Raw genomic sequence first — 67069 nt, forward strand, 5'->3', positions numbered from 1 at the left:
TAACGGAGGATCGACCATCGTGGGTCCTCCTCGGTCGATCGGAGCGTCGTCCGCTTCGCCGTGGAGGCTCGTGCGACGCGGAACGAGGCGGTTTCCCGCTCGGTGGTTTGTGCTTGCTCAACCTTGCCAATTCACTGCTACTCAAAGGCTCGTCCATCGGCAGATCAGGGATTTCGATTGAGAAGTCTGCGTCAGTATCGAGTTCTGAGTAGCTCAACGACGCTGTGTGAATCGATTCGAGCGTAGTATCTAGACTCTGGCTAACGGTGGCCACCTCGGAATCGGCGATATACTCGTATGCTGCAAGAAAGCATCCATGAGTCGCGAGCAGGACCGAGCTTCCATATAATTCCGCAGTCAAAAACCCAAGATATAACTCACATTCAACTGTTAGCGTGGTCCTGGTGTATACGGTTCCAGCTTTATTCGTGACCTTGCAAACGTATTCACCCATGTCCTCAGGGAAGACTTCAGAAATGAAGAGTTCGCAGTAGCCGTCAGATCTTTGAGTCATCCAGATATCCTCGTTCTGCTTGACTTCGACGTCATTGTGGAACCAGGTTACCTAGGGGAATTGTAGCTTCGTAAATCTTTCATTCGTTCCGAGCAGGAGGTGAGGGGGCTCGGGAAGCTCGGTCGAGCTTGATTATTAATCATTGTGTTCATTTATCTCAATCCGAGGTCCTTGTCTACCTTCGGTTGTGGATGACCCGTTATCAGCACGACGAATTTCGCTTCACCACCATCCATCACTGACAACGGTTTGAGAGGATTCAATATCCTCGGTGCTTCCAATTCGTCATCCGACGACTCGATCTCTGCAGGTTCAAAGGGTTCTTATTGGGATCGGATCGTGAAATACTGCCGTCCAAGCATGCACTTTGATCTATCAGTGGGGACCTGTCCTCGATGAACGTACTTTCAACCGTCAACGTTGTTTTGCTCTGAGCCATGCCGAAGGTATTCACCGCGGTGCATGTGAACTCGCCCTCGTCATCAGGAAATACTTCATTTATGATGAGCGTGGACTTGTTGTCTTCCGTAATTATCTTTAACCGGAGGGACATTATGTATTCGACTCTCGTATTCCGTCACACCCTCCAATATTCAGACTATAATATCAACGTATGCCATAATATCCACTGGAAGGTCACCTGGAAATCACGGGACGACTTGATGAGTCGATGCTTGTGATACCAGCTTATACTGGCGCTCGGGACCGCCGAAACGAGGCTGCGGAAAACCGCGCGCTGTCCTTCCTGAGCAGTCACAGGGAGGAGCTCGACCAGGAATTGCGGTTTCCGCGAGGCGGTGGCACTTTGCTCGTCGAGGGCTGAATCGAGGGGAAACGCTTATTCATCTGCTCATAATTTGTCTGCCAAACGCTCACGGCGTTCCCTCCGCATGTCATTTCCCTGGACGCAGGTTGACGGTCACGCTCTCAATTGCGGATCTGGGTCCTCGAATTGGCAAGCGAACCCCTATCCAGTTCGGTCGAGCCCGGTATCCATCTCAAAGGAGTACTTACGTATCACGGTGAGATTCGCTTTCGTTTTCGCCGTACCCACGATATTGACAGCGGAAACTTCATAAGGCCCGGAATCTTCTGCGAAAGCTTCTGGTATGACCAGATTCGACTTTTTGCCTTTCGTTTTGATTCTATGGTCCCTCGAAGTAGTGATCGGTCGACCGTGGAAAAACCACTGGATCGCGGGAGGCGGCACTGCGATGACCTCGACCTTCATCTCTACTGGATTCCCCTCAAGCGCTGTCGTCGGCTCTAGGGGCACCAGAAACCTAGGCTGGACGCTCAGGTCGGAAGTTTCGAGGAGTTCGACATCGGTCACGGTCAGTGGAGCTGTTGTTTCGTCTTCTCCGAAAGGGTTGGTGGCTCTACATGTGTATATCCCTTGATCATCCGGGTACACCTGCAGATTGCCGATCGGTAGAACACATTGAGGAAACTAGTCGATGAGATAGCGATAGGGATCGATGAGAATCAAGCCGACGTCGTTTACCTCCGATATCACTAATCTGCAGAAACCTGTGACGGCATCGAACTCGGGTTGGAAATCCGCTGATGGTTTCACCTCTCGCCGGTTCTGGAACCAACGGATTGAGGGCGTCGGAGTTCCCACGACGCGACATTCGAAAACTACCGGTGAGCCGTCCGTTGTTTCCACCGGATTTAGCGCCTTCACGAATATCGGGCGTTGACCTTTGTCTGGAATCGAGAGCACCAATCAGAGGAAGGATCTCATCTCAAACTCCCATGCTTGACTCATTTCTGAGCTCATCTCCGGTAGTTCCGCGCTCCGTCGACAGTGGTGAGAAATCTCTCGAGAACGCTTTTCCGCATGAAAACGTAGATCTCATCAGAGCGGTACCGTAATAGTCCGAAACTATCGAGCAGAACGTCGTCACTGCTGCGGCGCTCCAGACCAGCGATGTTGCGACCCAAAGTTGCGCCCGGGGTGGATTCAAGCGATGCGTTCCCATATCGGAAGCTTCCCCGACAGTTTGGCCCCCTTGGACATTGCTCTTCCAAAATGGCGCCTTCATTACCTACTCAGAGAATATTGATTCTCCGAGAATCGATATCCTTCCGAATCCATTCCACCTGAACGGCGCCGCTCAACGGACTCCTCCTCGACGAGAAGCCGCTTCTTCGGTTGCCAAAGTCGAAGATTTCGTTCCTGGGGAGCTGCGTCGAAGTAAAGTGCCTTTGTTTCCCTCCCTAGCGACAGCTACGCCACCGCTGCTCCGGAGAACAGCTCGTCATCGGAACCCCGCTGCTTCAGAATGATAATCATCAAGGATCTGTTTTGATTGTCGCTTTCCTCCGACGCACAAGAGATCCCTTGCGGGGGGAATGGAAGTCATTCCTGGGGGTTCCGGAGCACGGTAGGCTCCGATTTGTGATCAATGCTGGTGTACCGGAAGGTTCTCGATAGTCTGGTCGACAGCAGCCATAGATGATTCACAGACAGAGGCTCCAAGGACCCTCCGCCTGGGAGCCTTGTCTCCCTATCCTGGCTCTGACTGTCGAGCTCGAGCTGCGGTTAAGCGCGGATATCCCGGGGAGTCGAGGGGGAGGAATAATGAGTTCGGGAAACGACCTCATGTATTCGAAATCCGGGAATTCCAATAACATGCCACGGCTACTTTCTGAGCTTACTTTCTGTACCGGCTTCAGCGTTTGCGAACGTTCCGCAGACATGGGGACTTCTGCAGAGCAGAACGCCGCGACGTCTAAAAGAGCGGGCAAGCGCTCCCGAGCCTCCTGTTTGTGCAAATTCGCTGAGACGCGACTCCTTCACGTGGGACTGTCAGACGTCGCGACTGATGGATGATTATAGGGAGAAACAATAACCCGATGCCAACCTCTCCATTCTCCATGAATGTATTGTTATGTGTGCCTTCTTATGGTGGGCTTTCGAAAGGATCCAAGGTTCCTCATCGCCGGTCTGGAGTTTTTCCCCGATAGCGAGTCTCCCAAGACTTGAATCAGAGGGTGATCGGGTGCGGATTTAAGCGGAGCTTCCATCGTATAGTATCGTCAACATCTCAGCTGTTAGGATTGTTGCTCTTAGGTCGAGCTTGACCGGCCGGTGTGGTTCGCTGATTGAGGTCCTCAGGGTGATCGATAAAGGCCGATCTACGGCTTAGTGTTAGCGTTCCGCATATGCCGCATAGCTTATTCCCCTCTTTCGATTCGAAAGAATGGTCGGGGACCTATGGTGGAATCAGCGCGGCGCTCCTTGAGTTTTCAGTGCTTTCGATTGGCTCATGGTTGGAGCATTCACGGTCAATCGGGAGCAGCTCTTGAATCCTTGGTCAATGGGGAAGGATCAAAAAGTGAGATCCGGTTCGATTGTATCTAATTCTTTCGATCGTGAGGAGTCTACTGTATGGAGCCTTTTAGTAGGACTCGATAGTGTCGCACCCAGGCTTGCGGAGATCTGGCCTCTGGCATGAGCTCCCGATGTACAGAGGGAATGAACCCAGAGAGGTGCTCGCTCTCCACAGCATGTTCCCTCACAACTTCCGGAAACGGATGCATCATCCGCATAGCCATCGCCTCGTTATGGGATTTGATTATGAGCCCCAGTAATAGCATTCTCTACTCGATTCTGATCTTAGATTCATAAAGGCCGGCTGGCAGCTAAAGAGAATCGCTGAAGAGCGCTACGCTGAGGGGAAGTAGGTATTGGACAATCCCTCGTCCTGAAATGTGATCCCAGCAGGGGTTTCTTGCGAATAGCTGATCGTCTCTCATAAAATTCAGCCCAGAACTCATTCGGACTGTCGGCGCTAGGGATAGCATAAATCTCACCTTGAAGGTAGAGCACATTCGTTGAGCTGGCCTGGCCGTACTCGTTGTAAGCAGTACATGTATAGCGTCCTGTATCATACATCTGAACGTTGACCAGCCGGAGTTCGAATGTCCCTTCTGATGATAATGATGTCTTGACCTCTTCACCCTCCATCAGAGGTCTCCCGTCGAACGTCCAGTCAATTTTCGGCAATGGATTGCCCTTGACGCGGCCCCGGAAGACTACTTCGTTAGGAGAGACTTGTTTCGGCTCTGGTTCCTCAACAAAAGAAGGAGTTGACCGAGGTTCTGTCCGATCGGAAACCGTCTGTTCGGTTGAGCGGGTCGGATGCTGCGACGGTGGCGATGGACCTTCCTTCGCGGGACTCACAGGCAGCGACGAGCGGTCAGTGGGTTTCTTGCCTGCGGTGGGTGTGTTTGGTTACAATTGGAGTATCAGGGTTCTGTTCTTGCCTGAGCTATCTGTTAATCGGGAGTTTCGAGAAGGGAGTCATTCTCTGCCCAGCTTGACTTGAGAGGCGGAGGGTTTTGTTGCAAGGTTCAGGATTGGACTACTGCCAGTTACGTGGTTATTCGTCTTCTCTATGGCAAGGGGTCCGTTTGATGGGTACGTTAGCAAGAGGAAGGAATCAGAAGTGTCGGGATTCCGCCCACCGCCGCATCGTCGCCGTCACCTCTCCGTTCGTCGCTTCTCCTTTTGCTTTCTTCAGGTCGGAGGCTCAAGTCAAGAAAGGCAGGAACAACACGGGCTCGGATGCACAAACAAACACTTTATTCGGGTGAACAACAGTAGATTTCGACCAGTTCGCTGGCCATGAAACGATAACAGACGCCTTAGTATTCATGGCGTGGGGTTCGTCGGAGCTTCCGACTCGACCCTTGGGCCATCGCTGAGGAAGTTTTCCTTTGTTACCGCATTCTTGCTCTGATCGATTGATCGGCGATTCCGCCACTCAGCCAGAAGCATACTGGATGACTCGAGTTAGGCACCAACATTACAAACATCAACAACGGAAAACAAGAGTATTTCGATAGGTAGCACTGCTAGGCGAGGAGAATATTCGATGGCGAGCGATCAGTCGAATGCAACCTTAGCAAGCTCCGAGCTTCAGAAATCAGTCTAGCATAGCCTGCCGAACCTGCGATCATCGACGAAGTCCTCGTCAGCAGGTTTGACGAGTGCAAAGTCCGATGATCGATCGCTCGCTGAGTGAATTTGTTTATTTTCTCAAGAATGAATGTGAAGCGAGGGAGATAGAGAAGAGATAGAGATCATCTCCAACTCTCAAATCGGAGCCCGATAGAGTCCCTTAATAGAGGATTCAGGAATCTCATCGAGGAATCCGTTTGCGTCTCAACAAAATGACGGTCGGAGAGACGCGTCAGTCGAATCTAAAGCGGAAAACTCGACTACGTCGCTCCAGATTTGGGCTCGGTATCAGAACTCTAGGGCAAGGTTCTTTGATATCGAGGCATATGACACCTAAGATGAACAAGGGCAGCGTTTGGCTACATGCGTTTGAAGCATTACTCGATTTGATTTTTTTTCGATGTGTACACACGTTCTTGAATAATTGGCGGATGGAAGCCGACAGGCAGGGGCGTTAAGGGAATCTTCATCTGAACAGGTGCATGATGCGTTTCGATGGCTAAAGGATCGAAGATTCGTCTCGCACTTATCATATGCCCAATATTTCGCTCTGCGACGAAAGACTTGTGGGGACCATGATCCCCTTGCCTCCTTCTCGCACAATGACAACAGGTGATTGATTCCAGCAAGTTGCAAAAAAATGCCGTAAAAAGCACAAGCCTGATCAAATGCTTCTCCGAAAAATATTATTGTTTCCGTTCCGCGAATGTTGAGGAACGCAAAGAATTTCCGGCGGAAATTCTAGTCGGATCTTCGACGACCGTGATTCGCTTGAACGGAAGCATCAAGATCGATCTTTCTATCGATTCGGTAAACGCTACCCGAATCGCGATTCCTTTATCGGCTCGTAGCTGGACATGACGGAATTTTTCCTAGGTGAACGTTTTTCCCAGCGACGCCGGATTGGCTGCTGAGCTCTCCTAATTAGTCTCCTATTTTCTTAGTTTACTTCGGACCCTTACGCGTCACTGTGAGTTTAGCGGATGCTTCCGCCTGTCCCCCTGCGTTAGTTGCCCGACACGTATAAGTGCCTGCGTCAGCGGGTAGGGCACGCTTTATCACCAGGGAGCAACTGTCGTCAGTTTGTGTGATCTGCAAGGTGAGAGCGACAATCATCAGAAAAAGCCTTTCCAGAAGCCTCGCACCATAAGCAGTACAGAGCTGCTCCGAGGACGCCGGCACCTGACGACTGAACCCACCTGGAAATCCCTCGTGGGACGCACAACCTGACCACCTTGATACCAGGCGACCTTCGGTCTAGGATGGCCTTCCACAGGCAGGGAGAATGTGGCGGGTTGGCCTTCGTCGACGGAGAGGTCAGACAGAGACCCCAGCACGGGTGGTCTCTCGGTCCCATCGGAAACTGGTGGGAGCAAAGTTTTCGGTCACTTCCGTCCGAGAGTTCTCGCAAAATCCGTTCCGACGATCATTCCAATCATAATTCTGACGATCCGACCGGAGACTTCCCACTCGATGTCCGAGTTTCCATGACTTACCGATGACTTTTAGGTTGGCCGTCGTCGAGGCGGTTCCAGCTCGGTTGGTGGCCTCGCATCTGTATACCCCTTCGTCTTCGGGGAAAGCCTCCAAAATCTTCAGCGTGTAGTTGTGGTTCTCGCCGGAGATTTTGTAGTAACGCGATTGCTTGATGAGATTGTCCCCTCGATACCACCTCACTTGAGCGGCTAGAATGGAATATTCGAGCTGATTCCTCCCGTTCACAGGAGGCACCGAACGATCGTTCTCCTTGATATTCGGCTTTTACTTACTCGGCGATGCTGGAATCCGACAGCGGAAGGTCACAGGTTGACCTTGTTTGACAGTGACGTCCTTGATGCCTTCGCTGACCTGGGGTCCTTTGGCTGACGTATCAACACTCTGCTGCAACTGCGGTTGCGAAACAGAACGGGCACCACTGGCAGTGGGCTCTACGACAATCTGAGCAATGCAGCGAGCTTCACCGGCTTTGTTCATGGCAACGCATTCATAGTTGCCCGAATCCTCGGGCGTGGCGTTCAGAACGACCAGGGTACACATGTCGGCGTCTTCGTGGATTTTATGCGTCGCATCTTCCGTGATCTTCTGTCCGCTTCGGAGCCAATAGATGTCCATGGGTCTGCCACCCGATATACATCCTGAGAGCTTGATGTTCATTCCCTGTTTGCTTCTCTGGGATTGAATGGTTTTCGTGAAGTTTGGAGGTACGACCCCGGCTCCTGCCTCCGGTCGTTCCTCGACCACGAGGTTCGCCGAGGTCTTAGCGGTACCGCCCACATTTTCAGCCTTCACGGAGAAAACTCCACTGTCTTCAACGTAAACTTCCCGGATGGTCAACGTGGATTTGGTCGAGGTTGTCACGATCTGGAAGTCTTTGGAATTTTTGATCGTGAAGTTCTCCCTGTACCAGGTGATTTCCGGTGCGGGTTCACCGGTGAACTCACAAACGAACTGAGCGCTCTCTCCCTCAACCGATCGACAGGGCTGAATCTTCTTCGAGAACTGCGGGGGTACGCTAGGCTTGACCGGTCCCGGCACGATCCGTTCTTCCGTGACACCTTTGTGACCCTGTTCGACCGTCTCGGTGACTTGCTTCCGTTTGTGGACCTCAACATCTCCCTGATATTGCTTCTGGGTTTGCTGTTGCACCGTTTGCGTGACTTCTTTTCCTTGAACGGTGGAAGCTGTGGACTGTCCCGTTTCGGTAGACACTCGTTGAGTCTGCTGTCTGAGATGTTGGGACTGTTTTTGTTGCTGCTGCTGCTCTTGTTGTCTTTGCAGAAGGAAGCTGTGAATGAAACAACATCAATTATAGCTAACCTGAACGGACGGCGCAACTGCTCCATAGAAGAAAGAAGTTCAGGAATCAAGTTCAGGAATTAAGATCAGGAATCAAGTTCAGGAATCAAGTTCAGGAATCAAGTTCAGGAATCGAGTTCAGGAATCAAGTTCAGGAATCAAGTTCAGGAATCAAGTTCAGGACTCAAGTTCAGGAATCAAGTTCAGGAATCAAGTTCAGGAAGCAAGTTCAGGAATCAAGTTCAGGAATCAAGTTCAGGAATCAAGTTCAGGAATAGAGTTCAGGAATAAGATCAGGAATCAAGTTCAGGAATCAAGTTCAGGAATCAAGTTCAGGAATCAAGTTCAGGAATAAGATCAGGGATCAAGTTCAGGAATCAAGTCCAGGAATCAAGTTCAGGAATCAAGTTCAGGAATAAGGATCAGGAATCAAGTTCAGGAATCAAGTTCAGGTATCAATTTCAGGCATGGAGTTCAGGAATGGAGCTCAAAAATGATCTTGATGGGGCTTACTTCTGGCGTAACTGCTGCTGCTGTTGGATGATTCGCTGCTGATTGCTGAGATGCTGGATAGTGGCGCTCTTCTCCTCCATGGTCGACGATTTAGTCGTGACAGTTGCCGAATGCATCTTGTCCAGTTCTTCGGAGGTCAGATGTTGTTTAATCTGTTGTTTCTCACCTATTGGGAGATGGAGAGGGAAGTAATATCACGCTAGCCTCGATTTCTGGTGAGCTCAGGTCGATGAAGAGATCGAAGCATAAGTCGATCGTCGCTTACCGTGAGATGTTCTCTCAGTTTTCCAAATATCGACTTCCTGACCACCCGGAAGCACTTCTTCGAACACACGCTTCTCTTCCTTCTTTTGTCGGTCTACTTGGTAGCTGTGGATGTCCCGATCGTACCACGGGTTCGGAGACTGCTTAAGCACCGCGCGATAATCGCTCTGATGCTGACGCACCTCTAATGTTGTGGAACAATAGGCTTCGCCCTCGGCGTTTCGCGCAAAAACTTCGATCTGAGGGTGAGAACAGAAATTCTATGAGCTGGGGATCTCACTGGAGCGGACAGGGGATTTACAAAATCGATCCCGGGGATAGTTTTCAATTCGGCCGCCTCGAATCGAAATATGGAGCCACTAATACGAAGAGCAGATTGGGAAAATATTGAATTTCAGAGGAGATTCTACAGAGCCTCGTCAATTTCCGATCTACGAACTGCCGCATGCGGGCTTAGACATAGGGAGCACTTCGATTCTCTGTGTGGTTTCGGTGGCGGGCTCGCCCCTTAGAGGGGTGATCTGATCCTCCAGCGTCCAGTGAATCCCAAAGTGGTCCATTTGGATCCGCGGGAGTTTATGGCGATTCTTGGGTCTCCATAGGATCCTATGGAAGAGGGTCCACAGGGTCCATGGACACGATACTAGAAACACATAAAGGGCTCGACGGACTCCGGGGACCTATGCTGCGTGGCTACGGGGTTCTTCTGAGCGAGGACCTATAGTACGCTAACCTTTCCAGCATCGTATTGTCGGCTTTTGGGTATGTCAAGGTGGTAAATTCCGTCATACGTCAACTTGCATCGGGAACCCTGAAAAGGAGAAAGAAATACGATTGATTGATGTCCTCATTCGGAGCGCTCACTCATTCCGGAAAGACGACCACGGATGAACCCAGGCTGGCGAACGCTGTCGAGCAGAAAGCCCCATCGACTGATTCTGGCGACAATGAGTTCTCGGCTACAGGACGGACCGTCGCGCATTCAAAGGAGGGTAAGAATGCTGAAGCAGTACTTTCATCCCCTCTCTCAGCTTTTCACCGACAGCGGGCAAAAGACCCTGTTGAAACTGTAAAGAGGTCCGTCGCTGCTGCCGCCGACAGTGACATACTATTTTGAGAGAGCATCAGTATTGTGCTCGATTCGTGAGAATGTATACAAAAGCTTATTCGTTGTTGGCTTTCGTGGCGAATGATTCCGCTTGAGATGGCGGAATATCATCGGGTTCTTCTCTCGATCCCTCTCAGAACTGACTTCTCCCTCCGACATACTCACATTTACTACAGTGTTTCCATTCAACACCCAGATCAGCCGAGGTTTCGGGTGTCCGATCACTCGACATTGGAATTTAGCCCAATCGCCCTCATTGACAACTTGCGGTTCGGGTTTCATCACGAAAATCGGTGCAAGCCTCTCCGGTGCTTGTTCGATGATACTCTCGGTTCTACAAATAATGGAGAATTTATTCATCGCTTTTAGATGCGTTCAGTTGTTTTTGCGGACATCGCCGCATCGATGGTAATCCGAACGAGCGTGGTGATTCTTACTTCTGTTTGACAATCTCCATCTCGGCGATTTTCTTCACACCGTCTTTCATGGTCATCGGCAGTTGGGTCCTGTAGTCCAGCGTTGGTTTCCCGCTGCATTCCAGGGTAGTTTTAGTGAAATCTTCACCGAGCTCACTGAATGCTCGGGCGATGTACTCGCCGGAATCCTCTGAATAGCAGTAGAGTATATCCAGGGCGACGAAGCCAAAATCGTGCGTTGTCTTGTACCGATGACCCGAGATGAGCGGCTTGCCGTTGTGGAACCATTCGACGCGTAATTTCGGATCGTTCGTGGGTTCGAGTCGGCATTCGAAATGGGCGCTGTCGCCCTCTTTCAGAGAATGCTGGGGCTGGATCTGAGTGACGAATCGTGGCGGCGTGATCGGTTTGTCTTGCGCCGGAGTTTCGTGCATCGGTGGGTTCTCCAAATCCCGCAGGCGACCGATATCGATGCCTTGAGGGAGTTGCGATTCGAGAATTATGTTAGCCTTTCCTGCGGAGAAGAAAATTCAGAAAATTTAGAGGGAACACGGACCCGGGGAGCGATGTTGCGGTAGGAAAGGCGGGACGAAATAATTGGCCTACCTTTGACAGTCAAGTTGCACTTGGTGACGTCCGAGCCCCATTTGTTCGTCGCTCGGCACATGTATTCGCCGCTGTCTCGCGGGAAGAGCCAATCGATCTCGAGAACTACGAAGCCGAAGTCGTCGACCGTGTGCACCCGGGAGCCGGTTATCAATGGCTTGCCGTTCACGAACCATTCCACTCTCATCGAAGCGTCTCCGACCGGAAGGAGTTTGCACTCGAAGTGAGCGTTGTCTCCCTCCACTCGTTCGTAGGTGGCCGACAGCTGAGTGACGAATTTCGGCGCCTCCTTGCGTTCGTCGTCCTGGACTTTCGTCGTCTGATGGAAACGCGAATCTTCGAGGATCTTGATGCCCTCCCCGGAGAAACCTTTCGGCAGCTGAGATTCTACTACGATCGACTGCTTGCTCTTGATGCTCAGTTGGCAGTTCACCGACGCTTCGCCCTCTTTGTTCACGGCTCGGCACGTGTAGACGCCCGCGTCGCGATCGAAAACTCCGGCGATCTCCAGAATGACGTAGCCGAAATCGGAGATGCTCTTCACGCGGGAACCGGTGACCAACGGCTTGCCGTTGTGGAACCAATCGACGCGCAGAGTCGCGTCGTTGGCAGGCCCAACCCGACACTCGAAATGGGCCAGAGCGTTTTCGTTCAGAGATAAATCCGACGGGGAACTCAAGAACTGAGGAGGTCCCATCGGAACTTCACGTGTTTCGACTCGAGTCTGGTGCATCGTGAGACGTGACGCCTCGATTTGGGCTATCTTCTGAATGCCGCTCCTCATGTCTGTCGGCAGTTGGCTCTCGGAAATTATCCCTTGCTTTCCTTCGCAGCACATCGAGCAGCTGCTGACGGCCTCACCGAAACGATTTCGCACCTTGCACGTGTACGTCCCGGAATCCTCGGGGTAGACGGGGGAAATTTCCAGGATGACGAAGCCGAAATCGTTTATGGTCCGGATCCGGGTTCCCGACATGAGCGTCTTTTCGTCCTTGAACCACTCGACCGTCAGATCGGAATCGTGGGTCGGTGTGATCCGAGCCTCGAAGTGAGCGTTCTCCCCTTCGCGGAGTTTGGTCAGGTCCTCCAAGGGTTTCGTGAAGACCGGCGCTTCCTGGACGTCGCCCACGGAAACTGTCGAGACGCTTCTCATCAAGGACCTTTCGAGCTGCGTGAGTTTCTTCTGACCACCGGACATCTCGACCGGAAGTTGCGAATCCAGTACGAGAGTTGATTTCGCTGCGGGAGAAATTCTCGTTAGGGAGCTGTTCGAAAGGGTCGGATCGAGTCTTGATCCGGGATCAAGACCTGTAAGGGAACGGTCGGAGGAACTTACATTTACACGAGAGCGTTGCTCTCGTGACATCGGTGCCGAACTTGTTGGTCGCCTTGCAAACCCATTCTCCGGAGTCCTCTCCGTAACAATAGAGAATGTCGAGGACGACCACTCCGAAGTCATGGAAGGTTCGGAAGCGGTGTCCCGAACGCATCAATTGGCCGTTGACGTACCACTCGATCCTTAGATCAGGGTCGTTGATCGGCGTCAGCTGACACTCGAAGTGAGCGCTCTGTCCCTCGACCAAGTTCGTGACGTTCTGAATGTGGGAAGTGAACTTCGGCGCCGTCTGGATGGACGACTCGACCCTCGTCACCGAGCGAGATTTCATTCCTTCCATTCGAGTGATCTGCTCCATGCTTCGTGGCTGCAGCGAGTCGAGGAAAATTTTTCCGGAACTCGCGCAGTCGATCGTGCACTTTGTGGTATCTGAGCCGTACTTGTTCGTGGCTACGCACACGTATTCACCCGAGTCCTCGTGATGCACATAGGAAATATCCATGACCACGAAACCGAAGTCGGACAGCGTCTTTATTCGCGAGCTTTCCGGTAGGGGTTTTCCGTTTTTGAACCATTCCACCCGCAGGTCGGGATCGCCGACGGGGGTGACGTTGCATTCCATGTGGACGCTCTCGCCTTCTCGGAGCTTGGTGACGTCCTTGAGCTGTTTCTTGAAGACCGGCCGCTCCCCTTTCTGCTTGTCAATGCATTTCAGATGAACGCTGATCTCGGTCTCACCCCACTTGTTCTTCGCTTTGCACGTGTAGGTGCCCGAGTCCTCGACGACGACCCCGAGGATCTCGAGCAGCACGACGCCGAAAGCGTGGACCGTACGGATCCGATGGCCCATTTCGATCGAGCGACCGTTGAACAGCCATTCGACTTTCATGGTCTGATCTCCGACCGGCGAGAGCATTGCTTCGAAATGGGCGACTTCGCCTTCGGTCATATCGGTGAGATTCGTGAACTGGGACGTGAACTGGGGGGCGTGCCCCTTCTCCTCGGTGATTTCCTCGGTCGTCCTCATCATCGATTCCTCGAGCAACTGGATGGACTCGAGTCCTTTCGTCCCCTCGGGGTGCTGTGTCGTTTCGACGACGCTCGTTGTGGAAACGCATTCGATCGTGGTGGTTGTAAAAGCTTCTCCGGCCTTGTTCTTCGCGCGGATGGTGTAAACTCCCGAGTCGCGTGACCAGAAATCTCTCACTGTGAGATTGATGTACCCGAACTCGTTGGTCCAGCGGAAGCGGTTCGCTTCGGAGAGCACCGTGCCGTTGAAGAACACCTCGACGTTGAGATCGGGATCGGTGGAAGGTTCGACCCGGCACTCGAGAACGACCACCTGACCTTCGTTGACGGTGAGGTGGGGCTTGAGCGCTTCGGTGAACACAGGCTTCGGGAAAACTTTCTCCGGCGCCGCCTTCGGCGCCTGATACTTGGAACTCCACTGATCTTCGACTTTCCGAATGCTCGATAGACCCTGAGCTCCGGTTGGATGGAGCGTGTCCAATTGGACAGAGGCCTTGTCGACAACTTTCAGAGACGCGGTCGTCGTGGCCTCGCCTTTGCTGTTCTTGGCACGCACCGCGTAGATGCCGGCGTCGTTCGAAGTCACGCCCTGGATGTCGATGGTGACGAGCCCAAAGTCGATCTTCGTCGTGATCCGAGAGCCCGTGCGGAGCGTTTTCTGATTTTGTAGAACCTCGATCCTCAGCGTGGGATCCTTGGCCGGCTCCACCCGGCATTCGAAGCGAGCGTGTTGTCCCTCGACGAGTTCGAGATCGTTGATGTGCGACACGAAAACCGGCATCTCGAACACGGGCTCGGCGATTTGGCGAGGGGCGGGGGCCTGGTAGGATTCCATTTCGCGAATCCGCTCCAAACTCTCCGGCTGTAGGGAACCGAGGAGGAGGCCGGCGCTGCCCTCGACCTTGATGGTGCAGGTCGAGAGCGCCTCGCCCGACTGGTTGGACACGCGGCAGACGTACAGTCCCGAATCGTCCGGACGTGTGTTGCTGATGTCCAGGGAGACCATACCGAAATCGTGGGTCGCCTTGATCCTCGACCCGAGCGTGAGCGGCTGCTGGTTCTTGAACCACTCGACTTTGATCTTGGAATCTTTCGACGGCTCGATACGACCTTCCAGACGGATGTACTGGCCCTCGGCAGCGTTCGAGACCGAGTTCAGCTGCTGCACGAACATCGGACTCGGCATCGGCACTTCGGTGCGTTCTTCGGGGGCTCGTCGACTGAGCTCGTACTCGTACTGTTGCATGATACGGTACGCCTCGGGATGGAGAGCCTCCTCCTGGACGGACGCTTTCGTTTTCACTCGGAGCGACATCGTGGTAATGGCTTCTCCCGCCTTGTTGACGGCCTTGCACATGTAGACTCCGGAGTCCTCGCCCCGGGCCGACAGTATGTCGAGGGTGATGAAGCCGAAATCTTTGCCGAACGTCATGCGGGAAGCGTTTTCGATTAGGTTGCCGTTACAGAACCACTGGATCTTCAGGTCGGGATCGCCGATCGGCGTGCAGCGACATTCCATGTGGACGGGGGCGTTCTCGTTGACCTCTGAAGGTCCGGTCAGTAGCTGCGTGTAGACGGGCCGCTCGAACACCGCATCGGGAACTTCCCGGTACTGAACGACCTTGCCGCCCTCGAGACTGCGGATCGCCTCGAGACTTTGCGGCTGCTGCGACTGTAGTTGGAGTCGTTCCTTGGCCTGGACGCGGACGTTGCTCGACGTGACGGCCTGACCCTGCGAGGTCGTGGCTCGGCACGTGTACACGCCTTCGTCTTCGGCTCTCACGTAATCGATGGTCAGACGCATGCAGCCGAAATCCTTGACGGTGTGGATGCGTGAGCCCTCGCTCACGGGCTGATCGTTCAGGAGCCATTCGACCTTCATCGAAGGGTCCCCTACCGGAATCAGACGGGCCTGGAGACTGCACGCCTGTCCCTCGACGAGGCTGACGTTGGTCAGGGGTTGCGTGAACTCCGGTCGTTGGAATACCGGCGCGGCGATCTCGTGCTCGGTCTTGTAGGTTTTCCCTTCGATTTCTCGAATGCTCTGCATCGACTGAGGGTTCAAGCTCTCGAGCTGCACGGACGACTTGCCGCTGACCTGCACGTCGAGAGCTGTCTCGGCCGAACCCAATTTGTTCGTCGCGCGCACGGTGTATCGCCCGCTGTTTTCGGGATACACGTGAGCGATATCGAGCGCGACGTATCCGAAGTCGGTGGTCACCCGCGTTTTGTTCGCGGCCGGGATCGGTTTTCCGTTGAAGAGAATTTCGATCTTCAACGCCGAATCGTGAGCCGGTTCCACGCGGCATTCCATGTGGGCCGTCTGGCCCTCGACGAGTTGGGTGTGGCCGCGGAGTTCAGTGATGAAAACGGGTTTCGAAACGGGTTTCTCCTCGATTTCTGTCTTGCGGAATTTTTCGATCGACTCGAGCTCTTGGATTTTCTGCACACTTTCTGGATGTTGCGAGTCCAGGATGAGACCACGACGGTTCACTGCTTTCACGTTGCAGGTAGTCACGGCCTCTCCGAGCTGGTTGCTCGCCTTGCACATGTACGTCCCGGAGTCCTCACCGTAGCAATGCAGGATGTCAAGGGCTACGTATCCGAAATCGTTGGTCGTCCTGAATCGAGAGCCCTGCTTGATCTCGACCCCGTTGACGAACCACTCGACCTTGAGCCTCGGGTCGTTTGTCGGCTCGAGACGACACTCGAGATGAATAGGTTGACCGTCGACGAGGTTGTCGAGCGAGCTCAGCGGCTGGGTGAACACCGGTTTCGTTTGCTGGATGGGCTTCTCTTCCCGAGACTGGGCGATCGGCTGATCGAGTGTACGCAACCGTTGAAGACCGCCCTCGCTTATGTTCGAATCGGTGATGATGCTAGCGTGGCCGGATACCCGGACCGACGAGGACGTCACCGCTTCCCCGAGCTTGTTCGTGGCTCTACACATGTACACGCCGCTGTCGCGCGGCTGTACGCTGTTGATATCGAGGGCGACGTAGCCGAAATCGTTGACCAGTCGATGGCGGGATCCGACCGAGATCGGCATCCCGTTGTGGAACCACTCGACTTTCATGCTTGGGTCGCTTGTCGGGGTCAGGGTTGCCTCCATGTGCGCGCTCTGACCTTCGACGAGGTTCTCGAGGTTGTAGAGTCCGCGAACGAACTGCGGTCGCTCGTTCACCTGTTTCTCGATGAACTCCTGTCTCTGATACCCGACGCTGCCCTCAAGTCGGCGGATCGCATCGAGCGATTCCGGCTGTTGCGACTCGAGCACGAGGCTGCCGGTCGCGGCGACCTGCAGTTTCACCTGCGAGACCGCTTGTCCCAGTTTGTTCGACGCTCGTATCGAAATTTCGCCACTGTCGGCTGGTCGCGCCGACAGAATGTCCAGCGCGATGAAACCGAAGTCGGTGATCGTTCGGAATCGATGGCCCTGCTCGAGGGCTCTGCCGTTGTGCAGCCACTCGTACTTCATCGTCGGGTCGGGGAACGGCTCGAGACGACATTCGTAGTGAGCGGATTGACCTTCCGTGACCTGGCTCGGTCCGGTCAGCTGAGTTACGAATCGGGGAGCCGATTTGCAGGCAACGTCTTCCTGCTTGGCCACGCGCGGTCGTCCGAGCTCCAGCTGCTGGATCGCAGGAAGACTCCCCGGCTGCTGCGATTCGAGAATCAGAGAGCTCCCGCCCTCGACCACGAGCTGGGCCGAGCAGACAGCTTCTCCGATTTCATTTACGGCACGGCATGTGTAAGTGCCGGAATCCTCGACTTTTGTTCCCTTGACGTCTAGCGCCACGTAACCGAAGTCGCTGACGGTGCTTATGCGAGAGGACTGGTCGAGCGGCATGCCGTTCTTCAGCCACTCGATTTTCATTTTAGGATCGCCCAACGGGTTTAGACGACACTCGAAGTGAGCGTTCTCGCTTTCCTTCGTGTTCACGTTACGCATCGGATTGGAGAACACCGGCGCCTGCTGCTGGACCTCTTCATGGTAGGATTTCCTTTGGTGGCGCGAATGATCTTCCAACTGGCGGATCTGAGCGAGAGATTCGGGCTGTTGGGCGTCCAAGATCAGGCTCTGTTGCGCGGAACAACTCAGGGAGCACGAAACCACGGCCTCGCCCAGGGCGTTCGTGGCTTTGCACGTATAAACGCCGGAATCTTCTGCGTAGGTGGTCATTATGTCGAGCGCGACGAAGCCGAAGTTGAATAGCTCGACGAAACGACTGCCTTGTTTCACTGGCTGACCGTTGTGGAACCACTCTACTTTGAGTTTCGGATCGCCGACAGGGATCAATCGGCATTCGAAATGCGTTCGTTTGCCTTCCACGACCGTGGCGTTCTGCGGCGCCGAGGTGAATACCGGGGCGGTCGTGATCGCCTGGTCGGTGAATTCCTCGCGGACGAAGCGATGTCCTTCGAGCTGCGCGATCTTGGAGATGCTCTCCGGGTTCTCGCTGGTGGTGATGATCGTCGACCCATCGGTTGCGCTCAGTGTCGTGGTCACTTCAGCGCTTCCGAGACTATTTGTCGCCTGGCACGTGTAGCGACCGCTGTCCACCGAAGAGACCGAAAGTATGTTCAGAGCGACGTATCCGAAATCGTGGAACGGTCGGAAACGGTGGCCGATCGGAAGAGGTCGACCGTCCTTGAACCATTCGACTTTCAGATCCGGATCGTTCACGGGCTCGAGTCGACATTCGTAGTGAGCGGTCTGACCTTCGCTGAGGGACAAGGCTTTCGGCTCGGTGAGGAATTTCGGTTTCGTTTTGAGAAGATCCTCGTAGTAGGATTCACGGACACCTTTGCGTTCGAGGAACTCGATCTGGGTCATAGCTTCGGGATTCTGGCTGTCGACAATCAGCTCCTGAGTCGCGATAACTTTCACCGCACTCGATGTCGATGCCTCGCCCTGTCGGTTGATCGCACGACAAGTATAGACCCCGCTATCCTCCGCGTACGCCGAGAGAATATCGAGCGCGACGTAATCGAACTCATGAGCCGGTCTGAACCGATGACCGACGGTGATGGGGGCATTGTTCTTAAACCACTCGACTCGCAACGAAGGATCCTGAGCGGGTTCGAGTCGGCACTCAAGATGAACGTTTATCCCTTCGGCGGTCTCGATGTTGTGGAGGACTTTCTTGAACTCGGGACGGCCGAACGTTGGTGTGAAATCCTCCTCTTTTCGACGCTGTCTCTGTTCCAGTCTCTGGATCTTCTCCAGGCCCTCGGGATACTGGCTCTCGGAAACCACGCCGGATTTTCCGATGACTTTGATCGACGAGGACGTGATCGTCGTACCGAGATGGTTCGTCGCTCGGACCGTGTACTGACCGGAGTCCTGCTCTGTGAGTCCGGTGATCTGGAGGATTATGTGACCGAAATCGCTCTTTGTGACGATTCGTGAAGCACTCGGGAGAGGTCTCCCGTTGTGGAGCCATTCGATACGCAGTGTGGGATCGTTCGCTGGCTCGACTTTGCACTCGAGGAAAACGTTTTCTCCTTCATTCATTGGCTTGTGGATGTCTCGGAGAGGAACGGTGAAGTAGGGCTTCGAGCGCGACACGTCGTCGATCTCTTCGCGCTGCACAGTTCTCTGCGTTCGTTCGACCGACGAGATGTCAGTGATGGAGGTCGTATCGATCGAAGTCTGTTGCTCGACGTTGATGCTCTTCGTTAAGCGAGCTTCGCCCGATCTGTTCCTCGCGACCACCGTGAACGTTCCGCTGTCGTCCGGGTTCACGTGGAGGATGTCCAATGCCACGTATCTGGAACATGGAACGAGCCTAGTAGAATCAAAGACCTTCCTTGAAGTTTTCCAATACTCATGGAGAGCGAGAGACGCAATTTCTCAATCTTACCCGAAATCTGAATAGGTTTTGAAACGATGACCGGTAGTCAGGGGTTTACCGTTGTGGTACCATTCAACAACCATGGACGGGTCTCCCATGGGCTCCAATCTGCGGAATATCGTATCGGCGGTAATTAGTTGAGGGAAAAGCTGAGCGAACGTTTTTTTTCCGGAAACCGCCATTCGGAAATGAAATCATCCCCGTCTGTCGAGGCTCTTGATCACTCAGGGTGGTTTACCTCGTTTCGAAATGAGCACTCTGTCCCTCGATGAAAACCTCTCCTCCTCTGAGGTTGTCGAGGAACTGAGGTCGTTGAGTTATCGCGTAAATCTCCTCCTCGTTCTTTCGATCGTATCGTGTGTAATCTTCGAGATGTTGAATTCTCTCCAGGCCTCTTTCTTGCTGCTTTTGAATAGTGTCATATATCTCGGTCTGCAAATGACGAACCTCTCATAGTGTCCACCCGCGCCGGGAAATGACCGAATCGTATTCTATTCGTTAGGAACAGTTCAGCATTGACTTTAATTGAATTATGATACCTTGGTACTGAAGCAAGACAAGCTCGCTGTCGCGCTTGTCGAACCCAACTTATTCGTGGCTGTGACCACGTACACGCCGGAGTCTCTCTCTTCAACTTGCGAAATTCTAAGAGACACGTAACCGAAGCTGTACATTGTTTGGGTTCTCGAGCCTGGAAGGCAGCGATCTCATTAGAGGGTGAAATCATGGATTTCCGCTCGCGATTCGGATCGAGCGCCATAAGGCCAGTAGAAATCCACCACCAGGGCGACCCTTACTCGCTTCAAGGGCTCTTCCGTCCTTGAACCACTCGATCCGCATTGATGAGTCACCCGCGGGTTCGAGTCGCGCCTCAAAAAGTACAGTCTTGCCCTCCTGTACGTTTTGCTGATCTCGCGGTTGTGTGACGAAAACGGGTGGCTGCGATAGTTCTTCCGGTTCCTGCCACTAGAATAGGGCAAAGGGATCGTGATCGGAATCACGTATATGTACGTTTGGAGGGGAAAGACATCACGAAAGGTAAAACGGATGTGGAGCGAGCCTCACTTCTTGTTTCCTTTGCTGAGTCTCCCTGCGGCTCTCGAGAAATTGGGTTTCCTGGATGAATCTCTGCGATTCCTCCATGCCGCCGTATTGAGATGTCTGAGTTTCGACGATCACCTGGAAGAGGACACAGAGTTGCTTTGCTGTATCTGCGCATCGACTTTGCGTTCATCCAGGGAGCATATGTCGATATGTCTCTCTGGAAGGTCGTATTCTCGTCCCGCCTACCTTGAGGGTAGCAGTCGATAGGGCGTCTCCTTTGGCGTTGGTGGCCTTGATCATATACACTCCGGAATCCTCATAACGGAGAGACGATATGGTCAAGACGACATAGCTGTGGGTAGAAGTGAATTTAGAGTGGCAGAAGAGAACTATTGCACCGTACGTGAGCTCAAGTTTCCAGTCTCTCATGGAGAGCTTCTCGGAGAGGGGGGACGAGCCTCACCCAAAGGTAAATGTAGTATTGATCCTCGACGATGATGTCAGTGGTCTTCCGTTGAAAAACCATTCGACCCTCATGGTCGGATCGTTGACCGGCTGCAATTGAGCCTCGAATCTTGAAAAACCGCCCTCACGCTGCTCGATGTTCTCCAGCGGCTTGATGAAAGTCGGTTTCTGTTGTGGTCCAGATTCCTCGACCATTTGTTTATTGAATCTCTCATATTCTTCGAGTTGTTTGATGGCTAGCAGTGAATCTGTATTGATAGTAGTAGTTTCTAAGGCGGGACGGGCTGTGAAGAATGAGGATCCTCGGTGAGAGAGTGCAACCAATGTGCAATCAGCGTTTTTCCCTCTGTTGAATTCGAGGATGGGATACTCACGAAGAACTCTCAGGGACGCAGAAATCGTCGCTTCACCAGCCTGATTTCTCGCTTTGCAAAGATAAACGCCTCCGTCTTCGGCGTAGGCGTTCAGCATGGTCAAAGCTACGTAGCCGAAGCGGTTGACCGTCATTACTCGCGAGCCTGGAAGTTGAATGGGTGAAATCTCGATCGCAGGGAACAACTTCCGGTAAGGGAATAACTGGCAAGTTGCCGAGTCACAATCAGGGAGGTTTTCTGCTGCGAGGAACTCACTGGCTTCGATGGACCGTCCGTTGACGAACCACTCCACCGTTAGCGTCGGGTCTCCGATAGGAACGAGGCGGCTCTCAAAATGGGCCTTCTCGCCTTCCGTTATGACAATGTCCTGGATGTGAGACGTGAACGCTGGCTTCTGCGGGGCGGCCTCCTCCCGTATCGGAACGTCGGCAGATTTCGGCTTCTCCCAGTGCTTTAGAACGACAGTCTCGGATGGAAGAGGCTTCGCCGGCTCGATCACGGTCGTGGCAGGCGGCAGATTCAACGACCACGGCTCAGTGAGTTTGCGCGCGATCATCTCGACATGGAGTCTCGCCCGAGTTGCAGTGGAACCGGCCTGATTCGTGGCGGTACATTGATACCAGGCTCCGTCGCTCAGAGACGCGTTCTGAATATGCAGAGCGGACACCCCATCGCTAGACTCGATGATCACGTGAGGGGGCGTTGAATGAATCTGTTCCCCATCCTTCAGCCACAGCAGCTGAGGCATCGGTGTGCCGACTGCTCGACAGTACAAGCTGACAGGATCGCCTTCCTGGATGGTTGTGTGTTGGAAGCGCTCAACGAACTTCGGAGGTACAACCAGCTCTCGCTCTGTGAAGGAAGACATCGAGTTATGAGATAGTGTGTCAGTCTCAACCGGAGCCCGACCGTTCGGATCGGCCCGGGTATCGGAACCAACCCGACGGCTAGAAATTTAATTATCGCTTACCGAAAACTGTCAGAACGGCATCGGCTTTGCATTCACCGCTTTTGTTCCGAGCGACGCAAGTCCAAACCCCGGAGTCCGAAACCTTCGCATCATTGATTTGCAGTGCGTGCAATCCGCCCTCATTGACTAGAATCTTGTGAGCGTTATCGTCGCATATCTGTCTCCCATCACGGAACCAGAGAACCTCCGGAGCGGGTCGGCCTGTCACTCGGCAATCGAACCGTATCTGATGGCCTTCGGTGACGTCTTTGTTGCATGGCAGTTTTACAAATGTGGGTTTCAGAGCTTCGGAATCCTCGGTTCCTCCGTGGATCCACTGTTGATTCGTCGGTAAGCGATACTCCGCCGGTGTACTGGAATGGGTACACGTTCATTTATCATCAGCTGATCGCTTAAGGATCGCGACCTGATTTAGGTTTATATCCCGCGAGAGCTTTGGCGCTGCGCGGATGTTCGCTGCGCGTGACTAAGTGCGATTCGGATGCATCTACCAGGAGCTTACCTTCCTCCCCTTAGGCGGGGAGGAAGGATGTGTGTGAGTCTCTTGCGTCGTTGATGTTTCGTGGTTCATGCACTCCTACTCACTGCGCCTGGTATAGGTTTGCGTTGTCCTGGCTGAAGGTGGCCTGCACATGTGTCGTTGTTGTGTGTTGTGACCATTGTTGTTGTTGCTGCTGTTGTTGGTACCTCGTCAAGTCCTCGATGACCAGATGAACCGACGTCGCAACTCGACCCTTCGAGTTTTCCGCTAGCATCGTGTAGTAACCGGCGTCTTCCGACTGACAGTTACGAATCGTGAGGGTCGCTATACCGTCGACGTACGACATGATATGCCTGGTCGACGACATGATACGGCGGCCGTTCTTGAACCAGCTTATCCTTGGATCAGGGTTTCCCGGGACACGGACTTGGAAAGAGGCGTCGGAGCCGCAGATGAGCTTTGAGTTCCTCGGCCGACCCTGGATCTGGGGCGGTGCCAGAGGTCTCGACTTGTGAACAACCTGCGGGGGAGAGAACACTCATGAGCGCTCGCGCGGACCAAAGAAATCAGTATTCCAATCGGTGAGGAACTCACCTCGATGTATTCGGTAGTATCGGTGGAAGAGAACAAACTCTCCCGGAACTCATCTTCACGCAGGAGTCTGTATTCGAACGCGTCGACGTGGAACGCTTGCTCAGATCCATTGTGGTAGAACTGAGAATCACTGAATAAAGTCGATGAGGATCTGACTACTTGAGCTGGGACCTCTGATTGGACTTGTGTCGATTGCAGCGTGTTCATTTGGGACCGTTGCTGGATCATCTGTTGACCAGCTGTCGATGCAACGAAAGGCTCTGATTATTTTTGATTACGCTCTGAAGCTGCGCGCGCTCGATGGCCATCGTTCAATACGATCGATTCGAATAAAATCGAGGCTACGTATCCTAGCCCGTCGGCTCTCAGGGTTATCGAGGAACCCATGGAGTATCAGGGCCTTCAGGGAGAGCCCGATACACGATAGCCATCGAATACGCGACTGGTGGGGCTACGGGATTTTCACAGGTCCCGGAAACGTTCGATCACTCCTCTCATTTTGTATAAACTTCACTCACCGGTTATATCTCTCACGACCGCTACTACCAGGACGGCTTCTCCTGCAGCATTCACCGCCGTGCACGTGTACTCTCCATCATCATCGGAAGTTATGGCACGGATGAGCAAATATGTCTCTCCAGTAATGGAATTATAACCGGTTTCGCGCCTAGAACGGAAACAATGATTGTTGCCGTTGTGCCCATGGCCGAAATGGAAGACTAAAGCCGGGTCGATAATTTCCGGAGACGATTCGGTAAACTCACTTGTGGTCGTTTCTTATAGGCAGCCCTCTCCTCGACCAGACAAGCTGGGGCATGGGCTCACCGCGGACGACGGCGTCGAATCTTGCATCTTTTCCTTCGATGAATCGACCACCCGTAGGTTGACGAGTGAACACAGGAGGACTCATCATGTAGCTCGGAGGGTTCCGCCTTCCCGCACTGGAGTCATGATCGAGGATTAGACTCGAATTTAGACTTCTTCCTCGTGTTCGCGCGCGATCTGAGCTATCCCAGAGCTCTCGTGGGGGACCCCCTATTTCGTGTGGCGCTCCCTTATAGACTCCCGGATAGAATCTCCGGATACGCTTCTATAGAGCTCTGCAGAGTCTCGAAGCGGATAGAATTCTCCTGGCGGTCGCCCTTTGAAGAAACTCGGTTTCCGCCTAGGAGTTGTTCTCGAACTATTGTAAACATAGAGAGACCCCTCGTGAGTCAGCGAGTTGAAGCGCCCTGCAGGGAAGAGCTCCGACCACTGGCTGCCGCTGCCAACACGTTGACCATTATACTATTTGTTACCGGTACATCCTCACTGGCCCTTCTCGGTGCAGGATAGAATTCAGACAAGGGAACGAAACGGGGAAAGAATGTTTCTTTGTAGCTCTAAGAGATCCCAGGCTCTACGTTGATTAATGATTGTATTGCAAACGTCGACGATTGCCCTCTCAGAAGGCCAAAATTATTTTACAGCGCGTCATAGAATTCATGACAATTCTCCACATCGATGTCTGTCCGTGGAGAGGAGGAACGCTGGACCAGTCCAATCGAACCAGAGAACCCTGTCTGCTCACCGAGACGCTGAGAGCTGCTTCTCCCCTTAGAGAGAAGTGTTGGTCCCGGTGAAGGGGAACACATCGCCTTATAGGCGAAGCTCTCAGAATAAGGCACGGGTCTACAAGGATCGTTCCATTATAGTTCCGCTATGTTTTTGCTTCATTTTCCCTAGGGCGAAGAGGCCGACATCGAATTCAATTATAAGCATTCGATTGCCGAATCTTTTCGATTGTCCGCCTGTGAGACATCCGAGGCGGTTCCGGACCCGAAAATCATCTGTTCCGGAGTTTCCCGGTTTTCGTAGGAGACGGACCGAAATTGAGGCTTCATGAATCTGAAGTGAAGAACTAGCTTACCTGACGGGAGGTGAAAGGACCATCCCGGAATCTGCAATCGGAATATATGGGTGAATCTTTAGCTTCTTCCACAACGGGACATTATCCAGAACGAAACACTTGAGCGGGCACGTCACAGTCGCGATCCCAGGGCGCTGACCACAAGAACCGTATCACTGCTCACAATAGAGTTGTCCAATATCCCAAAATACGTTTTTTCCCGATCCCAGTCGAGAGAACGATGATCGAAAGAATTCCGGTATTTCCAGTGCGGTTACTGAATATCAACAAGCTGCCACTGATGAAGGAGGACAGCCGTGAGATTGTTTGGCTGCTCAATCGCTCGAAGACAAATTATGCCGAAGAATATCGGCAGGCGATATTTTGATGAAACGGCTAAGCGCTCAAATTAGAGAAGTTCGAACATCGTTCCCCGACCGGAGGGAAAGCCATAGATGAATAGATACGATTTCGGGCTGCGAAAGAAAGAGAACACACAGACACACACCAGCCTTAGACCTGGAGACTCGTTTCTAGCATGGCGGGGCTCGGGCCCAACCTTAAGTAGCTCCGAATTCTCTTCTCCCTTTCCTCGTCCTCCCACTAGAAGAGAGTATTTCGGGTTGCTGCTTGCAGCAGGCACGAGAGAAAATCGGGCACTGGTGAAAGCAAAGGGTCCGCCACCCAGTGTGAGCCGGAGATTATGTCACCGGCGGGAGAAGAAGCAACACAATCCGGATTTAATTGACCAACGGATCCGAACCGGGCGGGCAGGAATCATCGATGGTACAGATACTCTCATTTCGATCTTTAAACCCAGAGCATTCGAACCTTGAGGTGAACGGGCCGGTCCTTATCGGGTTCTCTATGTCGTGGGATCGGGAGAATCTCCCACAGCTTTTCCCTGCTGACCCCAAGAGAGAAGCTGACGCTTCATTCATGAAGCCGCGTGTGTGATGCACGTGGCGCCGAAGAAGCCGCTGATTCTCCTGGGGTAAAGATCTGGCAAATAGACCTGGGTTAGGCCTAACTCCGGCCCTCGTACTCCGAAAAAGATCGCGGACGGTTTGTCTTGACAATTAGAGTCGCCATAGAGCTCGACGAATTCTTCCAGATCGGATTCATGGGTGGGAAATGATTTTTTAATCCGCCCTCCAGAAATGATTCTAAGGGTATATAATGATGGGGGATAAAAAGACCAATTCGAGAACACCGATGGTAAGTTGGAGATGAGGGAGATGTGGGAAGACTCTTCACGATTCTTCGCCGGGGCAATCAGAAGAAATGGTCAGGCTCATAATTATCAGCGAAGAATGCACAATTACTAGAAGATGCACCCCGAGCATCTTCTCATCATAAAATTGAGCCGGCCCGACTCTTCAACGGGAGCGACCTTGCTTCACGGGTCTCCGCCTTAGGCCTACTTTTGCTGTGCAAGACTTGCTCGTCTCCACTCCGGGGGACTCAATTAGCGACTCGTACGCAATCCCTTTCCGGATACAACAACTCGTCAATGTCAGCTCTAAAGGCTCCACGAAGAGCCTGAATTCAGAAAAAGTGAAACCCTCTCGCCTGAACAGTCCCAATCCTTGCATCTGACGCCTCGATAAACATCCTATTTGAATTTGTTTCGCTACATTCCGCGGATCGAGTCCTCAATCACGTCATGATCCGTGATTTTCGCTGAAAGTTGCCCAAATACCCGCGACTATCCACGTAGCCTAACTCGAAGATAGATACTGAGTCTGCGTCAGAAAACAGAAGGGCCTCGACGTGGTTCCCGATCGCAGTGACTCACCCAATGAGAGTCAAACGGGCAGGGTGGGTACAGGGAGCGTTCATCAGATGGAATCGTAAAATCGACATTAGGAACCGGAGACTGAGACCAGAAGGATCCCGACTCTCGTTGACTTTTAATATCACAACTCTGCTTTGACAGTGTTCATGTCAGCCTCGGCTCTCTATCCCGGCAGGATTTGAGGTCTGAGGCTATCTCGGTGCTATCAAGTTCTGATCCGCATCCCTGATCCGTATAGTGTTCGTTGCTTCATCGAGTACGAAATGACTTGAGAAAGCATCCGGTCCAGGTGGAGAGCCAGCGTCCCGAAAGAGATAGATTCTCGCACGTTTACTTCGCGGTGACTAACACTCTGCGAATTTCGCTAAGCCTCGTCACGGAATCCCTCAATTTTTGAAGAGGCAGAGAACGATCGAATGTGCGATTATATCCCCTTCTTTCGCACTTGCAGTTCCCTTTGAGAGTTATAGGAGTCTTCGCTCGCCGTCTCTCGCCGAAAGTAATCTGGATAGGATTTTCGGAAGGCAGTTGAAGCCCTCCACTCGAACGGGCGATCATCATCATTCTGGCATCGAAAACCATGACAGTCGCCACGGCGTGTTTCGTGGGTGAATGGGCTCTGCCACCTCGACACGCTCTTTCATAGATTGGGGCTGAGAGTAGGAAAACGGTGAGGGGACTTTCTGGCGACACTTTCAACCCGGCAACACGCCCGCAATCCAGCTGCAACTTGCGGAATTCTCCCAGCGTGCCACTGATCGCCCACGATCCTGACCACAATCAAGAATCTTCGGATGCGCCGCACTCCTAAGCCTAGCTGTCAATATTTAGGCCTAGCCCAATGACGCGAGGTGGGTATCCGTGGCGCTCGGTGAGTAAGCCAACACTCAGCTATTCGGTAGGCAGACTGACCGGCCGGCCGGTCGGTCAGTCAGTCAGGAAGCAGGCAGAGCCGACCGACCCTCTCGCACCAGGGCCCTTGACTGACTGGCTGTTCTTGCGGCTCGGTCGCTGCCCGAGTTGTCGGCCGCGGCGGCGGACCACGCTCTGGGTCCTATTCTCGGCACGAACTCCGAGGCATTCACACAGTCGCCAACGTAAAGAATTGGGAGAAGAAAACATGCTCGGCATGTCAACACTACCGTTATTCGGCCTCCGAGACTCAAATGGATAGAGTACATTTGCTATGTAAGAATCGTGAGCGGGAGCCCTCGGGAGCGATCTGTCCCCGCGCTGGGCGAGTTTTCCCTTTACATGTGAGACTTTGTTGACCGTGACCGCGAAAAAAAATCCCTGTGGAGCTGTTTAGACTCTGCGGAGCGGGGGCACGGAAGTAGTGAAGTCCCTCCCATTTGGAGAAAAGTCCGAGGAGCCACGGTGAGAGAATCAGGAACTCGCGCGAAATCAAGTCTAAGGAATGAGCTATCAGGCAACTGGTGGTTAGAGGCTCCCTTTTTTTGAGACGAGCGAATATGTCAGATTACGTCCCTGAGGACTTTGACGACGACAAGCTCTGGAGGGAACCATGAGCACAGGCCTCTTTGCGAACTGGGGACACTTGTATCTTGTATCGGTTAGAAAGGTATGCCGTTTCCCAGGAAGCATGATCATTGCCCGAGATATTGCGTCATGCAAGTGAATCACAGCACAGGAGAATGAGAGTCTTCCTCCGCGAGCGTCAGAATGTCGAAGTAATGAGTGTGTGTTTTCGCAAATATGTTTAGACTCAAGTTCGCGGCGCATTTTGTCGCCCCTCTCAGAGTGGGGCTCAATGGGGGCCACAGCTCCACGAACCCCGGATTATTCGACGGGGAACCTGGGAGCGATCTTTATATTTCTGTCCAAAAGACCTGTCGACCAACCTGGTGCCGGGGGTCGTCTTTCCATGCGTTGGATGAAACGCGGCCTCGAATCCGTCTGAAAATTCATGGAACGTTCGCCAGTTAGATGTTTGAGCCCTTCAAGCTCAACTTTGTCCTGGAAGGCTCGTGAGAGCCATTCAGACGGATCGGAATTCCGTTCCTGACGAGCGTGAGGAACGAATACAGTAGTAGGCACGGAACCCGAAGAAACTAGATGCCCTACTCTCTAGTCCGCTAGCCGGGCTTTCTCCGAGAAAGAACGGATCCTTCGATGGCGAATCATCAGCGGTCACAGTCAATATGAGATCTCTCGGGAATGGCAAAAAAATCAATTCATGTTCGAGTTTGTCGAACACGAAGCTTTCACAATAGAATCCTATGGGAGCGAGGAATCCCCTGAGAAATTTGAAGGCCACTCTCATACGCGAATCTCTATAAGCGGCTCCGACTCTACACTGAATTTGATTCCGAATCAGCGTCAAGGAGCGATCTTTCGGGACGAAATTTTGGGAAGAGGATCCCTTACCTAGTTTAACGAAAAGTGATTTCACTCGTGGTGATCTCACCCACGACTGCACAAAGCGCTTCCTTGTACTGATTTTCCAGAAATTTTCCGAGGTGTACATTCGGCTCGTCACCCCTCTACAGGAGAATGGAGACAGCTCGACCAACCTCTTCGGGCGGGATACAGCGCTGAACCAATCATGCCATGCTTTCTCCGAATACTGCTCAACGCCGCGGCGTTTCGATGGCGGAGATTATTGACACGGATTAACCCGGCGAAAATCAGGCTCGACCCAATAACATGCTCTCACAGGGTACCTATCCACATATCGGCAAAATTGAAGACCACTCCGAGAAGACAAATTTTATCACAAGACACATGCAATGCCGCTTTTATTGAACATTTCCCGAAGTATTCCTCATCACAAAGGATGTCTGTCACCAGGATAGCAACAAGGTTCTCGATGATCTCTCTGCCTAGTGCAAGATTCGTCTCGCCCAATTCTAGGAGAGCGCAGAGACCGAGGTGGTGTGATAATTCAAGGAATCTTCAGTTCCCAACATGCCTTGTTAGTCGCGGGAATGGACCGGACTTTCGCAACACCCGCAGAGGATCAATCCGCACTCAAAGTCTCATAATCCGTAGAGGGCCATTACCATTGCTTTTTCAACGTCCACCGATCTGTAGGAACGCTGCTCGATGTAAGAGTTTCTCTCGCCCCACTTCTTCGAGAAATCCGAGTTCCGCTCGTTGAGCTAGAGGAAAGCGAATTCGAATGAGGGAATTTCGAGAATTCCCGACATCAAAGTCAATGCATCTGGAGAAATTGAAGTTTCCTCGCAAAACACAAACCTGACGCATTGAGAGGTAATCGACAGCTGGTACTGCTGGCTTTGGCGCAAAACTCTTCGCCGGAAGAGTTCGGTAGAGGGGCTCCTGAGGATAAACGTGGCGCACATCAAGTCGTCTTGAGGTAGTCGCTGGAGCTGGTATAGCTGTCGCGTTGATCCTGACGAGTGATGGATCTCTTGAAACCTGCGAATCGATGCCACTCCAATGAAGGTCTTATTTGGAGTTTCGAACTAACATGCATCATTCGGAGGAAACGATCGTGACCTTGCTTTCGGTGAAGCCACGAAAGGAACACTGCCCCTCATCTGAGAGGGGTACGACTGACTGAAAAGCGGGAGACACGTTGGAAACGTCCACGGAAACCGTCGAAATTTTGTCGGAGCGGTGCACTATGGGCAATGAAGGCAGAGCCTGGAACAATTCGGAATGAGCCCATGGTACGCTCCGACAGCGCCATTGTGTTATTGGTCACGGATCGCACGCCGACCAACCTGAGCTGGAAGCGTCGGAGGTGCGGATATGATTTTTGTGTGCTGATCGATGTACACAGTTGCCGACGGTGGTGGGGGCTCCCTCGGAACCGAGCGACGCTCGTGGATCCACGATTTATCCACCTTCAGCGTAGGACAAAGTCAATGAATCGCTGCTCCAGACCGCAAAATATTCATTGCTTTGAACCAAACGCGAGCCGACCCCCGGTGATGCCGAGGGCGGAATCTTCGAGAAGGTAACATTGATGCCCCTCTCGGTCCCGTCTCCTATGCCATCGAGAGCTTTCGACTTGGATCCCCCGCGTCAAGGACTCAAGAGCATTCATCGGAGGAGAATGGAAATCTTTTCGACTTCCATCATGATTCCTTTCCTATACCACCAGACTTGAAATTACTGCAGATGCGGACATCCCCTCGCCCTGTTTACTTATAAGCCTGGATGCTCTGATTCCCAGAGATTTCAAATTCAAGATTTCAATTCCAAGTTCTCTGATGCAGCTCCATAGTCTATTGGAAAACGAACCATTTCTACTGCTTCGTTCCTCTGACGCATTGTCTCTGTCAAAAGCACATTCCTGTCTACGCTTCGGCATCTCCGAGACAAGTCCACCTGCAGAGGGGACGAGCTCAATCAATCAGGGCTGGATGAGGGCGACATAAATTATGGAGGTGATGACAGCATCATCCACTCTTACTGGCTGTGCGTAAGTCGAGGATGAAACTGTCGACGAAACGAGCGAATTCTGAAGTTTCTGCGGAATTACGACAGAGGGCGAAGTGTCTTCTAGTATGCGGACATTGTTCGACTTGGACGGAGCACGAGTGACTCGCTGCGACTCGTCGATACGGATGGCCTTGTCGACGGCTGAGTATTTGCCACCCCATTCCTCGACATGGAGTTCTCTTGGTGGTTTCCTGCGAAGTTCATTCCTTTGAGAGGGCGCCGATCGGATATCAACAGAAACGAGGAGTAAATTATTTATCAGGAGCCTGTCGAGGATAATGATGATGACGATGCTTGACGACTCACTCTCTTTCGGTCATCTCCACGAGCACTGTGGTATCGACCCTCTTGACGCCAGTCACCCTGTGATCGATTTCCTGGACTTGGCACAAGGGTGTCGTCGATGGCGGAGGTACGCTTCTCGTCTCGCGCAAGTCAATCATTTGCACCTGGAATGCGGTTCGATTAGGAGTCTAGGAAGGCAGAGGCTGGGTAATGATCTCGGCAGGCCCCATGGGGCGACGACCCTCGGATCTCAATGATGATTACCGGCTCAGGCGTATAGGTTTTCCTCGTTATGGTAGATGTGTAGTTCAGGATATCGACCGGATCTTTCGTCGGCGAAGGATCTCGCCTGAGCAGATCGATCTCCTGAACCGCACAGACCGGAGTCGGCGACGGCGCATTCGGCTTCTAAGAGAAATAATTCACTCTGATTATTATTGAAATTCGACGACTTCGATTCGGCGGCTTGGATCCCCTCTCTGATGAGAATCTCACTCTCTCGAACAGAACCCCATTCGTACCGTCTTTATGGTCTCTTGTAGGAAGACCGGAGAAGTTGATCGAAGGTCTCGTTTTTCTTGAAGGAGATGGGTGTCCCTTCTCTCAATGTGGCAAATTGGATCCGGCGATCTTCGCGGCGGTGCTCGACGGGAAACATCCAGCTGCTGGAGCGAAACCGTTGGAATCTTCTGAGGCGGTAGAGACTGGGTGCGATCATCCCGAACGACTGTCCGGACGCGTCTGTAGCTCTCGTCGTAAACACTGTAGAACTCGCTCAGAGCCTCCTCGAAATCCCGGGGCTTCGGAGTTTCTACAATTTTTGTGACCATTTTGCATTCGATCGGTTTCTGTTGAATCTTCGGGGGTTCGATGGGAACGGGCGCTTTCCCGAAGGACACCGTTTCGATTCGGGTCATGTTGTCTTGTCTCTGCGTCTGCCTCTCCCTTTGCTCGATGAGAGTGATTTTCCTACAATGCTGCTGGATTCGCTCCTCTTCCTGGCGTCTTATCTCTCTGAAACTCAGCATTTCATCCCGGAACTGTGGGGGAGCGGAGCTCTTCGGAGTGGAGGAGGCGGCGGTGGAGGAGCCGCAATCGGCTTCGGGGGCGGAGGAGCCGCAATCGGCTTCGGGCGCGGAGGAGCCGCAATCGGCTTCGGGGCGGGGGAATGGGCGTCGGTGAGCGGATGGAGCCGATTTGTCTTTCTGGAGGTGGCTTCACTTTCGGTTCCGCTGGAGGCAAGGCAGCAGGCGCTTCGACCTGAGGCTGTATCTTCGGCTCCACTGGAGCTCCTTCCGGTAATTGTTCCGGTGCTCTATAAGGAAGCGCCGGAGTTGGAGGTGTCAACTTGACCATTTGTGTCCTCTCCTCCGTCTTCCGTTCTGTCATGATCTGGAATGTAGCGAGAACGTTTTCGGTGAAGACCTCAATGACCCGTCGCGGGGCGCACCCACGTGATGTATTAAAATCCTGTAAATCTTAATTTGAAAAACTCTCGACTCGAATGTCTTGCCCGACGGGTTATTGCACGGTCTTCACCTTGCTCTTGACTGACGGCATCTCAATGGCGAATGGCGGTGGAGAAGAGGTTCTGATTGGACGCGGCACTTCTTGGAAGTTCGACTCGATCTTCCGCATTTCCACTTGCTGCTTCTGCTGATGGCTGACCACCGTCTTGATCTCCTGTCTCCTGGTGATCTGGGTTTGCTGCTGAACACTCTGTATTGCTCGATGCTGGACGATTTGTTCCATCTCTGGTACCTCTGGACGCACCGCCGGTAAGTTCCCCGCAGGTTCCGGCACTTTAGGTTCAGAAACCCTCTCCGATGGTTTCTGCGGAGATTTCTTCCTTGGGGGCGTTGGGGGCCGCGGTGGGGGTGATGGAGTTCGGAGCCGAGGCGCAGGCGGTGTCGCTCTTGGCGGTGGCGGCCGCGGTGGGGCTTGCTCTGCGGGTGGAATTGGCGAGGGAGATGGCGTCACGGGAAGCTCGACGCGTGGCTTCGGTGAATCAGGAGGCGGTGTCGGTGTGAAACGAATCGATTCGGTCACGTTCTGCTGGATGAACTGCTGCTGTCGGGCGAGAATCTTCTGCGATTTGTGAACCTGCTTCTCGATGCGCTCGTCAATCGAAGTCTCTGACCGGGAAGGGACTTCTGCCGGCAGCGGCGAGGGCGTAAGCTCGATCGCTTGCGGTGTCGATGATGGCGCCGGCAGAGCAGGGACCTGCAGGAGGGAGATTAGCTGAGTCCGTGTCGAAACATCGTACCCCATCCCTTTGACTACCGGCAGGTTTAAAAACAACTCACTTTCGGCGTTACGTTCCTCTCGATGAGCAGGGTGTTCTCTCGGTGCAGATGCTCGGCTTGCACAACGGTCACCTGGTAGGATTGCAACGAACGTTTCTCAATGGCCTCTTCGAGTTACTTCTCTTATAGACTGGAGAGCGGTCCGCGAACAAGTCGATCGATCGAACTCGCGAAAGCTAATCGAATGGAGAAAACGTACCCACAGACTATAGAATATAGACCACCAAGAACTCGACTGATCCAGACCGGAACCCTCATACACAAAATTAAGGTATCTCACTCGATTGGATTTCAAAGTCGAAGGTTGTCTCATTTAAACAAACCTTTGATTCCTCGATGTCATTCGCATACCACTTTCGATTATCTGTTTCACTACGTGTGTTAATCTTTGACACCGGTTTCGCGGTCTGAATTTCAGTGTGATTTGGCTGAGATCGAATTTTCGCATATACAGGCTCTTCCGAGTGTTCTGTCGCTGGTGCTGACGGTTTTTCCTTCTCTACTTCGGGCACTTTAACTATAATTGGTCTACTTGGTTTCGCTCTCGTCTTACTCGCCACGGGCGGTAGAGGGGGAGTTGGTGTCCAAGACGTGTGACCGACTGTCTCTTTAACGAGTGTATCGACAGCTGCAGAAGTGGCGCTCCGTTCTGTACTCGTCACTTTCTCCTCCAGGATCTTCGATTCCGAAGAAATGGTCGTACTCGTCTTTCGGGTCAAATCTTCGACCTTCCCAGGAGGAATGATCGTACCAGCTGCCGGCACTTGATTCTTCTGAGACTCCGGCCAAAAATTCGAACATTTCCCTGATCTGTGAATTTCTAAGTTTTCGTCGGTGAATGTCTGCGTTTTCTGATCGCGAGGGTCGTTGGTGCGCTTCAATATCAAACTCTGATCGTGTACCGTCGTCCTCGAGGTTTCTTCTGAGGTAGTCGAACGCTTGGTGCATTCGCTAGAGCAACGACAGGGAGAAAGCTTGATACGGATCACCGTATCGGGCCTCGCGGCGGAACCGGGTTTCGAAAGAACGCGTTTTTCAGTACTGGTCTTGACGGTCTCTCTAGTTTCAGTGTGGATGTGCTCCTCGATCGGCGCGCTCGCCTTCGCACCTTTGACTTCGATTTCGATCTCTTCGACGTGTTTCTTCGATTCGTCGCAATCACACCGGAAATCGGATGATTTCTTAGAGCACGTGATACATGTCTCACCCGATGACTCTGTCTGTTGCTCTTGGATCGAATGCCGTGAGTCTGACACGTTGCTGTGGTTTTCGATTCGCGTGGCTCGGGGAGAGACTGTGTACTTCGTTTCCCGGAGTTCCGAAGATGAGCTTAGCGTGTCAGCGGGCCTCAGAATATCGACCTTTGCGTCAGAGTGGGACCTGATAGTGTTCGACAGACCCGGGATTGTGTAACACGAAACCGATGTCACTGAGGTCTCTGTGGTGTTATTGGGTGTTGTGAACGCGATGGGCATGCTTGTTGACGTCGACGAGGGCGGATCTGGACTGGTTAGTTGACAAGTTTCCATCGTTGACTCGTAGGATTTGCTGAGTAATGCACTGAACAACGTACGCTGAAACATGCCAAGATTCACGACATACAGACAACTACGTCAAGATATCCATCCTAATTCTACGACACTCTTTGCGATTCAAAATACTCCTGGACAAGGATGCAGCTAGAATACATTCTCGACGATCTCCAGAACAGGATAAGGGTTATCTGCTGAGTGACAGAGGAAATTCCCTTCCGGGAGATTTTCGAAACTAGGTCTGACGCTCCCCACGGAAACACTTACTTCCATCTTCTTCTCATCCTCGATATGATAATCTCGAATGGACACCTGCGGACGAGAAGCATTCGCACCGTTTGCGCTGGCGTCATCAATGGCGGGTCGAGCAAAGCGAGTAGGGATTAGAGGACTCACCTCGCGTTCTTCATCGGACGGGACATCATCTTCGACGAAGATGTCTGCGATCGACTGCGCCTCACCTGCCACGTTCGTGGCCAGAACGGTGATCCTCCCAGAGTCGAGTGCAGTCGCATTCTGAGGGGAAATTTCAACATTTGATTGGATGTCGCAACGGACTCCTGTCGGGAAAGACATCGATCAGGGGTACGCCAGAGCTAGACCGAAGACTTACGCGCATGCTGAGTGTGTGCTTGCTGCCAGAGCTGAGGATTTTATAACGGCTGGTTGTTTTTAAATCCTTCTCGTCTCGGAGCCATCTGACGTCTGGTTGAGGCAGCCCGCTCACTTCGACTTCGAGCGTTATATCCGCTCCAGTCTTGTAGACCTTGGCTTCCAAGCGTTTCGTGAACTGAGGAGCTTCGCGCTTAGCTGCAGGCGGAGGATATTCCAATGTCAGAGCTGGTTCTGTGAAATTGTCTCTCCATTCCGCCATCGACTCCCCCACGACACAATCTTCTACTCACTTTGGACCACGACATCGGCTGCGCTCGATGAGCTGCCCACATCGTTCGAGATAACGCACGTATATCTCGCGTAGTCTTTCAGCATGGCTCTCGGAATAGTCAAGCTGGTGTAGCCTTCCTTCACCGAGATCTGGAGCTCAGCTTTATTCGACAGGGTTGTGCTTCCTCGAGACCATTTAACAATCGGCTCGGGGTGGCCTGCGGCGACGATAACTCTGAGAATGATAGGGCCACACATGCGGTCGATGCTCACTGGCTCAGATGGAGATAATGAAAATAATTTACCGGTGAAAAATCCTTCCAACTTCAGCGGCTCTCCTTCGAAGACTGCAACACTTGCGACTGGCTTTGTGAACTTCGGCGCGATATGGGCTGAGCCAGATCTTTGGAGGACAGACACCTGCCGAAGGAAAACACGAAGATTTGCGGAATTTCCACTCTGAGATGTGGTTGTCCGCAATGAAAACTAGCGGTGATCGTGTTTACCTGACGCGGCTCGGAAACCCTTGTGGTCACATTTACAGCCTGGGCAGCCAATTCCGTAACCGGGAGAACAGACGCTTGTGAGCCTTCCGCAGCCTCGCCTTCGATCTGAGGGAAGTAAGAGTCCGTCTTGGTCATCCGCGAATGTTCGTCATGAGTCTGTGAGTTCTCGAGTGGTTCCTACCCGCCTCTATTGAGCGGGAGGAATGATTCTACCAGCTGCGTAGGAAATCTATTCTGTGTCATTCCGAAGCATATTACTCTCATAACTCGTCTCTCTGACTCATTCGCCTCCCCCACACTTTCTCTGCAGGAGGAAAAAAAGAATGGGATCTCCGGTGAAAGCGGAGAGAAAATTCCATCCGTTTCAGATTTTTGGTATGGCCCGCTCCTCTCGATCTGTCCTGAGAGAGTGTTCGGAGTCGATTAACTCACAGCCAATTGGGTCTGCGTCCCTTCGATTCTGTTGTCCCGAACTTCCTTCGTGTGGAAATGCTGAGGCGGATTCGAGCCCAATCGATCGAAACCGAATGTTTCCTTCGAGTGATACTCTTGGGGAGCGCTCCCTCCGATCTGGAATAGATTCGTCCTCAACAACTTGACGACTGTCAGCTGGAAGTTTTGCCGAGAACAGCCCTCCCCTGCATCTGGTCATGAGCTGGGGAATTGGTCGCCGTAGTCTCGAAAGAAAGACCCCCCGGTGGCAGCCTTCCAAGAGACGAAACGGTAAATTACCTTCTCATATCCGTGTTTCTCAGTGGTCGCAGCTTGGTGTTCTTCGGATTGCACCGTTCGACCCTCTGACGTTACCTCCGTTTTCGAGCCGGAGACTTTCTGCATAAGCATAGTCTTCTTCGAGCTAACGAATGATTTCGTGACTTGGCTGCAAAGAGATTCATTTTACTCAAGCGTTGGGAGTCTGGAGGAAGTCGAGTCAGTGTCGCAGCGGAAGAAGGCCGTGCTATCTCTAAGCTGGAAGGGCTCAGATGCATCGGAGTGCTTCTCAAAAGGGCCGGAGGGTTTTTCACTCGAATAGATCACTAATGAAGATTCTCTGTTGAGCATCCACTCCGATTGGCCCCCCTCGATGCCAGGATCGCAGAGAAACGAACTTCAGTTGGAAGGGGGGAGAAAAATGATCAGCGTGGCCGGATCGGTTCGCCGTTTTCGAAGTTCCCCGACCCGGGCATCAAATAGGGTTGGCAGGCCCAGTGACTGGGAAAGGTATCAGTGACTCCAGAAAATTCAGAGGAAGGATTGCAGACGGATTTCCCGCGAAGCACTCACGTCGAGACAACGTCGCTAGCTCCGCCAGCGGCTCTAATCAGAGCGAGCGAGTCCTCTGGAGGCGGGTCCACGGTGACTCGACACGACGAATGACGACTGCCAGTCGGATCGCGCACTTCGACACTGGAAAAATTGGTGTTTGATCGTGGCAATAACTTCTGAATTGAAGCCTGCCGCTGCACCCGAGCAAGGATCCGACGAGATGATGCTGTTAATCGACGAATGCCTCAACTGACCTGTATGTCCCAGCGTGATCCAGAGTGCACCTCGGAATCCCGAGGATGTAGGATTTACCAATCTGATCGAAGACGAAGTCTGTGTCTAGTAATATCGGACGCCCCTAAAATGTCGACAAAGGGACTGAGAGTTGGTCACCTCCGATAGCGATTTGACTTAGTGACAATGACCGAGGCTGATGATTGACAGTGATCGTCCCGCGAATTCCCCGTGATATTCTTCGGTGCAATAGGAAGGAGGAATTCCGCGAATTTTGCGATGCATCGCCACAGACCACTCAGAGCTCGATGTATCGTCAATGAAGTAAGCGTACGCACCTGGAAACTCCATATAACCTCGGGTTGTTCCGAGCTCTCTACTTCGATTATGAGTTTGAAATGGTCCCCGTGTCTTGCGTGAAGATCGCTCAACATACGGCTGATTCTCAGCGATCGACTTTGGCCTGCAGTCGCGACTTCCATCGTGGGGGTCGAGCCTAGAAGCGTCAGATTACAGAGGGATTCTTTCGGAGGACTCAAGAGCCGATCGTTCGATGCGGGGTGATATAGTTAGCTTCGACTTGCCTGTGACTTTGACTTTACAGTTCGATGAAGCTTCTCCTGCTGGATTGAGGGCTTTGCAGCGATAGTTACCCTGATGCTTTTCCGAAACGCAGGGAATGACGAGTGAGCAACGGTCTCCCTCGAATAAAAATTTGAAGTCCCTCGATTCTTTGATCGGCTTGCTGTTATGATACCTGGGAAGGCGGAACGCGGAACGTTCGGGAATCGGAGACTTGAAGTGACGATTGAAATTGCAGCTCAAAGATACGCGAGTTCTGCTCACCAAATGACCTCGGGCTCAGGTACTCCAATTATCGTACACTGGAGACAAGCCTTGGTTCCCGCTGCGACGTTCTGGTCCCTCAACGCTTGGCGAACGACAGGTTTTGATAGCTCGATATCCGAAGTGAGTTCTGAATCACTGGAATAAATCCGGGTGTTCACGACGGGTATTTTCATCGGAGTCTCGAGCTCGAATCTGCTCAATGGGCGAGTACGATCTATTCTATAATATATCGATCCGAATCCTTCGGCCGGATGTCATGAGAGCTCTGCCCAGTTTTTGATGCGAGCATTGTCCTAGACAATATTCCCTCGGGGAACAAATCCGCTCATTGCAAACCTCGTCTCTGGTGGAGGTCTACTGGCTAGGGTGACGTTGCAAGATGTGTAGGTTTCGCCGGCCGCGTTCCGAGCTAGGAGAGTGTATATCCCTGCATGTCGTGGAAATACTTCTCTAATCTCGATGGAACACAACCCAGTTGCTCCGGAAAAATTGATCTGGAACGATTGAAACTCAGCGGAGAATCTTTTACATTGTGCAGAGATGGTAATTGCCGGAGTATCTAATTAGCAAATTCTCCTCACATGGACATCTCTCGCATCAGCAAGATTTCTCGAATTATGGAGCCAGACGAGCGTCGGTCGAGCTCCTGCCACTTGACATTGCAGTTTCAGGTGTTCTCCGGCACGTATACAAACGTTCGGGAGCGGATTCTCGATTCGAGGTGGTTCCATAGCCTGTGAAAGTTTTTCTCGTATCTAATACAGAGTGACGGCGGAGAAATGTCCCGGAGGGACTCGGGATCGCTCTATGCTGTGAGTTCATGCAAGGAACTTGGGGCGAGATTAGCGCACCGGCGTTCGACTGAGGACAAGGCCGGCGCCGTCGGGTGTCAAGAATCTTCTCCGGATATTCCTGCTCCATCAGGGAGTAGGCGTTTTTCAGACAGTCGCACAGCCTCGACTGTTCAATAATATGGTCGGGATATCGAAAGGAAAGAAACAGCACGATGGAGAACGTCTGGAAAGGTACCCATGAGGAGAATGCGTGCGGTCCACCAGAAGTGTGATCTACATGTCTCGACTGATGAATCAGCGACGTCGACCAAGGTCTGGGCTCTGGGTAGACATTCCTTCCCATTTTCACCATCTCGCAAAATCGTCCGAGGACGGACTCATCCGGTCTACGGGAGGCCCCCTCGTCCGGGGTGACTTCTCATCCCATCCCCCGAATTAAGTTGACGAATTTCTGATACGGAATTCGTGTTTGCTAAGGAGTGCAAGCGGTCGATCTTCCTCAACGGCAATCCTGCACTAATTCGAAGCGAGCTGTGGTACATTTTCGTCCGGGAATCCCTTAGTTCGTCATTCCCTTGACGTCTTTCGAATGAGTCATAATCTGGAAGATCCCCCCAGCGGTCGAGAATCGAACTCCGATATCCCCGAAGAGAGGTAGAGCATGGGCGATTCGTCTGCCACCGACGGTTTCGCGGAATATATTCGTGTTTTGGATAATCTCCGGAGCTCTGATGAGAGAGGATCCCCCATTTAACGTTCCGAGCTGTGATTTTGGAGTGGTCCCCGTGCTCACCGCATGGGAACCAATGTTGGAGAGCAGTCCCGGAAAATTCCCCAAGATAAGCAGAGCACGGTAAATCGGAACGCCTCGCGTCCTGATTGTGCGTGATCGGACGAACGAGACCAGTGTCCTCTGGGGCCGCCGCTGAGAGAACCTCCGCTGATGCAATATCGAGTCCATGGAGCGAAGAGGGCAGATGTTCCGAATCTCGACTCCTTTCGAGCATTAGAAATCGGATCCTCTAGCTAGATCTCTCAAAACCGCCCGGCTCTGGCGCAATATTGCGCTCGAAGTGATCCTTACTATGGGAAACAAGCGCTGATTCAGAGCCGAGCTGCACGCTCTCGTATTGCATTGCTCGCATTTCGGGGACGCGCGATACGATTCTCGGCCGAGCGAGGAAGACAATTACTGATGAAGACTCTCCAACGCAAGCACTCTTCTTCTTCCGCTGCTCTCTCGAGAGGGCGATCTGGCTCGATAAATGTCGTGTACAAGCTCAAGCTTCGACTTCCGATCGACCACCGCCCTCGCTGCGATCAAATCGCCCAAAAATATCGAAACTGACCACACAGCGAATTCTGGTGACGTTTCGTGAATCGCGAGACTGAGAGCCAAAGAATCTGCAGAACCCTTCCGAGGTTTCGAACTTGGATGATTGCTTTCTTATCGCCTCCACTCGGATGGGGAGGTTTCATTCCCCACGTTCAAGTATGCAATCACATTGGGTGCTTTCAATTGATCTCGCGGCCGCGTTCACAACCCGCGCAGAACGCCTCCGCAAGGAACAGGTCCTTTTCGGTTCGCGCCTAACAACGAGATCTCCCGACTGCTGGATGTCGTCCTTGATTTGAATCAGAAGCTCACCTTCTACTTCCTTCACCACCTCACTCCCGGATGCATCTTTCCGCTCTTCTTCCCAGGGCCAAATTATGTCACTCCCGAATCACAGAAACTATTCGAACAAATTTCCGAGCAAGGGCCCTAAGAGACCTCCGCAGGCCGGTGTTGTGGGCCGATTGGTAGTCACCAAGAGAAGAACCGACCGACTAACGGCACGCCCTACTGAGAGAGACACACTCTGAAGAAGGGTTTGACCTCAACTCTAGACGTTGGCTCGGTAGCCAACGATTCATTGAAATACACACAAGCAACGACCAGCAGCTAGATCATGTGTGATTCAGATCTTGTCGATTTCACAATCATGTGAAGCTCTTGGATTCACATCGAGACGGATCGAGGAATCTGTTTGTTCCCCCCTTCCCCTTGAATAATGACCGCAGGGATAATAATGTTTCCGCAGGGAGCTCTCCGAGGATTCCCGTCCACTGCCGCGACTACCGCTTGAGAGAGATCCCTTCAAGTGCTCGATTAGAACCACCTCTATACATATCCTCGGCGTTCCATTGATTGAACGCGCAAGGAGGAGAAATCTCTTGCAAACTTATGGGGAATATTGCACTCAGTAGATTGATGATGCCAAACGTCACAGATCAAGCTCGCACGGCGGGAGCTACTTCCCCTGACAGAGTACGCTCGATATGCGATATGCAATGCATTTCCTCCTTCGCTCTCTAAAATTAAGGAATGGGTTCGTAAATATACATATGTACCAAGTTAATGTTGGCATATCTCCCTGCCTAGGTGGCGTCAGATAGCGGCGGAGCGATCTGGAGACGCCGCTATTGGTTTCGCTGTTGTTCGCCGTTCCGCTTTCAGCCCTCTGAACTCAGGGAGATTGTCTGACTGCAGGTCGACGTGATGCGACCGTGGGCAATACGTGGCTGTAGATGCCTGTCTCATGAATTGATTCCGATGAAAATAGCACACGATATCTCTGGATCCCTTGATTTTAGGCGTCACGAAGCGCTGAAGGCCGCTCATGGATCGCGGTGGTGGGGGCGGTTTTCTCACGCAGGTCTCATACACCAAATATTCCCTCAGTGTTTTTTCTCGCAGCATAATCCCAATCCCACCGAATCTTCTCCGCAGCTCGGGGAGTTATGGGCTGCCGCGTTCCGTCTAGGTACGCCGTCCCGACTGGGGAATATTCACCGAGGAGTCGGTCAATCGTATGTATGTGGATAGAGCGCAAACCCGTGATCGGGAACGAAGATATTAATCCCTGTCAAGAGACGAGAACGTGCATGTGCTCCTGAATGATTCCAATGAGTGTATCCAGAAGACTGATTTCTATCGCGGAAACCGGAATTTACTTGTGACCCCTCCCGGGGCCGTCATCCCCGCTTTCGGTTGACGAAGTCACTTTCCTTTTTCATCTGCGGGTCACAACACCCCTGTCCCGTGGAGCGCCCCCGGGAGCGGCTCTCCGCAAGCATAGATCATCATCAGCACCCGCCCGCGCCGCTGCTGGAGAATGATGGCCGAACGTACGATAGTAAACAAATCATCACGTTTCCCTCAGTGTTGCTGAGTCCAGCCTCGAATTTTCCTTACGTCTCAACTGGAAAGTGATACAAATCTCGCGGGAGGCTGCCACGAAACTTGCGCGTCGCGAGTTCTCGAGCGGAGAGATTCACGCGGCTGAAGTGTCCCTAAACGTCTTCTGAACTGGGCGACCTAAAGCTCCAAACGAACGATCTCTTTCACTAGATGTCCGAGAGAGAAGAAGACGCTGACGCCGACTCTGTTGAAGCTACAAGGTAAGCAGCAAGTCTTCGAACTCGGCAATCCGGGAAGATTAGCCAGCCTATATAGCTAGCTGAGGGCAGTGCAAAATTCCCTCCGCAAAATGCTCGATTCCTTGGCGAAGCTCCGGGTTGGAAGGATAGTTGCTTGGGAAGTTTCCGAGCAAACGACAGGTGTGAGCGTGCATTCCGCTCATGGTCATCATACAGTACTCAGAAAAGAACTGAACGATTTCTAGGAGTGGACGACACATCAAGAGACGACGATTCGACGATGAAATCGTCGAGAGCAGTCTAGGCGGTGTATCTAAATTGGGGGCTCATGGAACGCTGCAGAGTACACCGACAACACCGACACCGGTCGCAGCCATAGTCAAGGTATTTCGGCTTCGACTCCCGAAGATCTTGGCTAAGATTCCGATTCCTGAAGCATGCTCCAATTTATTATATACGCCATCAACAGATGCCGAGACCGTCGAAAGAGAGTCGGAAAAACTCCCCCCCTCGCTCGCTGCTCGAAGTTCCCGTCGCAACTCCGGTGAAGGAAACCAAGGTCAAAGATCTGAAAGGGAAAGAGAGTCAGAGCCAAGCTGCGCGACCCTCGAAACCCGCTCAGAAATCTTCCAAGAAGCGCAAATCTGAGATTCAGGTAAGGAACTTTCCGCACATGCGAAGGAAAAAGGATCGTCGATAGGGACAGCGAATTTAGGCTGCCATTGCATTACAGCTCGATGAGATCCTCGGTTCAACCTCGAAACCCGCGTCCCCGTTCACGATTTCGAGTCCTCCGTTCACCTGTCTAAGCGCTCCACTAGACGATTCTGAAGACGAAATAGACTCTTGGAAGCCGTCGGATGATCAGTTGCTAATGCAAGCAGTCATCCAACTGAAAGACTTGGAGCTGGTTCACAAAGGAACGAAGTTTTCCTATCCCTTCAGTCTCGAACAGGTCGGTCGATTCGAGCGATTCCCGGCTCGGAAACATACAGCTTGTATATTCGAGGAGCAGAGATCATCCGTCCTCTGGCGGAGCGCTTTGCTGAGAGACCGAAGGGTTGTACTTCTTTACAGGTGACTTCTCGTTGGAAAGCATTGCTCTACCCACCTGGCGGGTCCTCGGACAATTCTTTCGAGGGAATTGCGGAGCTCCATCCCTCCACAGTGGAGTATCTCGAGAGAAAATGCCCATTCAGCGAAGAAGAAGAAGCGATACTATCGAACATCAGTAGTTATGACGATCCGAAAATGTTTCAGTCGATTCTAGACGCCCACAAAGAGGTTCGTACCATATCCGTGAGATGAGAAACGCTCCGACGCAATTAACAAATTGAAAAAGTTGGGGAAACTCTTCCGCGAGATATTTCGGGAGGAAATGGGAAGCTCTCTCCGATTGATATAATCTTGATGATGTCATATTTTTGAAGGTGTTCCATCCTAGACGTTCCGCGAAATCCTTATTGAAGCATTGGCAGTTGATGAAGCAGTATTACCTCTTAGCCGATCAGCATATTCCGGCTTCGTCGGAAAAACACATCTACTTAAATTTTTCCGACGTCGAGGACGAGTATAACGACGCAGAAATGGAGTCGGTGAGTATCTCTCCCCGTCTGTCGTTCTGATTTCGACGGACTGTGCACCTCCTCGACATTTTATTCGATGCCTCGCCTCCTGGAACTCGTTTTCTGCGCTCATGATATATTCCGCTAACTCCGCCTCCCACCTCCAACCCTCCGCAGCGATGCAAACGTCGACGAGACTTCGCTCTGGACAACGAGCTGCGCCAGTTACAGCGATCCGCCCGGAAAGAGATGAAGCGTCTCGAGTCTGAACTCCCGCTCTGGCATGCGATGTCAGCTGATGCCAAAGACGATTGCAGGAAGAAAGTTGTGCCAGATGTGGACAACCAGACCTTGGCGGTTCTCAGGTTAGCAACGATTCTGTCACCATGAATTTCCCAGGAGGGGGAACCCGCGAGCCGGATCGCTCATGTGGCAGCGGGTGGCAAGTTCCCCCATGGGGAGCTTTGAAAACGATCACAAGTAACTCGCTCGACTTGCAGGGGAAGATCGGTTAGATATCTGATGAGATCGAAGGAAATATCACTCGGCAGGTCTTCAAGGGAGATCAAAGTTGATGTCGACTTCAGTCTCGAAGGTTATGCGTACAAGGTCAGTTTTCGGAGAATAGCTGCTATCATATGTCTCAACTTGTAAAATGCCGTGCTGAGCGACCGCGACGCGGCCGCAAGTAGGCCGAGAGGTTCAGAACTGAAACCCACTTTCCCGCTTGCAGATTTCTCGACGCCAAGCCATCATCAAGCTCCGCAATAATGGGGAGTTCGTATTTGCTAATGAGGGCAAGCGGCCGGTTTACGTGGATGGCAACCCTGTACTGACTGGGAACAAGCTGAGGTATGTTTTTCCCCGGGCTATCGCTTCTAAGGGTCCCGTGATAGATGTAAGTGCGATCGGCAATGATCTCTTTGAAATCCATGGGATCGGAAGTGTTGCAAACCATCTTCTCTCGCGACCCGTGCGGTCCCGGAACTCCCTCAAGCTCCTTCGTGATTCGTCGGAGCGAGCGGAAGGCTTCCCCAACTGAATTCCCCAAGAATTCAGTCAGCTCCGGGGGTACATCTTCCTTTCCGATATTCGTCGTCTGCGCCAGCGGACCCCCATTCTCTTCTGCCCGGGCCCATGCGATAGACTCTGCCGAGACTTTTCTGAAAATGCGTCGCGATCCAAGATCGAGGATGTGAGACCGGAGGTCGTTGGTCGGAGACGAAACGGCAGATCGACTATTGGAAATGAACTTATTCTCATCATCCCTTCTGAATCCTTCGCAGATTGAATCACAACTCGGTCGTCGAGCTCGCAGGACTTCGTTTCGTTTTCTTGGTGAACCAAAAATTGATTAATAGCGGCATGGCTAATCACATCCAGTGAGTCGATTCGCTGGGAGCATGAAGTTCTTCTGTATATATCGTTGCTCCTCTCAGTCGGGGAGTCCTACACTCGCACCTTATTCTTGATCGTCACGAAACTTGATTTGGAAGAAGCGATCGTTTTGTTACCTTAGTCATGAGGCTCCATTTGACGCATCATAAAATATCTCATTTGTTGTTCGTACAATTTCCACGATATCCTCATTATTCATTATCCATCAAATCGGCTCTGCCGGTCCCTCTGCGGGGGCGGGGCTCACCGGGTTATATCTCGGTCGGCATCTGGTCGGTACGACGTCGAGCTTCGCTCGAGGAGCGATTTTCTGATTGCACGTACAGTGGAACCCCGTGTTAGTGCACCTCAAGGAGCTAGTGGAAAGCGCATACTATGAGCGAGAACTCACTAGAACGGAACAGGTCAACATGGGTATTATGAAGGTTGAATTCGGGGGAATCGGTTCATTGCAAGCGAGTCCACCATAGCGGGATACCACTGTAGATCAAGATACCATTTCTACGGACCAGCTGGCGGCCAGAGAATCGTCTCGGCACTGTCGCGATGGAAGTCAAACGACGCGACCGCTCTTGAACTCTGGCACGCGGCTCACAGGAAGTTTCCTCCATTCTGAGACTTCCCCTCGGGGGGACTTCGGAAGCAGAGCCCTGCATTCCGTCGAAGAGCTTGACCGTCGTAGGTGACTCGAGCGATGAATATCGAGCAGCAACAGATCCCGAACGGTTTGAAGAAGGAAGCACTATTCCAGTCAGTGCAAGCAAGTGATATGACTCATTTCGGTGCCAAAATTGATTATATTAGTAGTCATATCATTCTCGAGCAATACGTTCTTTGCCGGATCTCGCCTTGGTTACGATTCGAAGTTCCGTCAGAATAGACATTTGTACAGATCACTTCTTGCGGCTTGGCGGCTGCTGCTGTTGATGCGTAGATTGGAAAACCGAAGAGGCTGACATGAGATTCTCTATGTATTGCCCTAAGACTTGATTCTCGGATTTTAGCTTGAGGTTTTCTTCTTTCACACAGTCCACGCGTTGGGACAAATCTGTGAAGGATCGGAAAGACAGTGAGGATTCTGTTCCGGCTATCGGAGGTATTTGTCGGATGAATTCGGGAAAACCATTCCTCATACGTTGTCTGAGGAGCTCAAATCAAAGCTTACTGCACTTGATCGATTCGAAAGAAACATACCGTCTAAAGTGTTCTGCAGCTCTAGAACTTGTGAAATCAGCCGAGACTTCTCCTCGGTCTCGTCTGCGTTCAGATCATGATCCAGTGCTGCAAGAAAGGCATTGCTAGGAATCAGCACCGATCGGCGATCCTCAACCCTATGCTCCCTGAAAAGTCTCGCTGAACTCACATGAGAAAGTCGACCCATCGTGATTCTCTTCTTCGAAGTAAAGATGCTCGTCTACCACCGGGACACTGCCGCTCCTGAGGAAGAGCGGTCGTCAACATTCCTGTGATTTCTTGGATCACATGGATAATATTTCCGAGCGGAGAGGAGCCATCGCATTTGGTTCTCCAACAACACAAGTGTCGGAAGGGAGTGTTCCCCCCTACCGCGGGCTCTCCGAACGAAGTCCTCCGCACCCATCGGACTTTCAGGCCGAGAGGAGGGCTCAACGCTCACCTGGCAAGGCCAACATCCGGCAGGCCATCTGGAGTGGAATCCTTCACTTCTTCACCGTCTACGTCGGCAAGCGGGATATCGTCATCTAAGTTCAGACCGCTTGCAACAGGTGCCCGTTCTGCCATACTGGAAGATGAATTCAAATGTGTGATGGGATCGATTGGAAACAAAAGGGGTGTGCAGAGCTCGAACACAGAAAGCCGTGTCGCGGCCTCAATGGCTCCGGCGAATGAGAAATCTTGAGGCGACGGCGATAAACGTCTCGAGTAATAATTCTTCCGGGCTGATCGGATTGAGCCGAGCCCGCAAGCTTCCTCGACACTCGATCTTCAGCAGAAAATCTCATGTAAGACAGATTGAGAAAATATCTCGCCGCCTCGGATGGAGCCCAACTGTAGCACGGCAGCCCTTCTCAACACCGTCGATTATCTCATTCCAAAATAAACACCAACCTCCCAGAGCTCGTTCTCTGTTCCCGTGCAGCTCTCGGAGAGCGGTCAGCTTCTGTCAAAATCTCCCGTTCGATTCGATGAGCTCGTCGTCAGCAGGCGTAGGACGAGTGACGGCTGGGTGCAGCAAGTGGCTGTGTCCTGGGAAGGCGATCAGCAGACGCTTCCTCATCATCATGGAGGGGTCGTCGACATTAGCATATTTCGGAACAGATATCGGACGCAGAGCCTTGCGGAAGGTGAGGCTCCTGGACCCGGATTGAAAGCGAGCTTACTCTCATCAGAGGCATCATCACTCATCACCAGGCGCGATCTTCTGCTGAGGAGTGGGTGTGTGGGATCTCGCTCCTGCGGTCCTGACAGTTGTTTCTCCGGTCTTATCTAGGAGATTCACACTCCTCTTCTACCTCAGATGATCGATCCTTCGCTCCGTCTCGTCGCAGTCTCCCTAGAATTTTTGGGATAATCTTAATCCAGAGTGCATCTCCGATACAAATACCCTGACATGTGAGCCAGCCCTTGTCGTTGTCTCAAGAAACTGACCGCGGTCTGGTCATCTGATCTCTCTGAGCGGTTCGTTCGAGTGACTCCCCGCTCCGTGAGGTTATACGCTCAGCTGTGCTATCATGCAGATGGATCGGCAAAATGATTACCGCGAACTGAGGAAATGCTATCTTGGTCTATCCTGACGCGGTTCTTCGGAGTACGCATGATTTCCTTTCTCCAATATTATTATTATATTCTACATGCGCAAGATATCCGCCCTCCCACGTAGTGCGAGGAACAATCCCCTCTCAACAACTCGAGTCCCGCTATATCAACGTCGATTTTGATTGAACTGAACCCCGCAGAGGCAGACTCTTCAATGGGACGCGCGCCTGTAGTCCTCGGTGCAGATAATTGATGAACTTGAGTCCGACGGATGACTCGCGAAGAGAGAGATCCCCGCCGAGCCGTTCGGTCTGAAAGAGATCTGTATGCTCTGAAAACCCTGCATGTTGGCTCCTCCAGTCGAACCTTCAGTCCCTCGGATACGTAACCCAAGGTGCAGCCAAACGCATCACGTTTCCCTCTCACTCCGTGCATCGCACCCGAGACCCTTTCGTAAGTTCTTATTTTGTCTCGATGACGACTAGGTACTTCTCTCATCTCGATGGAGTACTTCGAAAGACAACGATGTTCTCCATCAGCAGATCTTCGATGTGTGGCCGGTCGGTGAAGGGGCGCAAGAAGCATTGAGTTGGAAACCGCAGAGATTCCCGTATTTTCGGAGAGATGGGAGCTCAGCAGAGTATCGCGGTTCAGCGAGAACTCAAACAATTGAGAGACATAGCATTGCTCGACAGAGACACCGTCGCGAAAATGATTATCGATTTGAATGAAGCCGGTCTGAATCTCAAAGGACGTGAGGTAAGATTAGCTTCGCTCGAGTGTCCCGTACATATCCGTGGAACTTCCGATCGAAGTTTTGCGATTAACGTAGAAGTTTCTCAATCGAATCATCCACGCCCAGGTGCGCGTCGATGTCGTTGGGTACACTGATGATCAAATCCTCTGGAGGAGGGGAATCCGTTTTACGTGCCGTGTAAAAGATCTCCAGTCCAACGAGGAACTTATCAAGGTGAGTTCTCGCCGCAGTCATGACTACGCTTCTCACTTCCTCCGACCCCTTATCTCCGACTGGAGTCTCAATGCTTCTCGCGAGAATGCTCTCAGAAGAATCTGAGGATTCCTCTATGAACGATTCCATCTCTATTCTGCAGGAGATAAATCTCCGTCAGTTCATCACTGTGTACCATAATGTCATGATGAGCAAGCAGCTTTCAAATGTACCATTGGCACCTCCGCCACGTAGCAGAAATTCCTCTGGTGAGTAACGAAGATGCGCCCGGGAGGCAAACACAACCATATTCGAGCGATATAGTATTGAGAGGCATGAACGTTGCAGATCCCTCAACAGACGACGATCTCTGCTGCGTTTGTTTGGACCGTCTTCCTCAAGTTTCTCTACCCTGTGCGCACTCGTTCTGTCCAAATTGCATTCAAGAATGGCAATTGAGGAGCAATTCGTGTCCGCTATGCAGAGAAGAATCTTCGGTGGATGAGCAGTGGCTTCTGGAGGAGGCACCCGATTTGACAGAAATGGAGAGAGAACTCCGCATAACTCTCGCTAATTTGTTACGCTCCTAGATGTTATCTGAACGTTCCTGGAAGTTATCCGTAGATGGAATATTGAGCCAATCGCCACCGAAGCATCCAAGAGCTTTTATTACGAATGCAATTCACTCGTGGTGCCAGACCCTGAATATAAACACCCCTGTGAGTGTTCTTCACAGTAATTCATGTGCCTTTATTGAGAAGAAGATCGAAGATTCGCCGAGGGCGATTCCGCGGTCCTAGGGGTGGAAGCTTGGACTTGGGCCGCCATTCCCGGAGAGAATCGGTGAAATCCCGGACGATGAGCCGTACTCCTTGTCGAGGAGTTAGTCGAATCCCTTGAAGTCCTCGGTGCTCGGTCTATCGTCCATCCTAAGCAGGGAAGGCGAGCTTCATGGACACTTCGGAAGAAGCCTAACTCTCCGTAGGCGCAGGAAACCCCAACATTCGGCAGGGGCTGGAAATCAAGGGGTCGAAGGGGCTCCCAGGCTCAATTCAATCGAGAATGCGCAATCCCCAAGCTTTTAGATGGATCCATCAGCCGCGATCACTCTGCATCAACAGGGAGAGCGATATACATCGAGGTTGATACCGTATCTCTTCCGAACTTACTCTCCGAGCCAGCGGTCACAAACTACGGAGAATTTAAGCTCTTGGAATAGGGAAAGCCAGCGCCACGAAGGTATCACCATCGTCGGACGACTCTGATGGTTATCGATCACAGAATACGCACCAGCTTCCTGTGCAGCCGAGTCGTTGAGAAGCTGAATACTATTCATCAAGTCCTGTGTCTAGAGCTTCGCCGAGTAGTTGGGAGATGGTTAAAGGTACACGGGTCGTGCATGGAAATTCGATCAGGCTGGAGATTCGGTAAGCTCTGAAAAGCCATACCTCGCATAGCGATGACTCCCTTCCCGACCGGGAGGCGCGGTGAGCCTTCACACAAGTAGGTACATTTCGGAAGGAGTCTGCTCACCAGGTGGTCAATCGCTCGAAGGAGCCGCGCTCCAACTCCTCCCTCGACGACGGTCGCGAGAGCCTCCGCGACACACTCCCAGAGCAATCTCTCTGCGGTGCAAACGTGGGAGAGAAGAATGGACTTATGGATTTGAATCAATTACATTTCGTATCAAGGATCCGCGAGCCGAAGCACGCAATACGCAAGCCCAGACCTTCACGCCAGCTGGCATTTTTCTGGCTCCCTCGTAGCTTCACCGCAGTACCGGATCAGTAGCGGATTCTGACGGCAACGGAAGTAAGCAGTGAAATCCGTCCGCCAGGATACGACCGCTTGGCAAATGAGACGTCCCAATTCGGCCTGAGACGAAAGCCGAGCTCAGCTAACGATGATCTCCGGATACGGAAACATGATGTAGACTTCATGCGAGCAGCTGATCGTATACCCGCCTCCGGCTTATCTGAGACATCGTTGCAGCAAAGCGAGAGGCAGAGCCGTTCGTAGAGCATCAGGCGGCCGTCGGCACATAACTTCTTGGAACTGAAGCGCGAACGAGCTCGACTCGGTGGTATCGGTATCTCTCATACAGCTTCTCTAATGGCGAGTCAGACATACTTAACATAATTTATGAGGAAAGAAATTCGATCCATGACACGCGTTCGCATCGTGTGGTTTCTGCCCGTGACAGCCTCTATTTCGGTTCCGTATTCGGTTAGTATGAGCCGGTCACACGATGACCTCCATCTCCTCTATGCGAATGAACGAAACGTATCTCAGGTAGAGCGATCGAAGCGATCACAAACTATTCGCGGGGACAAATTTCCGTGCGAATAGTATCGGTCGCTATATCGATCAGTTAAACGAATGTCGTCGAGTCTATTCCCGATTCACTGACCGGTATGTAGCGCTGGTCGGCGTTGAAGTGAATGAAATCTCTCCAAATCACCTGACTCTCGGGACTCAGATCGGGATCGCAATCCTCGTACCACTTTTTGAAGGTTTCCGCAAAACATACGCCTGGAGGCAATAGATGGCAGATTCCGCCACAAGCCAACTCGTAGTAGTTGCTGCAGGCGTCGCCCCGAACCTGGAAACCGATCGTTCAGTTCTCCGGTATCAGAGGTAATGAAAGTCGTTCGGGAGGGCACACCGTCGGGATGACGATCCGGGAAGCGGATTCTCGTTGTGATTTGGAGCCTCGCCTGATAGGGTCTCTCCACGAACTTTGAGAACTCTCGATAGCTTCGAGGAAAGTTCTGGCACATGTTGAATTTGTTGACTTTTTTTCTGGTGTCATGTTCGTTCCATACAACTTCTGGGCTATCGCCTTGAATTTCGACACGACGATTCTTCGGAGGCTCTCTGGAAAAATGTATGACTCGAATTCTCGCTCCCGTTCCAATAGCTATACCGGATAGCTATACCGCCACGGAGAGGATCATCCTAAACTGGATGCTTCCTATACGTCTGCGTTTCGAAGAACACCCAATGCCTACGGACTCCCGCGGAGCTCGACGGAATGTGAGCCGCTGTTTCTCATGACTTGAAGTCAACCAGAAAATATTCCCACCTCTCTGTTATGAAAGCCATCACTGCTGTCACCATCATCAGACTCAACACCATGAATATGGAGATCGTGGTGATCTCAATGAGAGCGGCTCGATGTCCTCCCAAGGAACCCTCCGCTTCAGTAGGTGCTGTATCACCATGAGTCACCTGAAGCAGAAAGCTCGATCACCCGGTCGGAAAGTATGGGGCTACCAAAACTCGCAAATCAAAAGTGAGAGATCGATATGCCGATCGAATACGATTACTGTGAGCACCTCCGAGACTTGCGGTGGCGAGAGGGCATCTCTCCTTGGCATCCTTCGGACACGGGGGCTCCTTTCACTAGGGAATGGAATATCCGTAACTTCTCGAGCTCATTGTCAGGAGTGAACTCATGTGGGTTTGATACGAAGTCCGGATGAAGGAGGCTTCGTTGTCCAGTAGCTTCTAAGAGGGAAGTCCCGAAGGTGCATCTTCATCTCTACGGATACTCCGCGTGGATGATCCGTGCCGCCGACGCAAGAGCGCTCGAAAAAAGGTCAGGACTAACAGATTCATCTCACAGGGAGTTCTCGACGGGTTGGTCACTGCGCCATCCGAGAGCATGATCCCAGCAACAGGAAGGCGGTGATAGAAATGCCCGGAATCGTACCAACGTCAGCGTCGGCATATTCTTCGCGAAGTTTCACTGAATGAATTACGAATAATTGTTCGCCTCTGATCAGTATCTAATGCGAGTCTCGTTTTTTGCTGGCGATTGGGTCCCTTGGGTGCACGGAATAGAATAGGTTGAAAAGCATTAATTTATCACTTCAATGAGGAAACGAAGACGGGAAGAGTGCCTTGGCCGCAGCGGACTTGTCGGAAAACGCGCGAAGAGACATGACTTCGAGGATTCGGGAGAATCTCAGATTTGTCGCGCCGCGAGCTTTATTGTGAGCTCGGGCCTGGACGCCGAAGCGTCGGCTTTTCAGGGAAGGCATCTGGACTAGGTATGTAGACTACGATACTGGCAAGACCACAGCATCGATATAGAATCAGAAGAATGAGCAGATGGACAGACTCCAAGCTCGTTTTATTCAAGGGCACTTTCCGTGAGGTCCTGGTGACGAGAGGGCCTTAGCAGTTGACGAGCTGAGCTTACAGGCTCCCTTCTGGCAAACCGTCGGAGGAATCAAGCTACAAGCTTCACCCGAGCACTGTGGAATGATAGTTGTAGCCTGTTAGATACACAGGGTCTCGACCATTTTGACCATGACGCACGCGTGATGCAGCTCACCGTGTAGCATGAATCACAGCATGAGCAGGTGGGTCTGTACATTCCGCAGCTGCAGTTGAGCGGTTCACACTTCGCTGACGAGCAATCCAGGTCAGGACAATGTGCGGGGGACGTGGATGACACCCTGATTGAAATATTCATATTTGTCGTTTGTCTTACACTTTAGGTTGAGCTAGGTCCCCTATCTCGACCGATTAATTCAACCTCAAATGCCGATTAACTCGCTGCTCATTGTAATAGGGGTCATTGGATCTTTGATCGATCAGATGCGAGTCGGCAGCATCGGAGGAAATAGGGATAGGATTAAAGATTTCGTTTTCACTCTTTGCTCTGAGCATAGAGCCTCAGCGAGTGTATTTCCGGAGAAATACTCACAGGACTATACAGCAGCCCAGCAGCGCTAGCGTGAGAGCGCACCCGTTCATCCTGATTTTCTGGGGACGGAGATTCATTTTCAGCATCTCACTCGATTCCTGATTGGACAATGTCTGATTCTGTCGTCATCGGAGACGTTCCGCCGAAGTATACTGCGACGTTATGTAGGAAAGTATGAAGATCAGTGAGGGAAAACGATCGACTCACCAGATTCACAGAGGAGATCGTTCCTTGGAAGAAGTTCCGAGTGTCCACTTCTTGAGACGCTGTCTTTTATTCTCCTACTATACGGAAGGGTTCAGAGTAAGTCTCTCTCCACGTCTCTTTCGTTCAATTTTTCGCTTCATACGAATTTGCATAGCCTTCCGAAATCAATTCAGAAAAACTCACGCCGGAAGCTTCGAGCGTAGCGAAAACAGCTATCGCCTAATAAATCACATGACCGCTCAAATGTCCGTCTGATAATCCAGTCGGTTCTCAGCACTCACATCCTTGGCAATAATGTTAATGAAATTCTGATCCATAAGCTCATTCACTCCATATCCGCATCATGTGACGTCGCCGCAGCGATTCCGTTTCTGTCTCTTGACGAATTCCACATCTGTTTGTTCCGAATATGGGAGCTTACCACAAGCCGTATATTTGACCCGATCCGCGGAGCTGAACAACGGAGAGGGACCGTCAATTATTCAAGCCCCTATTTTCTGTGCACCGAAATAGTCCACCTGTATGCAGAAGAAACAAAAGCAGAGAGGGGCATGCGCTCTCTCGACTACAGCGATTTCTGAAATTGCGGATCCAGAAGACTCGCTCAGAAACGAGCTGTCAAGGGAGACGTGATCGAGCTGCCGAACCTAGCAGCAAGTAAGCAGGTAGTCGTCGCATTTTGGAATATACTGTCGAATTCTGTCGATAAAGAGGACGGCCAATGGGACCCATGGGCAAATCGGCTCAGCTTCTGAGAGCAAGGATGCGTTCGTTCGCGATATCCGGGCTGAAAGCATAATGAGAGAAGCGTGCGAATGTTTATCGAGATATAATCCCTCAGAATTCCCCAGACCTGGAGAGAATATCGGTGATTCTTAAGGTCGCAGCGTCGTGAAAACACGCTATCGATACTCAGGGGACTTTGAAGGAGCGACCTCACTCCACCAGCTCATTCGGCGCCTGCACCTGACTGCGCCTATCCCCGCAAATGCAGAGCGTCCGTCGCGAGCAATGCCCTCCGAAATTGTGACGCTGGCGATTTCTGATGTGAGATGAGTCCTTTGCGGATGATCGTCCTGGTTCGGGGAGTTCTCTCGGTTCTGATGGAGTCCCTGACGCAACGATCCCCAGAGAACCGATAGAGCAAGCGACAACCGACGAAAACAGATTTCCGTCCGACTTAGCGACAAGCTCGTATCTTACCAGATGCGATCGAATCATTGGCCGCGAAACATTTGTAGCGTTCGAGGGAGGAGGCCTGAACTCGAGGCATTTTCCCGAGTACCGTTGTGTAGAGAGATCACATTATATTCATTGGACCGCCCTACCTGACGGCACTTCTTCACCGAGTCATCTTTCACAGTCAGTGAGACCTTGAATGCAAGGCGAACACGGTTGTGCACTTGCGTCTACGGCTCCTATCTCTCCGCCCGTGAGATAGGATATTTGTCTTGGAAGCCGCAGGAAATCCCCGCTTCGAAGAATCGAATCTTTGCATGGATGTCACGCGCGATTCCGCGACGCGTCTTCTGTCAGGGTCTGTTAGCGCGCGAATCCGATTCGGCCGAATTTTTTATTGCACGCCATACACCAATTTCGTCCGGGTACCGAATTGATTTTTCCCATCGTCAGCGACTCACCCCTTCTTCGGCGATCGTACTGATTCGCTCAGACAGGCGATTACTAATACTCATTGGCGGCGAATCGACAAAAGAACCCCGTAGCGATACTGTGATTTTATTTATTCATGATTTCGTCATTCGAAATGTGTCGGACATATGAGATTCGTTCGACGGGACTATGCGCGAACTGGGCTCCAGGCGGCGCCACGTGTCCTAGGAACTCTTCTTTCTGGATTTCTTCACGGGAGCACCGCCAAGATCCTCTGGAAAGTATCGTTGGAACTTGAGCGAACGTCAGAAATGGATATTGTCAGGACCTCGCGGAGAATGGTTCGCCAAAATCACCTCTCGTAGTTTGTTGAGAAGAGACTGCGGGCTCAAGTGCAGCGACAGCATCGGCTTCCATCTTCTGATAAGAGGGAACGCCGAGCTTCACGAAAGCGAACCCATTGCCGTGAGTGTGACGATGGTGGAAATTATAAGGCCCTGCGGGAAATATCTTCTTATAAGTTCTCGATCAGAAAAATGTTACCGGGGGTGGACGGTGAACTTGGCTATGCCGCCTCCTCACCTTCATCGATGTTCCCAATAACGACTCTCACGGGTCCATCCGATCCGTTGGACGACAAATTGACTCCGTACGGATTCTCAATCTGGGTTCGAGTCTCCGCGGCTACCTGCAATACATGCGGCTCATTTAACAGGAGCTCCGCTTCCAGAAAACCGTTTCTTCAATCTAGGAGCCTTCAAAGTAGATTTAGGACTCCTCCTACCCCTCCGAATGATGAGAAATTATCCCCCAACCTCCACCGAGTTTGGTGCCCGGGAACTTTGGTGAGCGGAAAGTTTTTTTCTCCGCAAGAACCGCGGTAGGTGAAGGGGTCATCTCCTTCAGAACCGGATCAATTCTGTTCTGTACAATCATGGTTCTCTGGTACGATCATGTCTTCACTCGTTTGCTCCGGGGATGTTGCATGTTTCTAAACGATGCGGGAATTTATTGCCGACAGGTCCCGTTCTGTATTTCACCCGCACTTTTCGCAGTATGTGCCAACGTAACGATTCGCGCACGTTTCCTATCCGCGTCGACAGAATTCCGAAAATCGTCGCTGCCACGTTTAATGTTCGAAATGTGATAACCTTCATTTTAGACCCCCGTGGCTCTATCGGGAACTTAGTCTGCGATATCCAACTTTCGCGGGCCGGCCGCACACTAAGCGCCGCTCACAGATGAAATTCACAGATTTATCGGATTGCTTCGGCACAGAAGCAGAAGCAGAACTCGAGATATTTCTTGCGTTTCCTCAACATTTAGCATGCATGAGACTCCAGAAAATTATCAAAATATTATTTCGGGGAGACCCATGACATACCCTGGGATCGCCGGAGATGGCCTCGCTCGATACTCGGGTCGTCTTACTCGCGGGCCCGGTCTGCGATAGTAAAGATAGATTACCGGATAGATTACCCATGGAGGACGGCATAGGACAGATGTGTATGTATCTCATCGTCGGTCGCCAATGTGGCCGAATCTGCGAGAATAATTGGATGGTTTCGCTCGAGAAGAACGACGCTTGTTGTTACTCACCGTCCGATCTGAGGGAAGTTCGAAATCCTCAAAATCGCTCAGATCGTTGCCGTAACCGCCGGATCCCGTCGGAGCGCTAGTTTTCCTTTCAGGAGGCGACTGTGGAGTGAGAGTGTTGATACGTTGAAGTTCCACCTGGGGCTGGACACGTGGTGGAGCTCGGGGCGCTTGTGGCCGATTTGTCAGAAGCGTGGTCTCAAGACTCCGTGTAGGCGTAGCGGGCCGATTCTGGGTCACAGTGACGATTCGCGGAACTTGTTGAACGACTCGATAGGGCGAAACCGGTGACCGAACTGGCTGTGGCTCCACTCGGCTCACTTGAGTGACTACCCGGGGAGGTGATTCTAGAATCTGAACGAACCTCCGCGGTTGCTCCACTCGGCTCACTTGCGTAACTACCCGAGGAGGTGATTCCAGAATCTGAACGAACCTCCGCGGCTGCTCAACAATATTGATCGAGTTCGCTGGAACTCTGGCTGGCCGTTGTTGGACCGGAACGTCATAGCGGACCGGAACGTCGGACACCACTGGAGCCGGTGTCACGACAGCGACCGGCTTCGGCGGGGCGGTCTGCTGGTTCAAGTACACAATCTCTGGTCGCGGTGGCTTCCTGGTTGGTCCGAAAGAGCTGTCCGGCGGTGGTGTCGGATGGATTCCGTAGAGACCGGGCCGGCCTCTCACAGAGACCACGACCCCGGATGGTGTCCTGACCCGAACTCCTGCGGGGACAAGCTCAGGCAACATCTCTTTGGCTGGAGCGACATTGAATCTCTCCGGTATGACTCCGTTATCGAAACCGAAGCCTCCGAGACGCATGAAACTGAAGCCGCTGGGTTTCTCTGGCGGTGCGTCCTGGCTGGACGCACCATTCGCAGGTGGGACGGACACTGTTTTCTGGACAAGAGGTGCGACAGGCTGGAGTTTTTCTCTCGTTATCGCGGGAACGCTAGACGGTACCGTCACAGTGTCGGGCCCGGTTGTGGGAACACGTTGCGGGGTGGGAGCAACACTCAGTCGGGTACGGACGATCGGCGCTCGCGGTCCGTCGGGAGCTCCGGGCCCGACGATGATCCCCCGATCGTTTTCTGGACTCTCTGTGCGATATCGACCAACGTTCTGGGGAATAGCAGATGGCGGTGGCAGAACCACCCTTTGCCGTACGGGAACGACATTCTGTTGTATCGTCTCCGGTTGGACCGGGACAAGACGCTGTATCTGAACATTCGAGGGGGGTTCTGGCTGTCCGTAAACGATCTGCGGTGACTGCGGGATCGGCGTGTCATAGAGCTTGGCTGGCTGCAGATTCACGAATTCTCTCACTGGCGATTGATGGACCAGCACAACTTGAGGAACCGATTGAGGTGAAGGCGGTGCCGATAGGGGCCGAGGTCCTGGTGCTTGTGGCGAATACGTGACTTCTGGGCCTGACGTGATCAGAGGTTGCTCGACAATGGTGCCCGGTCGTAGACCATCGGCACCGGTGATCCTTATCGGGCTGGGCTCTTTGATGTCTATTGGCTCCGTGGCGGGCGTCGCCTGAGCGATAACTTTTGGTGTGAAGGAGATCGAAGGTCCGATCGATACTTCGGGCGACTGAGCGCGTGGACCGCCTTCTTGCACGACCAGGTGGGGTTCGACGATTCTCGTGAGTTCCGGAATAGCGTTGGGCCTGCTAGCGACGAATGAAACGGGTTGCTGTCCTTGAATGACGTAAGAGTTCGGCGTTGCCGTCGGCCGCCTAATATCATTCGGGGTTACCGCGATCGGGATCTGTGCGCGGTCAGTCAGTTGGGGTCGTCGAGGAGCTTGTGGGGCGAACCGAGGGGACTCTGCAACAACTTGTACGGGACCCTGAGGGGTCAGTGGTCGAAGTCTTTGGCCGAATTGACCCGAAGGAGGAACTTGGAAAATCGGTGGCCCATCCACGACAACACTTACTGGCCGAAATCTTGGAGGGGCCTGTTCAACGAAGATCTGAGGGGGATTTCGAATCGCTTGTGGCTCGTTGGCTGGATTGACGATCGGCCGCGAAGCGAACTGCGAGTCCCTGCCCCGTGGTAGGGGGCGAGCCGGCGGACTCTGAATGAAGCCTTGAGGAGCCCTTAGGGTTGGCGGTATTGGGCGCGGTGGGGACGCTCCTTCCTGGACTTGGCTTGGTCTTCTGACATCCTGAACGAAGGTTGTTGGAGGAGCTCGATTCACCTGCGGAGCGGCGGGACTGATTGTCGGGGCTCTCGTTGTAATGGGTCGGGTCTGCGTCAGATAAACAATCTCTGGTTTCGGTGCTGGCTTGCGCGGCCCGTGATTGATATCGGGTGCCGGTGTCGGGTGTATGCCGTAAAGTCCTGGTCTGCCTCGGACCGAAACGACGACGCCGGAGGGAGTTCTGACACGAACTCCGGCAGGAACGAGTTCGGGCAGCATTTCTTTCGGTGGCTCGATGCCTTTCGGGACGTCACCGTTGTCGAAGCCATATCCACCGATTCTCATGAACATGAAATTTCCCGGTGGCTGAGTCACAGGGCCTTGGAGCGTCGGATAAAGGCTGGTGTCAGTGACGACCGCGGCGTTCTGGAGTGGTCGAGGGGTCACTGCAACGTCAGGACTCACTTCTGCTCCTGCGTCGCCTTGATTGACTCGTTCCGTGAAGGATTCCGGTGCTGGTGTCGGTTTCTTCCGCCGACGGATTGTGACTCTGCGAGGCGGTGCTGGCTCCTCGTCTCTGCTCACGACTCCGTCCTGTACCTGCGGGAAAATCGATTAGTTCACCGAATCGATCATGTTACAGCGTTGATTCATGTTTATTTTCGATTTCGCTCAGGCAGGAAAAGTGGGGTGAATTTTAGGCGGTAGATTCCCTCGAGAATCGAACCGATGCTTTAAGTTGTAAGTTTTGCCAGGAAAGCTTGTTTCATGGCAAGGAAGGGTGCTTCACGTGTTCTCCTGATCGGAGAACTTAGCGATTGGACATCGCTACTCTGAAGGAAGAATGCGCATAAGCAAACATCCGGTAGCGACCACATAGGACGGATCTTCCGGATGTCGCAGCCTCGCAGCGTAGAGACAAGCAGATGTCACCAGTGAGTTTAAACAACAACCCGCGGGGGTCATTATTTACGGTACCATTCAATCAGTGTTTACCTTCCCGAATTCGTTTCGGATGATGCGCAGTACGGTGGTACAGATTTCGAGCGTTCCCTGGCATGCCCACAGCCTGTGGAACCGCTTTCCGAGACCTACTCTACCTACAGGAGTTCCTAATTCCTAGGTCTGCGAAGCTGAAGGAGTAGAGGGAAAGAGCGTTTTCGGCACCGTCTAGGCCGGTAGCAGGTCGAGCTTGATTGGTATACTGAGTTAGGAGCCATCAGTAGACCCATCTGGCTCCGTGCGATCGAGGCTTGACGAAAAGTCCGTTGCGCTCTCAATGAGTCGACCTACCATGAAACAGTCTCGACAGTTTCTCAACATGATGAAGAATACGGTGTTGTTTCCCGCTGATTTGACATGAGTGTACGTGCGTCTGGATGTGGGGATAAGACTTTATTGTTGTTGGAGAGCTCCAACTCTCTGTGGGAATCAATTCTGTTAAATCGTTCAGAGCTCGAAATCATCGAAATCGTTGCCATAGCTTCCAGAACCAGCGTTGCGAGCCGGAACAGTGGGCCTGAGGACTGGGGCAGGAGCGATGGGTCTCGGTGCTGGAGCGATGGGTCTCGGTGCTGGAGCGATCGGTCTCGGTGCTGGAGCGATCGGTCTCGGCGCTGGAGCGATCGGTCTCGGCGCTGGAGCGATCGGTCTCGGCGCTGGAGCGATCGGTCTCGGCGCTGGAGCGATCGGTCTCGGCGCTGGAGCGATCGGTCTCGGCGCTGGAGCGATCGGTCTCGGCGCAGGAGCGATGGGTCTCGGCGCTGTAGCGATCGGTCTCGGCGCTGGAGCGATGGGTCTCGGCGCTGGAGCGATCGGTCTCGGCGCTGGAGCGATCGGTCTCGGCGCTGGAGCGATCGGTCGTTGAGTTATGAATGAATCCATTTGTTGGTTTTGGGATATCGGTTTCGGGGCCGCGGGTCTAGGCGCTGGAGGAATCGGTAGTGGCACTGGCGCGGGTGCTATCGGTTCTTGCGTGGGTCTAGGTCGCGGTGCGGGCGGGATGGGTCTCGGAGCTGGAGGCGGCGCTATCGGTGTGCCGTCTTCGAAGTCGTCGAGGCTATTACCATAGCTGCCTCCGCCACCTATCTTGTTCGATGCCGGCAGCACGGCGGGCGTGAAGATGTCCGGCTGTACGGGGCGCGGCGCCGGCTGAATTGGTCGAGGCTGTGGCTGAATGGGGCGCGGGGCCGGCTGGATGGGTCGCGGGGCCGGCTGTATTGGACGTGGGGCCGGCTGTATTGGACGTGGGCCGGCTGAATTGGGCGTGGAGCCGGCTGGATTGGGCGCGGGGCAGGCTGGATTGGGCGCGGGGCAGGCTGAATTGGGCGCGGGGCCGGCTGAATGGGTCGAGGCTGGACGGGTCGGGGCGCCGGCTGGATCGGCCGTGGTGCGGGAGCCACTTGGCAATTGACAAATCCTGAGCTCGGACCGAAAGCGCCATCCTGGGCGCAGTCTGGCGTTGCTACATTCTAGGATTCGAAAAGCATTTCTGTGAAGTATCTCCGATGATCTACCGGAACAGTCCCGAAGGCCTCGCGAAGAGGATTCCTTCCAAACCTGAGACACCCAGGCAATTCCGCGATGGAGAGAATCCCGACAAGCGATGGTGTAAATAAATGATGGTGCATGAAGGACTCTGGGATCCTTCCTCCGAGACATTTTTTTGTTCGGAATAATTGACACTTCTTGCAATCGTTCGACGAAGGAAAGACGCCTCCAAAGCAAAAACGGACCCTGTGCTGGATGGACGGGCATCCAGAGAGGATTGGCATATAGAGAGGCAGACCAGGAGAAGTATCATGGTTCCGAAGATCTCCGCGAACTCTCTCAGCCGCAGAAGCATCTGGATTGGACCTCGAAGGAATGCTTTCGTAGAAGCGCATCAGAGCACGGAAACCGAGGTCACTTGTGAGCCCGAGCAGCTGCGACTTCACGAGTGAAACGGGATATGAACCAAAGAGACGAAGAGGGCTTCATTGCTCGTTCATCGGGTTCTCGGAGGCCTGCGGCCATTCTTGCTGAGCGACACAATCTGCAACGCGATTGCTGCGCTCTCGAAGCTGAGTTGCTCAAACCGATCGAGCGTCAATGCAAGAGGCCCATCATTACAATATATGCCCACCCAAGGCTCGAGGAAAGGCGACTCTCGAACTTCGGATGCGTCGCGGAACAATCGATCTGGAAAATTCACATCACAATACCTGAGGACGAGCTGGCTGGAGGATGGGCGTCTGAGTCACCGTGGTCGCGGGTGGGATGTATCCAAAGTCATCGTCATCATCGAAAGTAGGCCGCGCATACTGAGCAGAACCATCATCGATAAAACAAAAGACAGCGAGTGCCGCTAAGAGCAGCCGCAACACTCTCATTGTCACACAGGCACAACGAAGCAAATGAACTTTCAACTTGTCCTTGCCGTTTTATAGCGAACATTTGCAGAAGCGCGGGTGAAGGAGAGAGAGAAACGCACTGAAGATGTTCTTCTTGAAGAAGCGTACGCGGAGGGAGAATGTATCAGCGATCGCATTGATTCGTACTATTGACAAATACGAGCATATCTTCCCGCTGTTGGAAAGTCTTACGATAAGAGCGCGTTACGCATCAGTGTTCCCCGTGCAGAAGAAATAAACTTGGGCACGAAGCGACCCTTTTTCAATTACAGTTCTGAATACTACCTTATCTCTCCAATTATGGATTAGTAGTCCCGAGTGGACAGGCGCTCTTCATGATAAGGCCATCTCCATTACAATGGTCACAGCGAATCGTAGATCGAGCTTCTCTCTTTCGAGTTTCTCTCCCCAGGTCTGTGAAATTTACTTTCGATCGGAAATATATTTTAGCCTGGTGCAGCTGAGTAAGCATAGTACAGCGGATCATGTTATATGCTCTTGAGATCCATTCAAACCTTCACTCGGAGGAAAGGCCGGCACCCTGTATCAGGAGAGCACTCTCCGATGGAGCCGGGGAGGTATTGAAAGATAAGCGAAGATACACTCGCTATAGAGGTGCATCGATTAGTTCGGACGATTCTCGTGGATATCCGGGCTGATTATGCCACGATAGAACATGTCCGAGAAAAGTCGAAGGGGCTCAGCGATAGGAGAAAGTCTCAACGCGAAAACGATCGAGAGCCTTCTTTCCGAAGGTAGTCCCCGAACCTACGGATGATTCGGAGGAGCTCTTGACCGGGAAGAATTCTCAGGGGAAAAGATGTTCCGCCCGATTCGAGGTTCCTCGAGGAGCTCCGAATCGGTTCTCTGGGAGGAATATTTCGCGCAAGCGATAAAGCCCCGATCACCTGTGTCTGTGTCAATTCCTTAGAATTCGACCCCGATTACGTCAACTTTCTGATGTCGAAAATTGAAGATATACAACTCAAAATTCAAAAGTTTCCTATGATTCCATGATAGTACTACCCGTTCCCGGAAGTCATCGGCTGCTGTATTCGAGGTTCAGAACAGGGTTCCTCCGTCGATCGACATAGAGGGAGTTCCTGAATGCAAGTCCTAAGAGACGATTGCGTTCAGAACTTTCAAACAGAATCGTTAAGGAGTTACGGACTATTTTTCTCGCGAAAACTTGGTGATCCTTCTTCCATACTAAATCGATTGGTGTTATTCGGCATTTAATACATCAACTTTGAGGGGGCATCCAGTCTCCGCTGAAAGTCGTTCTATTCTTAGACAGTCGTTCAGTGCACCACGTCGATTCTCGCCATCACCCGGTGGGAAATGTGCATTCATGCCTCAGAAAATTGAAATCGTTTCTGAAGATCATCCAGTAAGGTCAGGGTTTCTAGTGCGATGAATCCGGTTCGCGTAAAGATCAGTATGTGGTCAGGCCATGGAAAACAACAGCTTTGTCCATATTGATTTTCTGTTTATTATGTTCATCGCAATAAACATGCGATTAGACACACTGAAAAGATTGGTTTTGCGTTCACAGAGGCCTGCTTTCAGGAAGATGTCGGAACGGAGACGATGGAGGTGATATCGACCACGCCAGACTGCGGAGCACAGAGGGAATTTGAGTGAGTCTGATCTTCGCTGTGCGCTCAGGAGAAATCAAGGATAGCGAGATCTCTCCGCCGCTGCGGCCTGGAATGGAGAACGGCGACCGTGGATCGACACGGAGGTTCAGAATAATGATTCTCTCTCTTACCTGAGGAGCAGAGATTGCTCCAAGCTGAGAGCGATTACGCTGTCAGTGAATTTGCGCTCGACATGATTGATGACTCCACCGAAAACATTTAGATCTAATCCTCTCCTGCGAGAGCCGTCCAGCTGGGTGATCGTTTTTGCGCGGTTTCAAGTGGTCGTTCCTGGATTCGTATCGCTGATGCCAAATACACAGTTCGGAACCGGGTGTGCGGATTGTTAGCGTTGAAAGGAGACTTGCTCCGACAGACGTTGATTTTCCACAAACTGGAACGTGCTCCATCGGTGAGATCATCTTGCGCTTCGAATCTTGGACGTGAGCCACCCGGCTGAGATTGGAAGACCTTGAAACATTGTGCATGATTTTCTAAACGGCGATCCTGTCCGATCCGGCGCTCTCGGAGGGAGTCTCACCGCTAATCAATGACACAGTCGCTCTTTCTCTGGCAGGTATAACCTCGTTTGTCATATAAAGTTTCGGAACTCCTTTGCTGAATATAGGGACGAACTGTGAAGCCTGAAGCGCTCGTTCTTCCGCTGAAATCGCAGAGACACCTCTTCGGAGACTCTTCCAGACTCCAGGCTCGGGATCGTATCGATCTAGTCTTCTCGCGATGCTCCTAGGAGTCACCGCCGGAGGACTTCCGCGGAGCTAAAATCAATATCGGTGGATATCGGATGGGAAATCGTCTCGAAGACGATGAAATCAATAATTCTCCCAGAACAAAGAGCCCCATCTGTCCCCCATTCCGAATGAATGAGTAAGCGTTTCTGACCGAAAGTTTCCACCAGAAAGTTTCGCTCCCCGTACGCTTCACGGGTGGTCTTCAATGATGTTGAGGGGCCCATCAAAGGCTTATCTCGCCCGAGTGGCGCCCGCGGCAAATTTGACTCTCGTCCCAAGGAAGAAACTATCCCCAGAGTTGAGCGTTTTTGCGAGGCAGCGAATCAGCGAACGCCCTCTCAGAGATCCGGCGCGGTCGAAGAACAGAAATGCGTACTTTCCGTCTTAATTTTTTGGAATGGCACGCTCCGCTTGGAATATCTCTCTCTCTTCCCGGGCATCGAGGTCGGAAATCGCGCTCCCTGGGAAGGGCTCGGGGCCCGAGGCCCGCCCTCTCTCCCCGCTCCCTCTTGTCACGCCTCGAAAGCCCATAGATGGAGGAAAATGCTTCGTCGAATCATCCGACTCGAGCCATGATTCAGCCCAATCTGACATATGTACATACGTCAGAGGTGCGCATGGAGATGTAATGATTGGCCTTCCGCTCACAGTTCCCCCCGTCGGAAAAATAATGATAATAGTCGTGGTATTGATTCCTTGGGGAATTACAGTATGAATTTATTTGCGATCGGATACCACGCCCTCCAGAACGTCGAGACATTAGAGGGGATCCAGAGTTGCGAATTTGTGATTATAGTACCCTGTCAGATAACTAGTGA

General features: G+C 52.4%; 4 protein-coding genes and 1 long non-coding RNA gene across 5 annotated transcripts; 2 read left to right on the forward strand and 3 right to left on the reverse strand.

Moving 5' to 3' along the window:
• Window positions 1–6431: 6431 nt before the first annotated feature.
• sls (sallimus) lies at window positions 6432–40054 on the reverse strand. Its single transcript, XM_029110829.1, has 52 exons — window positions 39905–40054; window positions 39660–39817; window positions 39321–39458; window positions 39055–39231; window positions 38813–39008; window positions 38495–38598; window positions 38259–38381; window positions 37707–37854; window positions 37407–37544; window positions 36975–37079; window positions 36774–36888; window positions 36489–36686; window positions 36197–36393; window positions 35980–36099; window positions 35851–35895; window positions 34375–35625; window positions 34052–34123; window positions 33285–33968; window positions 32967–33137; window positions 32267–32803; window positions 31971–32153; window positions 31767–31933; window positions 31432–31651; window positions 31260–31346; window positions 30737–30859; window positions 30571–30656; window positions 30246–30428; window positions 24105–24281; window positions 23859–24007; window positions 23341–23579; window positions 22851–23266; window positions 22266–22618; window positions 21551–22147; window positions 21296–21439; window positions 20920–21205; window positions 20703–20808; window positions 20478–20591; window positions 20210–20378; window positions 19952–20103; window positions 19651–19844; window positions 19422–19520; window positions 12526–19328; window positions 11190–12428; window positions 10605–11097; window positions 10333–10501; window positions 9793–9870; window positions 9061–9298; window positions 8796–8961; window positions 7256–8271; window positions 6983–7171; window positions 6686–6849; window positions 6432–6578 (listed from the first exon to the last, which is right to left on the reverse strand). The coding sequence occupies exons 1-52, from the start codon at window positions 40052–40054 to the stop codon at window positions 6432–6434; spliced, it is 19773 nt and encodes a 6590-aa protein (XP_028966662.1).
• A 3241-nt stretch (window positions 40055–43295) lies between these two features.
• Rcd5 (microspherule protein Rcd5) lies at window positions 43296–46674 on the forward strand. The gene is made up of 10 exons (XM_003741112.2): window positions 43296–43561; window positions 43786–43924; window positions 44010–44195; window positions 44274–44495; window positions 44618–44824; window positions 44971–45135; window positions 45283–45470; window positions 45606–45714; window positions 45839–45957; window positions 46392–46674. Exons 1-10 carry the CDS (start codon window positions 43512–43514, stop codon window positions 46489–46491), a joined length of 1485 nt encoding a protein of 494 aa, XP_003741160.1. The 5' UTR covers window positions 43296–43511; the 3' UTR covers window positions 46492–46674.
• Window positions 46675–47280: 606 nt separating this feature from the next.
• Window positions 47281–48722, reverse strand: LOC100905815 (short coiled-coil protein B). The gene is made up of 5 exons (XM_003741027.2): window positions 48592–48722; window positions 48140–48265; window positions 47867–47940; window positions 47698–47784; window positions 47281–47551 (listed from the first exon to the last, which is right to left on the reverse strand). The coding sequence occupies exons 2-5, from the start codon at window positions 48262–48264 to the stop codon at window positions 47397–47399; spliced, it is 441 nt and encodes a 146-aa protein (XP_003741075.1). The 5' UTR covers window position 48265; window positions 48592–48722; the 3' UTR covers window positions 47281–47396.
• A 1141-nt stretch (window positions 48723–49863) lies between these two features.
• Window positions 49864–50919, forward strand: LOC100907021 (RING finger protein 141). Its single transcript, XM_003741113.2, has 4 exons — window positions 49864–49998; window positions 50102–50209; window positions 50352–50457; window positions 50537–50919. Exons 1-4 carry the CDS (start codon window positions 49864–49866, stop codon window positions 50776–50778), a joined length of 591 nt encoding a protein of 196 aa, XP_003741161.1. The 3' UTR covers window positions 50779–50919.
• Window positions 50920–54301: 3382 nt separating this feature from the next.
• On the reverse strand, window positions 54302–55293 carry LOC100906054 (8.6 kDa transglutaminase substrate). The gene is made up of 4 exons (XR_145373.1): window positions 55113–55293; window positions 54906–54964; window positions 54531–54654; window positions 54302–54450 (listed from the first exon to the last, which is right to left on the reverse strand). It is a non-coding gene; the product is annotated as an 8.6 kDa transglutaminase substrate (long non-coding RNA).
• Between the last annotated feature and the right edge of the window lie 11776 nt (window positions 55294–67069).

The sequence above is a fragment of the Galendromus occidentalis genome, unplaced genomic scaffold (assembly GCF_000255335.2).
Source record: "Galendromus occidentalis unplaced genomic scaffold, Mocc_1.1 scf7180000077121, whole genome shotgun sequence".
In the NCBI taxonomy this organism is placed as follows: domain Eukaryota; kingdom Metazoa; phylum Arthropoda; class Arachnida; order Mesostigmata; family Phytoseiidae; genus Galendromus; species Galendromus occidentalis.

Excerpts from the sequence above, each read along its gene's own strand:
- LOC100905815 (XM_003741027.2), bottom strand. The coding sequence starts at position 48,264 with ATGGCAGAACGGGCACCTGTTGCAAGCGGTCTGAACTTAGATGACGAT. Across the intron at positions 47,941-48,139 it reads CCGGATGTTGGCCTTGCCAG|GAGCGGCAGTGTCCCGGTGG; the intron begins GTGAGCGTTGAG and ends GCTCTTCCTCAG. Across the intron at positions 47,785-47,866 it reads CGATGGGTCGACTTTCTCAT|CACTGGATCATGATCTGAAC; the intron begins GTGAGTTCAGCG and ends CCTTTCTTGCAG.
- LOC100907021 (XM_003741113.2), top strand. The coding sequence starts at position 49,864 with ATGGGAGCTCAGCAGAGTATCGCGGTTCAGCGAGAACTCAAACAATTG. Across the intron at positions 49,999-50,101 it reads TGAATCTCAAAGGACGTGAG|GTGCGCGTCGATGTCGTTGG; the intron begins GTAAGATTAGCT and ends ATCCACGCCCAG. Across the intron at positions 50,458-50,536 it reads ACGTAGCAGAAATTCCTCTG|ATCCCTCAACAGACGACGAT; the intron begins GTGAGTAACGAA and ends TGAACGTTGCAG.
- sls (XM_029110829.1), bottom strand. The coding sequence starts at position 40,054 with ATGGAACCACCTCGAATCGAGAATCCGCTCCCGAACGTTTGTATACGT. Across the intron at positions 30,860-31,259 it reads GGAACGAAGCAGTAGAAATG|GTGGATAAATCGTGGATCCA; the intron begins GTTCGTTTTCCA and ends CCTACGCTGAAG. Across the intron at positions 10,502-10,604 it reads ATGGAGATTGTCAAACAGAA|AACCGAGAGTATCATCGAAC; the intron begins GTAAGAATCACC and ends CATTATTTGTAG.
- Rcd5 (XM_003741112.2), top strand. The coding sequence starts at position 43,512 with ATGTCCGAGAGAGAAGAAGACGCTGACGCCGACTCTGTTGAAGCTACA. Across the intron at positions 44,496-44,617 it reads ATCCCTTCAGTCTCGAACAG|GTGACTTCTCGTTGGAAAGC; the intron begins GTCGGTCGATTC and ends ACTTCTTTACAG. Across the intron at positions 45,136-45,282 it reads ACGACGCAGAAATGGAGTCG|CGATGCAAACGTCGACGAGA; the intron begins GTGAGTATCTCT and ends AACCCTCCGCAG.